Here is a 70067-nt window from a genome sequence, read left to right as displayed (position 1 = left end):
GCAGATCCAATCCAGACCACTGGCCTGCATTTGGGGAGCTGTAACCACAGAGGAACTCTGAATCTAGAATCCTGAGCTGCCTGTGAAGCCCAGGCCAGGTCCTGCCTCCTGTTCCAGGACTTTCCTGATGTCCTGAACTGGGACTTTGGACATCCTTGTTTATAACAGGGTGGGTGACATAGGAGAGCCTGCACCCCCGGACTGTGGGTAGTCTAGGAGGTTATGTCACTAGAGGGGAAGGACTTGACAAGTGTGTCCAGGACAGACCGGGAACTGAAGACCATAATGGCCTACGGGCTAGGCTGAGTCACTTGAGGAAGCACGGGCTGAGGCTGGAGACCTGAGAGAGATGGCCCAGTATCTGGAAGGCTGGCCTGGGAAAGAGACATTAGACTGGTTTAGGCTGAAGACAACCAGGGGAGAGAGCCAGGCCTGGGGACTGAATGCTGTAGGGGTCCCAGAGAGCCTACTGGACACACCTGGAGGCATCTGACGGGACACCTAGAAGTCCAGAATGGTGAAGGGATTCATTCAAGGCCAGCCAGATAGCAAAGACTTGATGCTGGGCCCATTTGCCTAGCACTGAGAGCTGCCCCAAAGGTTCAAGGGCTACCTTGGGGTCCCAGTGGGTTTTCTGGTCAGACCTCTGGCTTCAAACCAAGGCTGGATCCAGGTTACATCTTGAGTGGGTTGTTAAGGCAGGGTATGTGGGGGGGCGGGGGTGAGGGAAGAAGGGGGTAGAGGGGAGATTATTCCAGGTGAAATGGGTGGCTGTCAGAGGTTCCTGCCTGGACTCTCAGGTTCTGTGACTCTCCTGGGACCAGAGGGAGTCAACCACCAGAGAGGACTAGATGGCATCATGGGTAGAGTGCTGGGTCTGGCAAGCAAGAAACACCAAGTTCTAATGCTGCCTTAGATGCTGTCCTGCATCTGGTAAATGACTGGGAAAGTCACTTGAACTGTCTAAGCCACAGTTTTCTCCTTTGCAGAGTGGAGATGCTAACAGCACCAGCCTCCAAGGGATTCTGGGAGGCTCACATGTGATAACACCTGTGCAAAATTGCCATGGCCATCTTGAAATGTCAGAGAAACGCTATCAAGGAGGCCCCTAGAAAGGGCTGCTGCAGCTTCTCGTTATCGTTACTGTCATTGTGATTACAATTTGGGGCCATGGTAGCTCTAGGGCTAGAGAGGATCCCGGCTCCCGCTGGGTCTGGGGCTGAGGATGGAAAGCCCTTGCCATGGTCCAGAAAACACAGAAGGAACCCAAGACAGGCTGCAGAGCTTTGGGCAGCTCTGTCCTGGGTGGGCATCTCCTCCTGGGCTTTCTTCCTGGGAATCAGTGAGATGACAGTGAGGGCACTAGTCTGGATACCTAAGAAACAGAGAGCAGTGGGGGCAGCCTGGTGGGCTCAGGATGGGGAACGAGGGGCAAAGGGTTCTGGGGGTTTAAGAGAATTCCCCAAAGTGGGACATTGTCCTCAGAATTTGTAGGGTCTTGTAAAACACACCTGATCTAGCTCCAGGTGGGGAAAGGGGTCATTTTCCCAACTACTCTGAGTGACTCATCCCCTAGAGAGGGCAAGGACCCTCCTTCCTATCACCCGCAGTGTTCGCTGAGTGATATATTTAATGGAGAGATTCATCATGTCACCATGAGGCCCATCGATCAGCTGAGGCACAGAGAACCTGAAAGACAACAGCACAAGTCAGTTGCTGGGTGGCACAAGGACTGGTTGTGGGGTGATGTGGACTGAAAGCTCCCACGTTCTGGCACATGGAATTTGACAGTGCCCAGGGACACATCTGCACCACGGCACTGGCAGCTGCAACAGCAGTAGCCTGGCAAGGCAGGAGGGGGCCATTTGTAACCCCGGATTTCTAACCCATGGGCAAGGGGAGAGGGCAAGGGGACAGGCCTTGTCTCTTGGAGCCCACCCATTCAGGTGGCTCTCTTCTCCTGCTTTGTCTCTCTGTCACTGCCCCATCATTCAGCTGTGCCAACTCACTTTACAAGAGACCTCAAAGATCTAAACCTGAGGGTCTACCTTAGCCTGGCCCAGTTGGAAGGTTCGGTGGGCTGCAGTTTGTGTCACGCTGAGGCCCCAGGAAGCCCACAGACATTGGGAGGGGAGGGTCATGACCACAACAGTGCCAGGTCACTGAGAGAGACAGACAGAAAAAGCCCAAAGAAATCACTCATACATTGACCCCAGGCTATGGCTTTGACTAAGTCAGCCCCACTTCAAACTTGAGTGTCCAAAGACAGGGAAGCCAGACCAAGGGAAGCCAGGCCCACCCCCACCCAGGAGGAGACAGAGGTCGCTCACTTTGCGTTTGGGCACAGACACGCGCCCAGGTCTCCGCATGGTTCCCAGATGATGGCCTGAGCTGAGGTTGGTGTGGAAGGGAAGGGACTCTGGTCATTCCCTGACCTTCTATGACCCCTGTCAGGCCTGTCCAGCAGAGCCCTCCTCTGACAGAGATGCCTTCCCCTGAGGAGGGAGGAAACAGAATGTTGCCATGACATAACCTATTGTGACATGGATGGTCACAAGGTGGGGAGTGAAGCAGAGACCCTGAAGGTCCTTGGTCTTCCAAGGGAGAGGAGCAAGGAAGGGTGGGCAAGGAGGTCTGGCCCAGGTCTTAGAAACTTAGCCAGAACCCCTCCTATACCACCCATTGTACTATTGCCCCCAGCCAGAGCAGTACCCAGGACTGTGGGTCTCTCCTGTGGCCAGCAGGTCTACCCTCTGTCACCCCAAAACAGGTCTCAGACAATTCCCTGGGCCTCTTCCAGCATCAATGACACCTAGAATATACACAAATTTTAGGCGGAGAAACATAGAATGTATCTTCAGGCAAAAAAACCAGCCCTGACCTGGGCAGGGAGGAAAACTAGAAACCTGGAATCCCCTTTAGGGGCTTCCCTGGAGACCATTACCCCTCCCAGAAAGGAGGGAGAGGGTGGCAAACGTGGGGAAGATTGGCTTAGGGAACAGCTAAGCCCTCCTTCCCCAGTTGGCAGCATTACTCCATAGTACCCTCGAAAAAGTCAAGAATTGTGCCCCAGGGGCTGCCTAAGAGCTTGGGGAAACTTTATCCCTCAGCCAGGCAGCCCTAAAGGGGAGGGGGCATGTTGCAGGGGGAAGGGTGAGCAGGTTCTGGTTCTGTTCTGTGACATGGGCCCCTCTGGCAGCCAGCCACCATCCCACCCACCCATCTCAGAATCCTCTTTCTTGTTGCCTCAAACTAAACTCAGAGGACTCCAAAGAAAGCTAGTAGTGTGAGAGAAATTCCCCAGGTCATGGCACACACTGCCCACTTCCCAGGTCCCAGACCCCCAGAAATCTCCCCAGCTGGCCCTGTGTTAAGAACCCTCCTGTACCTGAAGGAAAACTCCTCTGCCTAAGGAAGGTGTTAGCCTGGCCCAAGGACTTGCCAGTCTCGAGCTGGGTCTGCTGCCTATCCTCACCCTGGGCAGGGCTCTGGAAGGGATTCAGGGACCCTGGGCTGAGCATTTGCCTCCTCTGCCTCTATGTCCCCAGAGGACCTCAGTCTCAGCTGACGTGGTAGACAGGTCACAATGGTGTCCTCATCCAATGACGTCCTCACCCCCATTATTACCTTTAGCTCAGTCCCCAGACAAGGCCCCCCAGGCTGGCCCTTGGCAGGGCCCAGGAGCAAAGCCCTTTGAGGGCAGGCCAATCAGTCTGTGGGTAGGAACACTGCGGGCCCACCTGCCACCAAGCCACACAGCCCCATGACCCTGTACTGACCACCCTTTGTGCTTTCTGCAAAAGATCCTGGCATATCCCTCCAGAATCCATGAGCTCTGCCCCCCATCTTCTGTGGACACTCCTATCCTCCCTGTCTGTTTGCAGTGCCCTTCCACTCCAGCCTCAGGCCCCAGATTTATTCTCCCCCTTCCTCCTCATTGGGACAACTGGGCATACTCCCCTACCTTGGCTTCGGGCCTGTCCTCTTCTGCCGTCTCTGTCTCTCCAGGCTCTCCTTCTCTGCTGCCTCCTAGGACTGTGGTAGCCAACGTGTCCCTGTTGGGTCCTCACCTGCTGGAGGACTGTATTTGCAATTTTCAGAACCACAGTCACTGCTACTGAAAACCTCTGCACAGACAGACTTGATTGTCCTTTCTTTCCAATAAAGTTCGAATGAGACGTCCATGCCAGGTCACTGAATGGCTAGGTCAAGGGATGGCATCATTTAGGCAGTCTCTGCTAAAATCCTCTGTGGTATCACATTTCAGTGCAGGGGGTGTCCTTGGGTCCCCCAAAATGATGCCAGGTCCTCCCCAGAGCTGACTGTTCTTTCCATGCCTGGAAATCTTCCCATCCAGGCCTGGAGCCTGTGTGTCTGTCTGTCTATCTGTCTAAGAATGGGCTGAGCTCCATCCAGAGGAGCTCAGAGCCAGTTCCCTTGGGTCTATGGCATCTCCAACACACTTTGGTCACCTTGGGTCATCAGAGTGCTCACTGGAGGTTGAAGGTCTTGAAGGCAGCTCAAGTCAGGACACTTCTCCATCCCAATCCTGAAGAAAAGGACTTTCCTGACCATGTGTCACCCTTGGTTATCTCGAGTCATCTTTCCAAAGCCTGCGGGTCAGTGGTTAGCTAACAGACCCTTTATCCCCTGGAGCAGCTACAAGGCAGGGGAACAGAATGTTCAGCATTCTAGAGCAGACATGGCTAGCTATCCCCAGGGGATCCAATATGGCTTGCGATACAAATCCAAGGACACGCCCATGAAAAATAAAATGCTCAAGTCTGAGCAGCCTGCCCACCTCACCTCAAGTCATGGTAGGCACCAGAGAGGAGAAGGCAACGGTACCCCATTTCCCTTCCCCAACCCTGATGCTTCCCTACTCCCCTGGCAGGCTTGGCTCATGCCCGTGAGTGAGGCTGCTGCTAACTTATTCCAGAAAGGGTGTGGGGTGGGTGACTTCTGGGGCAGAGCCTTCTGGCTGCAGGGCTGTTTTCCAGACCTACATCCTTCTGGCATGGGTGCCGCACTGTTCCCCTCTCTGAGATCCAGACTCCTCTGCCTCCTCTCTCTGCCCAAACACCCATCACGCTGTGGGGCTATGGAGAGCACACTACCCTGACATTCAGAGGCTCTGCCTTCCAGTCCGCCTGGACCTCTGACTCCCTGGGCAATTGTCCTTTGCTTCCTGGGCCCTTGTTTCCTCACGTGGAAGCTGAAGTTGTTGGAGTCTCTGGCCTGCAGGGACCATCCCAGCTCTCAGTCTCTGAGAGTCCCCTCTGAGGCTCTGGCCCAGACTGAAGGCAGGGAGGATAGTTGCCTGCCTGGCCCTGAGAAGTTTCCCCAGGAAACCAGTCCCTTGCTGCTGGGCTACCCTGATCTAAACTCATGGGAATCTCCCTCCCCAACACACTCAGCTAAGACAGATTCTCTGTGCCTGACTCTGGACCTACACTTGAATCCAGGCCAGGTGGTAGCCACCCCAGAGACTGCCTGTGGTCCTGGGCAGGCAGGCACTCTCCCCACTGCCTCCTTCCCATGTGGGTTGTGGTGGGAGCTAGAAAGAAAGGAGGGCGCAGTACTAGACCAGGGCCTCAGAGCAGCCAAGGCCTCAAGCTGTGTAGCCCAGAGGGCTCCTTTCAGTGAAGCCTGGTTGGGGTGGCTCTCAGGGGCCCAGTGCCCAGAGACTGAGAGTATGTGGGAAGGAAAAAGAGGGTGGCAGGGGGAGAAGGAGGGTGCAGGCCATGGAGGAGACCCCAGTAGAAGATCAAAGAACTCAAAAATTCACCATCGAAATTATTTTTCTGTTTTTTAATTTTTCGAGAAAACAACATAAGGAAACAACTGCATAAAATTTCAAAGAATATATCCTCAATGAGCAGTGTTTGGGGGAGAGCTTAGAGAGGGTCCCATGGACCCCAGTGTTGTTGTGGCATCTTGGGGGGGGCCTGCTGGAGTGGGTGATGGCCGAGGGGCCAGAGATGGATCCAAAAGGAAGGCCAAGGGGAAGGGAGGGTAAGGATGCAGAGAAAGGGAAGGGGCAGAGCAGTAGGAAGTGGGGGAGCTCCAGGGCTTCCATGGTCGGGATTAAACGACCCCTTGTGGCATCTGAGATGAACCACCTTCCTCAGCTCCTCTTTTGTTCTGTCCCACGTCCACTGGGTGATCTTGAGAATGGAGGGGCAAGGGCAGTTTGCGAGGTCTTCCTCGCCTTTTCCTGGTGGTAGATCTCTGGGTATCCACAGGGAGAGCTTTGGAGGGAGGATCAGTGGCTGTTGGTGGTGTGACCTCCACTGCTACTGCCAGATGTGCCAGCTTGCTTTCAGGATGGGGACCATGTCTTCGAGTGCGGGTCCTGGCTCCACGTCCCTGATGACAGTCAGGGTGGTCCTGGGGGCATCCCTCTTGGACACCCACTCCACTTCTCCCTTCAGCAGCACCAGGAATGGATGCTAGAAGATATTCGAAGTAGGCCAGGGGCTCATTGACATCGAGCTCCACAGGTGGAATGGCACTTGCACCTTCTGCTCCGAGGCCCATTATTGTGACGAACAGGTTAGGGAAGGCCTGATCCCCCCTGATATAGGTGACTGGGGGTGGACTTCTTCTCCCCCTTCCTTGTCCATCACTTGGATCCTGGATGCCATCTCGTTGACCCTGATGTATTCCGGGATGGTCCCTTGGTGGTGGCTGTGGACTAGGTCTGCCATCACGCCTTCCTTTACTATTGTCATCAGGGGGCAGTTGAGGGGGTCTCAGTATCGGCTCGGCATCCAAAGGAACAGGGTCCTCCTTCTGGGAGTTCATTCCCTCTGCTGCCCGAGGGCTGACAGCAACAATTCAGACCAGCCTGTCAGCCAGAATGGGTGATCTCATGTAGGGGCCCTCTGTCATGACAACCCCAGAACTCTCCTGGGTGCTGCATTGTGACATCCTTCAAGTCCTAGCCTCCACTTGTCTCTGGAGCCTCAGTGTTGCCCTGCTGACCTCTCAGGCAGGACAGTGCCATGTCCATCTCCACAAAGGTACTTGGAAAACTTCAGGATATCCCTGTTAAACACACACTCCTCTCTCCAGGTCTTCTAGCACCTCATGAAAAGAGGCTGATTTTCTATCCCCTGAGTTGTGGCTTTTGGCAGGGCTGTGACTGACCCAGGGAAGGAGGGGGCAGAGCTTCTCTGGTCCCAGTCTCCTCCTGGCTCAGGTTCAGAGTTCACAAGTTATCCCTCTTGGGATGGGGGCTCAGGAAGGCTCTCAGATTCACATACTCCCTAGCTGTCCAAGTCACTTCCCTGCTGCCTGCCTCAGTTTGACCATCTGTGAATATGTAAAAGAAACAGCGCCTCTCTCTCAGGGTGGCTGTAACAATCAATGTCATCCTGTTTGTGAAGCATTGGGTACAGTGCCTGGCTCACAGTTAGGCTTATAAAAATGCTAGCTATCAGTATCTAGCACAAAGCCTCCCTGAGCCAGCACACCCTGGTCACCACACCTGACCCAGGATGGTTCTTCCAGCCTTGGCCCAAAGCCCCCAAAGCCCGTCCCCTACTCCAAAGCACTAGTAGGAACATTTCTGAGCCTCAACTGCCCCTGGCTGACCACCACATCCAGGGGCTCTCCTCCCAAACACTGAAAGCCCTCCATCTTCTTGGGCTCAGGTTCAGCCTCAGGTACTTTTCTCATTCAAGCCACTCTCAGAAATAGAAGAGCTGGGAGGGGAAGGGGCTTCCTGCCTGGTGCTTCTCATGATGCATGGGAATGGCTGTACCGAAACACATGCAAGGCAGGGTGAAAGCTGCTCGATGGAATATGATCCGTTTCTTTATGCCAGCTTCCGGTATGACCTCCAGGAGACTGAGAGGGAGAAGGAGCATTAGTTAGTTGTAGAGATGGGCCCACGAGATCATTTCATCCAAGCCCCACAGGTGTCTGCTGAGGAACCTGAGGCCACCTAGAGAGGGCAAGGCACTAGCCCAAGGTCACATGGCAGAGCACAGCTGAGCTTCCCAATGCAGCAGTAGCCTTTCCTCTACACCAGCGAGGCTGACTTCCCTGAGGAGGAGCAAAGGGCCAAGCAGGCTGCTTCCCTCTGGATGGCGTCTTAACCACAGCCAGGACCCTGTCATTACAACTTCTATACTTGCTGCACCTGCTTCTTCTGCCAGTCAGCCCTCCCTCCTCCCTGCCCTCTTCCAGGGGTCACCAGGGCCTTGCACATTGCCAAGGCCAGTGAGTGGCCTTTCCAGCCTGCTCCACCTGGACAGCTGGAGCATCCACCACTGACTCTCCCTTTCCTTCAAACCCTCACTGACTCCCAGTTCCCTGCCCTGTCCTTCTGCCTCTCCTAGGCTCCTTGGTGGTCACTGCTCCCTTCTTGTCCTGGCTCCTACAAAGAAGTTCCCAGGCTCCTAGGAGCCCAGGTTAAGGCCCAGAAAGGACATTAGGGGTCAGTCTTGTCATCACCCATCTTTGAAGGGCCCTGAGAGGACGAGGTCTCTGGGTCCTGTCATTTGCCAGAAGAGGAAGCAGAGGCCAGAGGTGAAGGAGATGTGCTCAAAAAGCACTTTGAGCAGCAGAGCTGGACTCCAAGCAGGCTGCTCTGCCCCAAAGCCAGCAGGGCTTCCACTGTGTCTCCCTTCAGGGGTTGGCCCCACCCTGTGCCTACACTCTCCCTGGTGCTACTCCCGTACACCCCAGGAAGACTTACCCTCCAATCTCTCCCCTCTGGCTCATACCTCATGCTGCAGTCATCCCTCTGCAGATGCCAGCAAGGGCTGGGGTCCCTGCCCAGCTTCCTGCCTTATTTCTGTGTGCCAACCCCAGACTGTGAAGCAGAACAGGCCTCAGAGTCCACTAGCTGCCCCCACACCTGGACTTCATTGGACAGAACAGGAACCTGAGGGCAATAGAGCAGCTGTGCTTTGCTAAGTGAGGCAAGAGTTCTAGCTCCCAGGCTGGTGAGTTGACTGGCAGCTATGGAAATCTCATTCATTTCACCTCCTGTATTGAGGTCTCCCTGAGGTACTTCCCCTGCCTCTCTGAGCTCCTGCATTCCTTCTTTGCCCTTGATTGGGAGCACTCATTCAGCCCCACTGCCCTGCGGCACCATTTGGCGTCCTTTGGGAGACAGTCGTGGCAACACGGACCAGGTTTGTCAAGCAGCCACAAGCACCCTCTTGACCACCAGTGATCAGCCCTCGCACTCCCTCCCTGGAGAGCAAACAGTGCCCTGGAAGGAGCAATTCTCCTGGGCTGGAGTCTCCAAAGGCTCTCCATAGGTATTTCCTCCAGGGCTCCATTTGTCAGGGTTGGGTTGGTAGGCAGGGAGGAAGGGAGGGAGGTGGGTGCGTGTCTGTCAGGGCACCCCAAGGCAGGGCTATGAGGGGATCTAGGATGCCAAATCAGCCTTTTGGTGCCTTCTCCATACCCACAGTTAACGACTCCCACTACCCCACTTCCCAGGCTCCTCTTGGTGAGGCCTGTAGGGATCCACTTACCGCAGTGCCTTTCACATACCATTCAGTCTGAATGACAGAGGGGAAGAGAGAGGACCAGGTTGTTGGGGAGGACGATGGCTAGATCCTTTTTCTTCCCTCCCTCCTCCTAGCCTGGAAAGGCCTCAGCCTTGAGGCCCAGGTGATGGATAGCCCATGCCCATGGTGACCAAATGCTGGGTTGAATTTATCCAAGGGGAGAGACCCTCTTGAGCTTCCCCATCCCGTTTGCATCCCACCTGGGCCTGAGGGATGGAGCAGCAAAGGCAGAAGTATGTATACATTCTGAGTTCTTGTCTGCTCCCACCAAGTTGTTTTCTCCCAACCAACTTGTGGAACAAATCTGTGTTATCCCCTTCCTTTGACAAGACAAGGAAGGGTAGGTCAGGCCAGGAAAAAAGCAAGGAATCTCCCCTCTGTGCCAAAGGCCCTAAGGCAGCACCTGAGGATTGCAGAGACCAGGACTGATTGGGGCAGGCCTCTGGATGGGGAGGAGAGAGAATTGCCATGGAAGCCTCCCTTGGGAATGGAAGTAGAACCTGAAGGTCAGAGGGTAGAAGCAGCTGGTGCCGGGTTCCACAGTCAGTTCCTGGTAAAGCCAGAAATCAGATTCTAGGCTTTGGACTCCCAGTGCAGCTGGGGTTCTTTGCCCTACCCCAAAGCTCCAGGACTGTCTGCTCTGCCCCTTCCTAATCCCCTGGTAACATTTCATACCCTTTTCTGACTTTAGTAATGGCCAGTGCTTCAATCAGGAGAGCCTGGACCTAACAGTCTCTGTTCTCTGAAGTAAACTCAGAGAATCCCTCCTCTAATGGCCTCAAGGCCAGATGGCTCTGACTCAGCAACATGAGAAATTATCTTGAATCCTGGGATTTTTTCCATATCTTCATATTTTGTGGATATATACTGTGTTACGTCATGTTAATGGTCAAGAAAACACAGATATCCTAGGTCATCATTTCAACTGAAACTGTCGACTCTGTTATCTTATGGTATTGACAACCTATCCAATTCAGAAATTCCTTTCTCATGGAATAGTTAAACACATATGGAGTCCATCAAGCTGAGGGACACAGACATCCTTGGATTGTCCTCAAACAGATTTCAGCCTGGTCCTTGGTGTAGCATTCAGTCGGAAGTTTTTCTGGCTCCATTATCATGGAACCACCAGCTTTATAAGAATCAACAGTATGCATTCAGCCTGTTTACCTATTTGAACCAAACTTTCAGGTCAATGCCCCAACCCACTACCCCCAAGGCTCCCCAAGGACATGGGAAGGGGTTGGGTGCTGATGGGCTGATTTCCCCTAGTGGGAGGACTTCCTTCTGCCCATGCTCAGCAGAACCAGAGGGAGTCTCCCCTGGCCCTCCAGCCAGCCCAAACCCTTGTCCTTCAAGGGTACCAGAGCACCCCCAGTCCCCAGCAGGTCCCTGGCCCCAGGAGGAGGTCAGAAGGCCGAGCAGAGCTTTGGGTGGGCCAGAGAAGCTGGCCTGGCTAGTGGGAGGTTCCTGGGTGTGGGGGAAGGTGGGAGGACCACCTTGGATAACCAATTTTGGGAGCATCTGGCTCTGTTCTTGGAACATGAGATGCATATCCATGGAGAAGAATCCTTTTGGGTGAGGGACACAAAATGGCAGGGTCAACACCTGGAGTGTCCCCTCTTCCTGGAGCCTGTTTCCTAAGGCTTCCTGGAAGTGCCGATCTTCCCTGGCAGGCCTCATGCAGCCCTTTGGACCACCCTCCCTTTTGGATCCTCAGGAGAGCTCCTGGACCTCAGAAGTCACCAGCTTCACTTGGCAATCTCAGCGGTCCCTATGGATCCAATGACTGTCTATATGCTGATGACTCTCCACTCATCCTGCCTGCCCCAACTCTCAGCTGACCTCCACTCTTGCATCTCCAACTGCCAGGGACTCCTGAATGGCCCCTTGTCATATTATGCTCAGTTACTTCCAAAATGGACCTCATCATCTTACCCCACCCCCAACACTAGCCTTTTGGCATCTCTGCCTGCCTCACACCTCTCTCCACTTCACTCCATCCCGCTACTAAAGCACTTTTCCTAAAGCTCAGGTCCAACTTGGAGATAACCTCTTCCCTCCCCCCCCCAACCCCAATCCGATGGCTTCCTATTTCCTCCTGGACCAAAGGCCAAATCCCCTTTGGTATTTACAGCCCTTCCCCACCTCCCCCTCCTGCCCTTTCCTGTCTTCTCCCCCCTGGCCTCCCCCCAAGTACTGATGCTCACCTCCATCCAACAGTGCCTGCCTGGAAGGAGACAGGTCACCTCTCTGCTCCACCTGTCCTCCCTGCTTCTCCATCTCTGCCTCCTGGCTCCCCTGTCTCCCCTCAAGTCTCGGCCGAAATGTCACTTCCTTCCGGAAACGTTTCTCATTCTCTCTACATTCTGGTGCCTTCTCTCCATTATCTGTCATTTCTGCTGCCTGCAGCTGGTTTGCCTCCCATTGAACCAGACCCCCTCCAAGGTAGGGACTGCCTTTGGTCTTTCTTTGTATTTCCCCACCACTTAGCACTTGCCTGGCAGAAAGGAGGTACTCGCTTAATAAAGGCTTAGCGCCATACCTGTTCCCCAACCCAATTCTTTTTGAGGTGAGAGATTTGGAAGGGATTTGCTCCAGGACACTCAGGCAGTGGTGGGATTCAAGGCCAGGTTGCCATAAACCCCACCCACTGAATCATGAGACCAGTTCTAGAGATCACCTCAGGCCCTCTCCTTCCCTCCCTAGACTTCCAAATCCACGAGCGCAGGGAGCAAGTATGGACTCAACCTTAGAGTTTGGCATGCAATCCACAGGCCATCTGGCAAGGTTGGTGGGGAAAGTCTGAAAGCATTAATGAGAATGCATGTTGAAATGGAAGGAATCCATCCTGTGCCCTGGAAAACCTTTGTCTTTCAAAGGGCGTGGAGTTGGATGGGGGAGATGGAGGAGAGGGTTGCTATCTTGGGAGGTTATTGGTGCCTTGGATTTCCATTCAGAAAACCTCCAATCCCTACTCCAGTAGGGCTAGTCCCGAGTTAAAGTCTGCACATGGGGTGCTGTCAGCCACAAATCCCCACCTTCATGAGCCCAACTAGTTGGGGTATTAGTCCCCCAAGCCCCAGAACCTCGCAAGTCGGAAAGGTTCTGCCCTGCCAACAGGAGTCAGCCACAATTTTTTCCTGGTCCACCCTCTGCTTGCTCCTGCGTCTACGTTGGGGGTGTCGTGTGGAGAGAAGCTCCCCGAGAATCTAACTCTAAAAGCCTGCCCACCAAGGGAACTGGCTTGACCTGTAAACCTGTCTACATTCTCTGGGCCTTGGCTGCCTGCTGCTGCTGCTGGTGGTGCTGGTGCTGGTGCTGTTGGGTTGGGTTTCCTGGCATTTGTCCTGCTCCTGGTCTTGGCTTCCCCAAGTATTTCCACACTCTGGGTGCACAGTGGTCAGGGAATAATAGAGTTTCATTCAACTGACATCTGTCAAGTGGTCATTCCTCAGGCACTTATGAAGTGCCTGTTGTGTGAGGGTCCCTGTCACAGTCCTCACCTCCATCTCTCCTGGCCCCGCATCAGAAGGGCAGTCTCTGGCACCGCGAGCGTGGGCAGCCCCTTGGCAGGGATGGTGAGGTCTCGGTGGAGATGGGAAGGCGAGAGAATAGTGGTGGGGGCACCATCACCTCCCCATTGACCTGGATGGTGCATGTGTTCCTCGCATAGCTCTTGTAGTTGGTCCGAACCTGCCGATGGGCAACGGGAGTGCCAGTGGGTGGCGGAGTGTGTGCGCCAGAGTTGTGGTAGGGTGTATGTGTCGGAAGGGTGGAAGTGGGGGTGTGCAGAGAAGGGGGGCTGTACTTTCTACTCCCTGATCAGGGGAGGCATGTGGAGCCTAAGTGGTTTGAGTGTTCCCTGGGGACAGGGGACCCTAAGACCTGGACGTCCCCGAGCCACCAAGACCTGAACGCCAAGTGGTGGCGCTTTATAAAAGGAGACTCAGGGAACAGGGGACAGGGCAGAGGGGAAAGGGGACAGGGGACCCCATCCCTCCCCATTTCTCCCCAGATGGAGGGAAGCCCCCCTAACCACGGTGAGCAAGGAGCAATTTTAGGACGAGCCTCACTGTCCATCCTGAGTCACGGAAGGGGTAGGACACCCCAGCAACAGGGAGCCCACCCAGCCCATCTTCCTCACTGGAGTCATATGCAGCTGGTCATGCAGGAAGGGTGAAGTCCTCCAGCTCTCCCAGTCCTGGCCTATGGGCCCCTCTGCCCACAGAGAAACACCAGGATTCTTCTTGCAGGCACACAAGCACAATTTCATCTCTCCTGCTCACTGTTCTGGGAGCTTGCATGGTGTCTTGACAAACTGCAGTGTGTGGTGACCCCAGGCCCCATGCCTGTCCAGGCTGGGCACCCTCTGCCCCTTCCTCTTCTGCTGCTCTGCCTTTCTTGGGGGAAAACCTGGAGCATTTTCCCAATCCCAGGGTCAAACAGTGAATTGAGAAAAGACTGAACACCTGCTGGTGGGAGTGGAGTCCAAGAAGGGTTCAAAATGGTGTGGTGGAAGAGATCCTGGGGGCACCTGTAGTTGGCTGAGCTCTTGCTTCCTTGCTGCACAGATGAGACATTCTGCATGGTCAGGCATCAGAGGGGAGAGAAGACAAGTATGTGAAGCAGTGAGGGGCAGAACTTCTAGACCCACCAGGAGCCCTTCCTCCTTGGGAGCCAAAGCAGGGTCAGGCCAATGTGCTTGAGAGGTGGTCCTGGGAATGCCCCCAAGAGTTCCTGGTGACAAAACAGCAGCTGTGGGAGGCAGGGCAAACCCATGTCATTATCCCTGCTGCACAGGTGATGAAACTGAGGCCCAGAGAGGGCAGAAAGACTTTTCCCATGTGCCCCAGGGAATTGGTCCTGGAACTGGGATGGGAAGTTCATAGACTGCAGGGCTAGAGGAGACTTTGTAAGGGCTGGGCCCCTTTCTTCCAGGTCGGTGGGGTTGTGTGAACAGGCTGGGTTGGCACACCTGCAAAGAACCAGGTCCACTGCTCTTCAAGCCACAGCACTTGATCCTGCCTGGCAAACCTAGAGATCCCTTGCTCAGCAGGACCCGGATGCAAGGAGATCCATGGTCATCCTCAGTCATCTTCCTCCCCTCCGCCTCCTGGGACAGAGCTCTCCCTGCCCTTATAATTTTGCTCTCACAGTTCATACTCCCCCAAAAGAACTAGCTCTCCCCTCTGGATGCCAGAGCCTGGGGAAAGACTCTTATCCAGGCTGACAGCCCAGGTTCCAGGCAGCGGCCAGGGACCCTGGCAGCCATCTGTTCCAAGGTCCTCTTCTTACAGAGGAGGTTCCTGCATTCCACAGTGAGCTGCAGAGCAGGCTCTGAACCCAGGACCTCTGACTCCAGAGCCAGCATCCTTTCTACTCCCTTATGCCCCTCCCCACCCTGCCCTGCTAGTGGTCCCATGCCTCCAACACAAGGGATGATAATGATAGCCCGTCTTTCCTCACAGCATCCCTGGCAAACAGGCTGGCCAAGTCTTTCTTCCAGATGAGGATACAGAGGCTCAGGGGCCTTGCTCACTGCTGAATGGCCATTCAGGGACTGCAGCCCAGGTCTTCAGGGTCCCTAGGAAGGAAGGGCCTTGCACCCTCCTGGTGCCCTGGGTCCAGGGATGGCTGTTCCACCAGTCAGGTAGGATGGGCCATATCCCTGGTGAATTTCTCAGTGGGACACAGAGTACCCCACCTATTGGCACAGCAACAGGGCTCATATCACCTATAGGGCCCAGAAGCAAGGAAGCCCCTCCAAGTGCTGACACAGCGACAAGTACTGAGATGCCCCCAGATCCACGTACACAGTGGCAGTCATGGACTGGGTAATATAAACTTGTCCACAGTGGCAGCAGCCCCCTCCATCAGGCTCTCACAGAGATACTGGTGGTTCCTGGTGCCAGGAGGCCCCCAAAATATGTCTTGGGACTACAGTGACATTCTCTGCATATCCCAGCATCCTCACAAGCCCTGAGACACAGTAACAGGTAGTCACTCCAGAAGCATGGGGAAAGGCATGAAATATGGTTATATTACTCCACCCCACCCCACCCCAGGTCACCTTTTTACCATACAGAACTCACTCATACACCCTGTACACCCTGTACACACACACACACACACACACACACACACACACACACACACACACACACATGCACGCACGCAGAATCACCTTAGCAGGGCACTCATTGTTCACGTCTCAGGAAACACTCACTCAGTAACCCCTCCCTAGCACCTATTCATGCCAGGACATTGAAACCCAGGGTTTTTTATCCATTGCTGGCAGGTCAAAGGAAAATCCAATTTTCCAAACACTGGGTTCTAGAAAAATACAAAGCAGCATATCAGGAATTCATCAAGGGGCTTGACAAGTTCCCCCTACCACAGGGTAGCCCCTACCATGCCCACCTGGTAAAGCAAGGAATTGTGGTCTGCTATAGAGAAGCCTGTCCCTGGACAGGGGAGCTGCCCCTCACTGGTTGCCTTGAAGGGAAGGTGGGGTAGGCCAGTGGACAGGGTCCACTGAGGCCTGGCCCTGGCAGGTTGCTGCTGGTCAGCAGAAACCTCTTTTTCCAAAGAAAGGAACTTGATGCCCACAAGGGCAGAAAAGCCAACCTTTCCAGGAAGTGGCAGGCAGGGCTGTGCCTGGACATGGCCTCCTGACTCTTGGCCCCACTGCTTGTTGAGGTCTGACACTCTGGCCCCCTGCTGGGATGAAGAGAGCTCACACAAGCCTTCACCAGCTGATTCCTGCTCATGGTAAGGGCTGTTTATAGAATAAAGCCTTAGACAGTCCTGGGTGCCAGGAGACAGGGGAGGCAGATTCTGGGGCAGTTTCTCCTCAGAGGGAGCTTGAGGCTCATCTGCTCTGGCTGGGCCTGCCTCTTCACCCTTCTTCCCCCTGGCCCCTAGTCCCCAGTGTCTGATGTGCAGGCAGCTGATGGGATGGATCCTGGCTGAGGAGTTAGCTGGGCCCTTTCAGATACAGCAGTGAAGGCTCTTGTTTTGCAGAGAATGACTCTGAGAGGGGAAGGGACATGGCCCAGCCAGTAGCCAGCGACATCTCCAGGATGACCTTGTAGATGTGCTTGCATGAAGCAGCCCCACCCTGGAGGGCAAACAGGGTCCCTGGAAGGAGCAAGGCTCCTGGGCTGGAGTCTGCAAAGGCTCCCCAGGGGTGTTTCCCCCAAGGCTTCCTTTCTCAGGGTTGGATTGGTAGCCAGGGAGGGAGGAAGAAAGGGAGGTGGTTGGGTCTCTGTCAGGGCTATGAGAGGGCCTAGGCTCCCAAATCAGCCCTTTGGTGCCCCTTCCATGCCCACAGCTGATGACTCCCTCTACCCCACTTCCCAGGTTCCTCTTGGTGAGGCCTAGAGGGCTCCATTTACCACAGTCCCTTTCACATACCATTTGGTCTGAATGAGAGAAGGGAAGAGAGGGGACCAGGTTGTTGGGGAGGATAGTGGCTAGCTCCTTTTCCTTCCCTCCCTCCTCCTAGACTGGAGAGGCCTCAGCCTCAAATCCCTTGGTGGCCAGAGGCTGGGCTGAATCCACGGAGAGAGACCCTCTTGGGCTTCTCCCTCCCCTTTGCCTCCAAGCTGAGCCTGAGGGATGGAGCAGCACAGGCAGGAGAATCTACACCCTCTGACTTCTTGACTGTTCCCACCAAGTGGTTTTCCAAACACCCTGTGGAGCAGGGCTTTATTATCCCCCTCCTTTGACAGGACAGAGGGAGAGGAGAAGGGGCGGGGCCTCTGAGAGCCGGGGGCGGGGCTGGCACAGATGCCTGCAGCCAGGCTGTCAGCTGCCACTGAAGATGCTGAAGCTCTTGGGGCTGTCCTGGGGCTGGGCCCGAGGGGAAGGGAGGCCCAAGACTGGACTCAGTCCTCGGACCCCTGCCTGCATCTGCTCCTCTGTCCAACGAGGCTGATCCTTCCTGGCTGCAACATCCCCGGGAAGGTCCAGCCACATTGTCCGCTTCCAAGGAGATCGGTCCAGGACCTGGTGCACACAGCAGGCGCTCAGTAAAGGCCAGTTTCCTTCCTTCCTCCATTCCAGGGCAGCTTGCCTCTGGAAGACCCTGACAGGTCGAGGGGCCAGACCCCCAGGGCCCTGGGCTTTCCCGGGTCCAGAGCTGGTGTTTTTTCCAAGTTCACTACATCTCTCAAATCTTTTCCACGAGAAAGATCAGCACCTGAGCCTCCCCCTTGTCCTGGGGGTAACGTTCGTTAAAAATGCCCCTGGTATACTTTGGGGGTGGTCCAGCTGCCTCCTCTCCCCCTCCATTGCCCTTCCTAAGGGTAGATCAGTTAATGTCTGCCTTGGGAGACATAAATTAGGGAGAAGGGAGATGCACATCGAGTCATCCTAAGTGAATCTGCTTGGTGTGAGCTCCCCCATGCTCTTTGTCAAGTGGGTGAAAAACCAGAATCCTACAATGTGGTTTGGGGTTTTTGGCATTTTCTCTATGAAAGAAACACCTGATGCAGAGAGACACACGCTGAGTAAAGGTAAGGGGCTGGAGCAGGAACTATCATCTTGGACAAAACGAAAGACAAAAATGGGTGTCATTAAAAGAGATGATCAAGGGAGCTATATTTTACTGAAAGGCACTATAGAGTATCAAGTAAAATCAAGACTAGACATTTATGCACCAAACAAGGTATAATTCAAAGTCTTCAGTTAAAATAATTTCCCTTAAGTGATCTACAAGGGAAAAAACCAATAAATCTATACTAGTTCTCCGAAGTAGATAGATCTTACCATGATGCAAATAAGAAAAAAATTAGGAAGATCAAAAGAATTTTGAAAAAGTCAGGTACAATAGACTTCTAGAGAATAGGGAATGGAAATAGGACAGAGTGTATCTTTCTCTCAGCTCTACAGGGCACCCTCACCAAAACTGACCATGCATTAGGGCCTCCGTGCCTCACAAAATAAGGCAGAAAAACAGAAATAGGAGGCAAAGTCAGGATGGCAGAATAAAGGCAGGGACTTTCCTGAGCTCTGCCACATAACCATCCAAATACCTTTAATTAATGACTCTGCAAAATTCTAGAGCGGTGGAACCCACAAAAAGAAGTGGCATATAACGATTTTACCATCCACGACAATGTAGTAGGTCCCCAAGAAAGTTCTCTGAGTCGAGGATGAGAGAGGAGCACAGTCCAGCGCAGTCTGCACCAGCACAGCCTTGAGCCAAGAAAGCCAGGAGCAGCCTTGGGAGCCACTCATTCAGCAGCAGCAGCAGTAGCTTCCTTCCAGAGCTGGCAGCCCACAGGTGGCAAGGGGCTGGAAAGGACATTCCAAGGGTCCCTTTACTAGCCCCTGAGGCAGGGCTCTGTTACTTTGTTCATATTCAGAGTCAGATTGCAGTCCTGGGTGGCCATCCCAGGGTGAGCAGGAGCACTGGCATAGCAGAGCTTGCAGCATCAGTCAAGGCAAGAAACTCCTCCCAGTCTGAGGGAAAAAAAGATTGCTTGTGGCCCCTTACAGAGCAGAGCACAGTCCATGAGAGCAGCAGACACTTCTCCTTACAATCACAACACCTTGGAAGAACTGAAAACTACCTGATTCTTACATTTTTCTCTGAAAAGTGCTGCACAAAACCTCAGAAGCCTGCAACAGTGTGCCTTACACCCTTGCATCGAAGTCCTACTTTAACAAAGAGGTACAAGTTCCCTTAGAGACTGGGGAAATGAGCAAGCAGCAGAAAAAACTCTGACTCTTAGAAACTGCTATGGTGACAAGGCAGATCCAAACATACAGTCAGAAAAAGACTACATAGTCACAGCTCCCATATCCCAAGGCTCCAAGGAAAAGATGAACTGGTCCCAGGCCATGGATTTGTCTTGGATCATAGCCTTGATCAGGCTAACTAAGGGTTTCACAGCTGATCTTCCTTACAGTATTGCCATAACTGTGTGTACAGTTCTCCTGCTTCTGCTCTCTTCACTCTGCATTTGTTCATCAGAGGCTTTCCAGATGTTTCTGAAAGCATCCTGGTGGTCATTCCTCTCAAGTATCAGTGAGTCTATCCAGTCTGAGAGTTGTATTCAGCTCTCTCTCTTTGCATGCACAGGCATGGATGCATAGGTACAGACATGGCTGTACACATGTATATTGGGATATATGTGCACATCCATGTAATAAAGGACATGAAGACGTGCGGGTGTACGTGAGAGTTGGCACAGTGACAAAACCTCTATGTCTGGAGATTGGAAGACATGAGTTGTAATCTGGTTTCAGACACTTACCAGCTGCAGGACCTTAGGCAAGTCGTTGAACCTCTTGGCTTGGCACAGCTGCTATGAAGAGTGGACTAGGGAATTGACTAGGTTGGAACCTAATATTGGTGATGCTGCAGGGAAGGCTTGGTTGAGATTACAGCACGGACATTTATGGCAGACCCAAATAGCTGTGGTTTTGTGATTTTTCTCCAGGTGCATTCAGGGGTGGATGAATAGGAGTGCAGGTGGAAGATGGAGTAATCCAGGGCTGAAGTTTGGCAAGCTGTGATCAATAATAGAACAAGGGGTCAAGAGCTGGCAGACTGGAGATTAATGTGCAGTTGGTTCACCAAGGACTAGAGATAGAGAAGGGAGGAGAGTATAACTGAGGTAGGAAGAACTTAACAGTAAAGGGAGAAGTCATGAGGAGGATGGAGCTTAAGCTTGGCACTGTCAAAAATAGGGAACTGTCCTATTGGCTTAGCTGGGGAAAGAACAAAAATGACAAGTGCGGGAGGGGCTGTGAGAAGACAGATACACTCATGCTCCATTGGTGGAGTTGTGAACTGGTCTGATGATTCTGGCAAGAAAGAAGTTTGGAGCTATGCCCCAAAGAACCATTCAATTATGCATTCCCCTGATGAAGGACTAAGTCAATCCCACAAAGAGATCAAAGAAAGAGTGTAAGAACCTCCATGTACAAAAAATAGTTATTATGTTAGCTTCTTGTGTAGCAAAGAATTATAAAGTGATGGAATGCCCATCAGTTGTGCAGTAGCTAAACAAGTTATGGTTTGTGAAGGGACTGGACTCCCATTGGACTAGAAGAAATAATGAGGGGGGGGGGAAAGGTTTCAGACACACCTGGAAAGACTTGTAGGAATTGATGCAAAGTAAAATGAGCTGCACTGGAGAAGAATGTATGCAAGGATGACAGTATTGGAAAGATTATCCTCTTTGAAAAACTTCAGAAATCTGATCAATATGATGACCAATGATGACATACGCTCTCCATCTCATCTGATTTACTGCTCAGAAGGAGTAGTAAAGCATGTTTGCTTTCTTTTTCTTCACTTACGCATGACTCCAAAGGAATTTGTTTGGCATAATTATTTCTCTTTGTATAGGACTTTCTTTCTCCTGTCTACTCAATGGTTAGGGAAGCAGAAAAGTGTGAATTTATAACTGAAAGTAAAATGAAATGTAATAAAAACCCAGGAAAAAGGAAAGAAAAGAAGAAAGTGGGAAAGACAGCCGAAGAAAGGTAAAATGGCAGAGTAGAAGCATGGACCTCCTCTAGCTCTCCCCCCACCGCCCATAAAATACCTGTAAACAATGACTCTAAACAAATTCTAGAGCAAGAGAAGACACCAAATGATGGAGTGAAACAGATTTCCAGTGCAAGAGAGCTTGTAAGGCCAACAGGAGAGGTCTATTGCACCAGGCTAAGGGCTCAGAGGAAATGTAGGAGAGTACGGGAGATGGGAACAAGAAAAAAGGAAAGGAAAAGAAAGGGAAGGAGAGGGAAAAAGGAAATCTCCTAAGATGTTGAATATAAAAGGACAAGAAAAAGCCCCTAGGGTTGAACTCTGAGCTCTTTGTCTCTGTTGTCTACCTATCCCAATACCCAGGCCTAAATATCCAAGGAATGATTGGGGGAATTTCTCATGGTCCCACACAGTTAATTCAAGGCAAACATCATTTAAGTCATCATTTTGAAATCCTGTCCCAAATGATGGTGTGATTAAAAAGAGGATTGGGATCTCCCTTGATAATCCTCATCTCCTGACAGTTCTTTTCTCTAGGTTCTGGAAGCACCTATCTTGGGAAGTGGAAAACATCATGGAAGCAACTTCTGGGAGACTTTACTCTCCATGACTATTTCTATACCTGGGGTACTCACTGGACAGCTGAGTATGAGAACAAGGCAGGGAGGGGTCCAGATCAGGGGACTTGGCAGCTTTTCATGGATCATGTACTTGTCTCAAATGCTGCCAAGTGGTTAAGAGCTTGGTGCCCCAGGACGACCCAAGCTGAGACCAACGTTCCCTGGAAAAAGTCAGTGAGTCAAAAGGTGACAGAGCCTTGCAGCATCCTGTTCTTTGTGTTAATGTGCCCTGTCCATGCCACCTTTTCCTTGTGTGGGAGGAACATCTGGAGAGTGATATCTACTTTGATAGAGTCTAAACTGGCTACACTTGAAAGCAAGAGGTAAGGATTGGGGAGGGGGGAAGTTTTCTAAAGAACCTCATTGGAGTGGGAGTGAGGGAAGCCTGAAGAGTCAGAGTTCCCATTTCACAAAACAGTCCACCCAAGAAGGGCAAATCTAGGGCAGTTCCTGTGTACCTTTGGCCCAGTTATGAACCTAACCTGAACAATGAACCACTCACCCAAAAGGAGGGAGAATCATAAAGTAGGTTGTCCTCTGTGCCACTCAGTCTCCAGGGTTTCCATCCCCAGAATGATCTCCTTCCCTGTGAATCTAGAATTCCCAGCTGGCCTCAAAGCACAGGCCTGCTAACTGCCTCCTTGTCCATGGGGTTCTTGATGCCAAGCTGGGCACAAGAGGGAAAGCAAGATGTGCACATTGCTGGTGTGGAAGGAGTACTAATCCCCTGGAAGATCAGGGAAGGCCCCAGGGAGCACAGGGGCACCAGAAGCAAAAGATCCAGTCCATGCAAGGGGAGAGCTAGGAGGAGATGCTAAATAGGGAGGAAAGATGGATGCCCCTTGAGTCAGTGTATGCCATCATTCTGAGGGATGCTATCATTCTGAACCGTGGGATGTAGACCAAAATACATCAGGAGTGCTGAGCTAGGGCATCTCAGCCTAGCTCCATTTTTCGCTTGATAGTCTTGTGAAGGCCCAGGGCTCCCAACATGCCCAGAGTCCCGTGGGAGCCCTCATGTACATCCCAAGACCTTCCAATCCAGCATGGTTAACTGCCCAGCCACACCTGACTGACAGGCTCTTAGGAGGAGAGGGACCTTGGAGAGCTCCTAGGCTGAGCAGCAACCTTCCCATGGGCACAGGAGCCTGGACAAGCAACTTCTGGTTGTAGGGGCCTGACCGCCTCAGAATTCAGCTCAGGGGTGCCTGGAGCTGAATCTGATCCTCCCTAGTTTTTAAGGGTGCTGAAATCTACTTCCCTGTATGTAGCCTTCACCTGTTGGTGTTGGCCCTGCACCCAGGAGCTACATGGAACATGTCTTATCATCCCAGTTTGAGAGGACAGCTCTCCTGTGCCCCCTCTCCTGCTCCACAACTCTTCTCCTCTTGGGTGAAGCACCCCAGTCCTTTCAACTGCTCCTCAGAGGGTATGCTCTCTTTCTCTCCCCACAGGCGATCATCAAGTCTTTGTTTACCAGACATGAACTCAGAATCAAATGGAATCCGTTGGCAGTAAACCATTCACTCAAGTCTACAGAATGCATGAAGGTGAAACCTCCACACCTCCACGTTCAATTGGCCAAGCCAGGGTAGAGGCTGAAAGATTCAGCAGATGAGTTTCATCCACTGTGCCCAGATTGGCAAATGCCACAAGAGGCAGGGGCTGAGGCTAGAGCCAGGGGAGGTGCTCCAGAGTGAAAACTAGTCATTCCCTTCATGCCTGGTTTTGTGACCATGCTGGGGAAAGACAGAAGCAAGAGAGGAGCAACTGAATGGGGGATGGGGGGAGAGTTTGGCAGAGGCTTGGGGTCAGGGGCTCCGGAAATGGAGCAAAAGGAGAGAAGAGACAGAGACAGAGAAGGACAAAGATATGAGAGATGGAGAAGGAAGAGAGACACACAAAGATAGACAGGGACAGAAACAGGGACAAAAAAGGCAAAGGGAGAGCAAGGGGAGGAGGGGCCCACAGACAGGGGCAAGAGAGTCAGAGAGGTGGGAGACGGAGAGAGACCAAGAAGGAGAGAGATATGAGAGACAGAGGGAAAGGAGACCGTCATAGGCAGGAAGACCGAAATACAGAGAGAGGGGGAAAGAGTAGGAGAGGAAGGGAGAGGAGAGGGAAGGTTCTGTAGGTGGGAGCAAGATGGAGAGAGAGGGGGGCGGGGAAAGGGAGACACTGAGAGGGAATTGGTAGGAGGAGAGACAGCCTACAGCCTGACACAGAGTAGATGCTTCAATACTTGTTGACAGAGACAGAAACAGGGGAGAGGATGGTGGGGGAAGGAGACAGCCAGCCAGACAACACAAACTTCTAGACAGAGATGGAGAGATGCCAGGAAGTGAGGAGTACCAGGACCCACAGTAGATCAAAGAATCCCTGTCCCCTGAGACCTGCATGGCCTGGAATGTGAGAAGAAATCCTAGGGCCACAGCCTGTGAGGGACAAGCTCAGAGCAGCAGAGTTGGACACCAATTCTTTTAAGGTGAGGAGGCTGGGCAGGGCTCCTTGGGCTCCCTGGCAGTGAGTCACCAGTGGGAAGTGGGGCAGGACAGGCAGCGCCAAAGCCCCCTGCTCTCGGCTGTGTGAAGATTGGTGGAGACCTTCCAGCAAGGGCAGGGGAAGGAGGAGTCCTGATGTCTCCTACTCTGTCCTGGGCAGATCCAATCCAGACCACTGGCCTGCATTTGGGGAGCTGTAACCACAGAGGAACTCTGAATCTAGAATCCTGAGCTGCCTGTGAAGCCCAGGCCAGGTCCTGCCTCCTGTTCCAGGACTTTCCTGATGTCCTGAACTGGGACTTTGGACATCCTTGTTTATAACAGGGTGGGTGACATAGGAGAGCCTGCACCCCCGGACTGTGGGTAGTCTAGGAGGTTATGTCACTAGAGGGGAAGGACTTGACAAGTGTGTCCAGGACAGACCGGGAACTGAAGACCATAATGGCCTACGGGCTAGGCTGAGTCACTTGAGGAAGCACGGGCTGAGGCTGGAGACCTGAGAGAGATGGCCCAGTGTCTGGAAGGCTGGCCTGGGAAAGAGACATTAGACTGGTTTAGGCTGAAGACAACCAGGGGAGAGAGCCAGGCCTGGGGACTGAATGCTGTAGGGGTCCCAGAGAGCCTACTGGACACACCTGGAGGCATCTGACGGGACACCTAGAAGTCCAGAATGGTGAAGGGATTCATTCAAGGCCAGCCAGATAGCAAAGACTTGATGCTGGGCCCATTTGCCCAGCACTGAGAGCTGCCCCAAAGGTTCAAGGGCTACCTTGGGGTCCCAGTGGGTTTTCTGGTCAGACCTCTGGCTTCAAACCAAGGCTGGATCCAGGTTACATCTTGAGTGGGTTGTTAAGGCAGGGTATGTGGGGGGGGGGGGGTGAGGGAAGAAGGGGGTAGAGGGGAGATTATTCCAGGTGAAATGGGTGGCTGTCAGAGGTTCCTGCCTGGACTCTCAGGTTCTGTGACTCTCCTGGGACCAGAGGGAGTCAACCACCAGAGAGGACTAGATGGCATCATGGGTAGAGTGCTGGGTCTGGCAAGCAAGAAACACCAAGTTCTAATGCTGCCTTAGATGCTGTCCTGCATCTGGTAAATGACTGGGAAAGTCACTTGAACTGTCTAAGCCACAGTTTTCTCCTTTGCAGAGTGGAGATGCTAACAGCACCAGCCTCCAAGGGATTCTGGGAGGCTCACATGTGATAACACCTGTGCAAAATTGCCATGGCCATCTTGAAATGTCAGAGAAACGCTATCAAGGAGGCCCCTAGAAAGGGCTGCTGCAGCTTCTCGTTATCGTTACTGTCATTGTGATTACAATTTGGGGCCATGGTAGCTCTAGGGCTAGAGAGGATCCCGGCTCCCGCTGGGTCTGGGGCTGAGGATGGAAAGCCCTTGCCATGGTCCAGAAAACACAGAAGGAACCCAAGACAGGCTGCAGAGCTTTGGGCAGCTCTGTCCTGGGTGGGCATCTCCTCCTGGGCTTTCTTCCTGGGAATCAGTGAGATGACAGTGAGGGCACTAGTCTGGATACCTAAGAAACAGAGAGCAGTGGGGGCAGCCTGGTGGGCTCAGGATGGGGAACGAGGGGCAAAGGGTTCTGGGGGTTTAAGAGAATTCCCCAAAGTGGGACATTGTCCTCAGAATTTGTAGGGTCTTGTAAAACACACCTGATCTAGCTCCAGGTGGGGAAAGGGGTCATTTTCCCAACTACTCTGAGTGACTCATCCCCTAGAGAGGGCAAGGACCCTCCTTCCTATCACCCGCAGTGTTCGCTGAGTGATATTTAATGGAGAGATTCATCATGTCACCATGAGGCCCATCGATCAGCTGAGGCACAGAGAACCTGAAAGACAACAGCACAAGTCAGTGGTGGGTGGCACAGGGATGGGTTGTAGGGTGATGTGGACTGGAAGTTCCTGGGTTCTGGAGCACGGACTGTGGTAGTGCCCAGGGACATATCTTCATTGTGATGGTGACAGCTGCAGCAGCATCAGCAGCTGGGCCCAGGCAGGAGGAGGCATTTCTAATGGGGCCGCTATCTTGGTTCCTTGCCTTCTTCCATGCCTGAAATTACATGGTCACATTTTTAAATCTCAGAGAGTTCACCCACCAGGTAGTGGCTGCCACTGCCACATCCACAGCACCAACCAGTCCTTGGCTATTGCCAAGGGATCTTAACGCCTGGAAGGTGCAAGGAGAGGGGAAAGACGAATGTGGGCGGTCATCCCCCACCTCCCATGGGTTCATGGGGAGCATTCTTTGTGGAAAGGCTGCACAGTACAATGGAAAGCCACCAGAGGCCAGGGGTCTGGGGCCAAGTCTGGCTTTAGGTAATCAGTCACCTAGGTGACTTTTTCAATCTGCTACCCCCATCTGGGTGTGTTTAATCTCCTGTGTCTTGGCCTCTCGAGAGAGGAAAATGGCATCACAAGGCCATGGCCTGCCTCCTCCCAGGGATGGGTTCTGGACAGACAACTAGCGAGTGAGCTGGGGCCCTGGCACACCTCCCACCAACTCATGCCCACACCTCCAAACTTGGAGGGCAGAGAAGTGGCAAGCCAGGTGAAGCTGGTGGGACAATGGGCTGCATGCAGTGGGGCCCAGAGTTCAGGCTGCCCCAGCAGGCAGGGGCTGGGCCCTCCTTCTGTCTGCTGTCCTGGGTGGGCAGCACTCCTGGAATCCTGCACACTATTGTGGGACAGAAAAGAGGTGGTCTTCCCCAATTGATAAATGGTCAAAGGATATGAACAGGCAATTTTCAGAGGAAGAAATTAAAGCTATCTATAATCATATGAAAAAATGCTCTAAATCACTATTGATTAGAGAGATGCAAATCAAAACAACTCTGAGGTACCACATCACACCTATAAGATTGGCAAACATGACAGAACAAGAAAATGATAAATGCTGTAGAGGATGTGGGAGAGTTGGAACACTAATTCATTGTTGGTGGAGCTGCGAGCACATCCAACCATTCTGGAGAGCAATTTGGAACTATGCCCAAAGGGCTACAAAAATGTGCATACCCTTTGACCCAGCAATATCGCTACTAGGACTATATCCCGAAGAGATCATAAAAATGGGAAAGGGTCCCACATGTACAAAAATATTTATAGCAGCACTCTATGTAGTTGCCAAAAACTGGAAGTCAAGGGGATGTCCATCAATTGGGGAATGGCTGAATAAATTATGGTATATGAATGTAATGGAGTACTATTGTGCCATAAGAAATGATGAACAAGAAGACTTCAGAGAGGCCTGGAAGGACTTATATGACCTGATGCTGAGTGAAAGGAGCAGAACCAGGAGAACTTTGTGCACAGCAACGATCACAGTGTGCGAGAGTTTTTTCTGGTAGACTTGGAATTTTGTAATAACGCAAGAACCTCTTATAAAAAAAAAAAATCCCAAAAGTGGTTCTCTAAGGCAAAATGCCTTCCACACTCAGAGAAAGAAATATGGAAGTCATTCACAAAATGTAGCAGATCACGTTTGTGTATGTGTATGTTTGTGTATCATGTTCTGATTTGTTATATGATTTCTTTCATTTATTTTAGTCTGACTACATAGCATGACTATAGTGAAAATATACTCAATAGGAAAGTTTATGTAGAACCTATACAGAATTGTATGCAGTCGTGGGGAGGGAGGGGGGTAGTGGGGGGTAGGTGTGGGGGGGATAAAATCTCAATTGTATGGCAGTGATTGTTAAACATTAAAAAATAATAAAAAAAAAAAGAAAAGAGGTGGTGCAGTTGTCTGTGGATGCAGGATGAACAGAGGAGGCCACCCTACCCAGCCCTGCCCAGCCAGACCTGGCCTCTCCTTCCCAGGGGTCTTGGCCAGGAACAGATGACAGTGATCCTGTTGTCCTTGCTGGACAAATGTTTCCCTCTCCATCTCTCCCAGGAAGGTGTTGGCTCCCAGAAGGCCATGAGCCACACAGAAATGTTTTGCTTCTAGTCTAGCCAGGCCCCTTTCCTCACATTGTCCTGGAAAACATCCCATGTACCCCCTGGGCCACATTAGGGCCAAGTCACTGGGTGGTTTGTGGCTGTTTGCCCCAAACCTCAAAAAACATATCTGCCCTTTCTGCTGCCCCTCTCCATGCCACCTTTGGGCAGCTTTAGGGAGCTCCTCTCCCTTCATCCCTTCAACATCAGCCAGTGCTGAGGAAAGAGCCAAGACAAGGGGAGGGAAGTATTCAGGTGGGTGGAAAGACACAGAAAGCCCCACGCTGGGATTGAAGGAGAAAGTGGAAGCACCTAAGAGAGGGAGAGGTAGACAGGACCAGAAGTAGGCATCAGGTGCTCAGAGGGGACCGGAGCAGGGAGATGGGAGCAAGCCTGTGCACCTTGAAGTGGCAGGAGAACCACCTTTGGGACTCCTGGGTCCAGGAGACACAGAACCCACGTGGGCAGAGGTTGTGGAATCCTGGGAAGAGTCAGTTGACTTTGCTGAACTCTCTCTTGCTTCCCTGTGTTCTAAGGGAAAACTCCATGTCTAGTCTCCAACTGAGGAAGGGTCCCTGTGCAAAGGGGCTGCCCCAAGCTCTAGACCCATGTGCCAGGAGAGAAAAAGAACGGGATCCTGGCCTGTTATGGGCAAGCTTAGGCAACTCCAGGAAATGTTGGGGCTCTCCCTCCTCTGGTGACCTTTGAGGAAGCTAGCACTGGGGGTGCCCAGAAGACTTCTCAGTGCTGGATGCCAAGCATCCTTGGGAGCTGCACAGAGGACAACCAGGCCAGGAGGCTCAGCTCTTTCTCGTCAGGACAGGCCCACAGTACCAATGGGCTGGCCTTTCCACAAGCCAGCCCCCAGCCAGCCAGCACTCAGAGAAGGGAGCTCCCACTGACAGCTGATCCTTAGCAACTTTGGGAATACACAGCCACCCTTGGTCACTTGGGGCTCCCTACCTTGAGCCTATCTCTGAAAGCTGGGTTCGCAGTTCTCTTCCTCACCAGTGTCAGCCTTTGGTCCCTTGGAGAGCTGTCAGGAAGCAGGTAGGTTTTCAGGTACCTGGAAAGAGAGGGAGTGTGTGGGCACAGTGCCAGGCAGGGTCATGCCCCAGACTCCTGTGCTACTGCTGGGGCTTCAGGCATCAGGGAAAGAGGAAGGCAAGGGGAAACCAGGTCTGTTTGTGCATAGGAGTGCACACGCATGCATGTATGTGTGTGTGCGCCTATGTGTCTCTGTGTCTGTGTGTGTATATGTGTGTGTGTATGTCTGTATATGTCTGTGTGTCTAGATGTATGCATGTCTATAGGTGTGTGTGTTCCTGTGTGTAATTGACATATATCCTAGGATATCTTTCTTATTTATATCACTATTTATGTACTTTGTTTTTTGATGCTTACATATGATTAAGAATAATTTTGTACCTTTTATTTATTTCTTTGGTTTAGAGATAATTGATTTTTTTCTATAAATGCCTTTGTCCTATAACTATTTATGTTACAATTCTCTGTCTTGGAATTTAGTTGAGAGTTCAGTGGGACCATGATGGGTAAAGTATAAAAATCCAGTTTTAATTTTATTAAAACATATGACATGTATTTTTCATTTCTCAACATTCACTTCCACAATTATTTGAATTCAAAATTTTCTCCCTTTCAATCCTCATGCCCCACCCTAGGACAGCATGCACCCAATCCACCTGGTGCTCCAGGCTGTGCTCCCTTCTATTATCCCCCACTGCTCTCCCCTCTGTTTTCAGGTAGTGCAAAATAGATTTCTATACTCCATAGGCTGTCCATCTTATTTCCTCCTTGCATGCAAAAACAGTTTCTAACATTCATTTTTAAAGGTTGGAGTTCCACATTCTCTCTTCCTCCCTCCCCACCCACCCTCAATGAGAGAACAAGCAATTCAGTGTAGGTCATCCGTGTGCACTTATACAAAACACTTCCATAATAGTTCTGTGGTAAAAGACTAACCACATTTCCCTCTGTCCTGTCCTGCCCTGCCCTCCATTTATTCCATTCTCTCCCTTGACTTGTCCTCCCACAATGGGGGGGGGGGGGAGGGAACCTTTCTCACACACATATTTGTAAGTGCACACAAGAAAACCAACTGCATAACTGAGGAGCCCAGTTCCATTGCAGAACTGTTTCCAAGACATTTCCAGCCACCACCACCACCAGCACCCCCACCAAGCAGTCAGGCCCTGGTCCCAGGGGAAGGGCCTCTCAGTGAGGGGCAGGAGAGACAAATGTCAGCCCAAGCCAACAAGCACCAGGGGCACTCATGGATTATCTTTCTTTTTTCCATCTGCCACTGTCAGGCTCTTGCCCTGCGAGGTAGAAATCTTGACTCCCCTGAACCTCTCCTCATAGGCCAGGGCCACCAAAACTGCTCCCTGGGGAGCCAGGGGACCAAAGTTCTCCTTCTCGATGCTGATCCACAGCCCTTCATGTGGACAAAAGCAGAGTGAGGGAGTCCAGGCCTCAGTACAGCTCTAGGCCTTAGAACAGAATCTCTGCTGTCCTCCATGCTCAACACAGAAAGAAGGAGTCAGGCAGATGATAGTGGGGGGTGGGTGAAGAGGGGTATCCCAGAGGGCTTTGCCCTTCATGGCTGATGGTTGGGGCTCCTCCTTTTTTCTGGCCAGGTGCTCAGCTGTGTTTTTTCCTGGACTCTGGACCACTGCTGGGCAGATGCCACTGCAGGTGGCATCAGCACAGCATGCACTCTGTTTCACAGCCACATACTTGGGGGCCAGCCCCAGAGCCCTGGAAGAGACTGAGGGCCAACACAAGGGGGCCTTGCCACTTTCTAAAGTGTGGTGTGTATGTCCCTGTATGTGTGTACCTATAGATGGGGAAATAGCAATGGGAAATTTAAAGGAGTTGGGCAGAGGTGGTTGTCTTTCCCAGCAGGCCTCAGTGACTCTCTCAAGCCATGCTTCTTAGAAGAGGGAGCCCCCATGTTCTGTTCAGTGGGGGGGGGGGGGGTACCTACTGAGGAGGAGGAGGAGGAGGAGACATTCTCAGAGTCACTGTTTATGCTAAAGGTCTTCTGCAGTTGGCCAGTCTGGGGGTTGAAATAGAATCTACACTGGAGTCTACCTGTCAAACAAACAGCAGGGAGCCCTCAACAGGGGACCTGGAAGTCATGCCCAAACATTGCTTTCCCTGGGTTCTCAGGGGTCCCATGTGGCTGTCCCTGAAGCAGACAGCCTGGGCACTGGGAGGTGGGAGTGAGAAGGCCAAACTCCCCTGGGGGCTGAGATTGGAGAGGGGCCTCCTTCCTAGTGTCCCTAGTCTACCTTCCATCCCATGCAGCCTCCCATCCCTTTCCTATGACTTCACCTCCCCAAAACTGAACTTTCTGGAGTGGACAAAGGTCCACATTGCTTCTTGTGTGACTCACCACAAACCTGATAGGTGACACCTACTTCCCTGGCCTATCTCAGTCTGTTTCCTCCTCTGTAAAACAAAGGGCTTGGACTCCAGAGGCTCTCTGTTCTACCTCTGTGTTCTGTTGGCCCCCAATTGACAGAGAAGGGAGCTGAGCAGTGGAACCATTTTTGTGCCTTGTCCCACAGGCTTGTAATTGTAAGGAGGGCAGACTCTGCCCCCTCTACTGTGTCCCCCTCATTCCAGGAATATCTCTGGGGAACCACAATGCGCTGTCTCTGTTCTGTGAGTTCCATGGTGACGATCTGGGGCGTGGTGGGGGCTGACCAGGAGGATCCCTGCTTGAATCCCCCAGGATGACAGAAAGATCTCCCCAGGAAGCTCCCTCCATGATTAGATAGCTCTCTCATTCTTCCTCCTGCTCCCATCTCTAACCTCCACCCAAATATCCAGGTCCTGCCCTGTGGGGTAGCCACATACAAACAGGCTAATCCCTCCCTATAGGGCAACTGTAGGAGCATCAGCCTTTGTCTCTCTGCCCCATACTGCAACCAACCCTCTCCCCAGCACCCCTTGACTTGCCTACCCTGGAGGGATTGGTTCTGGATGCCAAGGCATGGACTGACACAAACAGACAGAAGTGCCTGGTGAGTCTTCTCTGTCCTTGGCAGAATACAAGAAGGCCAAGAGCACAGCTCGGGCATTACTCCACTGTTGGGGATGGGGAGAGGGAGAGGGAGTCATGAGCAAGGGGAGAGGACAAGGGGGTGAGGGTTGTCTTTTGGAGCTCACCCACTCAGCTGGCTCTCCTCTCCTACCTTGTCTCTCTGTCACTGCCCCGTCATTCAGCTGTCACAACTCACCTTACAAGAGACCTCAAAGATCTAAACCTGAGAGCCCCCTTAGCCTGACCCAGTTGGGGAACTGGGTGGGCTGCAGTTTGAATCAGGCTGAGGCCCTAGGAAGCCCACAGAGATTGGGAGGGGAGGGTCATGACCACAACAGTGCCAGGTCACTGAGAGAGGCAGATAGAAAAAGCCCAAAGAAACCACCCATACATCGCCCCCAGGCTGTGGCTTTGCCTGAGTCAGCTCCACCCTTGCTTTGAGTTTACAGACATAGGGAAGCCAGGCCCACACCACAGCCAAGAGGAGCCAAAAGTCACTCACTTTGTGGTTGGGCACAGACGTACCCAGGTCTCAGCATGGTTCCCAGATACTGGATTGAGCTGAGGCTGGCCTGGAAGGGAATGGACCCTGGTCATTCCCTGACCATCTATGACCCCTTTCAGGCCTATCGAGTAGGACTCTCCTGAGACCCTGAGGAGGATGGAAAAGAGAATGTTACCATGACCTAGCCTATTGTGACATGAATGATCACATGATGGGGTGTGAATCAGAGACGCTGAAAGTCCTTGGTCTTCCATGGGGAATGAGCAGGGCAGGCCAGGGCAGGCAAGGAGGCCAGGCCCAGGTCCTGGAGACTTGTGCAAAGTTCCCTCCCTCAGCACCCCCTGTGCCACTGCCCCCAGCCAGAGCAGTACCCTGTTGTATGGGCATTTACTCTGTGAACAGCAGGTCTAAACCTCTGTCACTCCAAACCAGGTCTCAGACCATTCCCTGGGCCTCCTCCAGCATTGCTGACACCTAGAAGGTACATAGATTTTAGGTAGAGACACATAGAATGTACCATAAGGCAAAAAATCAAACCAGCCCTGATCTGGGCAGGGAGGAAACCTTGAAACCTGGAATCCCCTTTAGTGAGGACACTCAAGATAATTAGCCCTTCCAGAAAGGAGGCACAGTATGACAAATGGTGGCAAACATTGGCGCGGGGAACAGCCAGTCCCCGGTTTCTCCAGTTGGCAACACCACTCCACAGCACCTTGGAAAATGTCAAGAATGCTGCCACAGAGACTGCCCAAGAGCTTGGGGAAAGTTTAACCCTCAGCCAGGCAGCCCTAAAGGGGAGGGGGCTTGTGACAGGGGGAAGGGAGTGCAGGTTCTGGTTCTGTTCTGTGACATGGGCCCCTCTGGCAGCCAGGCTGCTTCATGACACCCAGCCACCACCGCACCCACCCATGTCAGAATCCTCTTTCTTATTGCCTCAAACCAAACTCAGAGGACTCCAAAGAAGACCACCACTGTTAGAGAAATGCCCAGGTCATGGCACACACTGCCCACCTCCCAGGACCCAGACCCTCAGAAACCTCCCCAGTTGGCCCTGGGATAAGAACCCTCCTGTACCTGAAGGAAAACTCCTCTGCCTGAGGAGGGTATTAGGCTGGTGCAAGGACCTGCCAGGCTCGGGTTGAGTCTGCTGTCTATCTTCACCCTGGGCAGGGCTCTGAAAGGGACTGAGGGATCCTGGGCTGAGCATTTGCCTCCTCTGCCTCTATGACCCCAGAGGATCTCAATCTTAGCTGACTTGGTAGACAGGTCACCATGGTGCCCTCATTCAATGACCTCCTGACTCTCATTAGCACCTTTAGCTCAGTCCCCAGACAAGGTCCCCCAGGCTGGCCCTTGGCAGGGGCCAGGAAAAAAGTCCTTTGAGGCCAGGCCAATCAGTCTGTGGGTAGGAACACTGTGGTCCAACCTGCCACCAAGCCACACAGCCCCATGACCCTGTACTGACCACCCTTTCTGCTTTCTGCAAAATGCCCTGGCACATCCCTCCAGAGTCCATGAGCCCTGCCCCCCATCTTCTGAAGGCACCCCCATCCTCCCTGTCTGTTGACAATGTCCACCCACTCCTGCCCCAGATTTATGCTCCCCCTTCCTCCCAGTGGGAACAACTGAGCACACCAACTGCCTTGGCCTCGGGCCTGTCCTCTCCTGCCTTTTCTGTCTCTCCAGAATTCCTGACAATCCCCACAGTTCTCCTTCTGCACTGCCTCCTAGGACTGTGGTGACCCAACATGTCCCAGTTGGGTCCTCACCTGCTGGAGGACTGTATTTGCAGCTTTTCAGAACCACAGTCACTGCTACTGGAAACCTCTGCACAGACAGACTAGCTTGTCCTTTCTTTCCAATAAAGTTTGAATGAGATGTCCATGCCAGGTCAAGGGATGGCATCATTTTGGAAGACTGTTAAAATCCCCAGTGGTGCCACATCTCAGTGCAGGGGGTGGCCCTGGGTCCCCCAAAGTAGTGTCACATGCTCCCCAGAGCTGGCAGTTCCTATCAAGCTGGGGAGCCTTCCCATCCAGGCCTGGAGTCTGCATGTCTGTCTATCTCTCTGTCTGAGGACAGAATGAGCTCCATTCAGAGGGACTCACAGCCAAGTCCCTTGGGTCTAAGGCTTAAACAACACATGTTGGGCACTTTGGGTCATTAGAGTGCTTACAGGAGGTTGAAAGTCTTGAGAGCAGCTCAAGCCAGGATACTTCTCCATCCCAGTCCTGGAGAAAATGTCTTTCCTGACTGTGTGCCACCCTTGGTTAACTAGGGCCATCTCCTGTAAGCCTGGGGGGTCAGTGGTCCCTTGGAGCAGCTACAAGGCAGGGGAACAGAATGTTCAGAATTCTAGAGCAGGCATGGCTAGCTATCCTCAGGGGATCCAATATGGCATGTAATACAGATCCAAGGATACTTCCATGAAAACGATTTTACCCTGAGAAGAGCTGCTCAAGTCTGAGCAGCCTGCCCAGCACACCTCATGGCATGGTAGGCACCAGAGAGGAGAAGGCAATGGCACCCCATTCCCCTTCCCCAACCCCAGTGCCTCCCTATTCCCCTGGCAGGGATGGCTCATGCCCATGGGTGCGGCTACTGATGGCTTATTCCAGAAAGGGGGTAGGGTGGGAGACCTTAGGGCAGAGCCTCCTGGTTGCAGGGCTGTTTTCCAGAAGTGCACCCTGCTGGCATGGTTTCCCCAGCTGTTTCCCTCCCTCAGATTCAGACTCCTCTGCCTCCCCTCTCTGCCTAAACACCCATCACCCTGTGGGACTGTGGAGAGCACACTGGCCCTGCATTCAGAGGCTCTACCTTCCAGTCTTGCCTAGGTCTCTGACTCCCTGGGCAATTGTCCTTTGCTCCCTGGGCCCTTCTTTCCTCATGTGAAACCTGAGGTTGTTGGAGTCTCTGGCCTGCAGGGACCATCCCAGCTCTCAGTGTCTGAGAGTCCCCTCTGAGGCTCTGGGCCAGAGTAGAGGCAGGGAGGACAGTTGCCTGCCTTGCCCTGAGAAGTTTCTCTAAGAAACCAGTCCCTTGCTGCTGGGCTGCCCTGATCTAGACCTCCACTCATGGGAGTCTCCCTCCCCTTCACACTCAGCAAATACAGACTCTCTGTGTGACCCTGGGACCTGCACCTGAACCCAGTCCAGGTGGTGGCCACCCCAGACTGCCTGTGGTCCTGGGCATGCAGGCACTCTCCCCCCTGCCCCCTGCCCCCTGCCCATCTGGGCTGTGGTCGGAGCCAGAAAGAAAGGAGGGCTCCAGGAAGGAGGAATCTGCAGGCAGGGAGTCTAGACCAGGGGCTCAGAGCAGCCAAAGTCCCAAGCTGTGTAGCCCAGGAGGCTTCTTTCCCTGCAGCCTGGTGGGGGTGGCTCTCAGGGGCCCAGGGCCCAGAGACTGGGAGTATGTGGGAAGGAAAAAGAGGGTGGCAGGGGGAGAAGGGGGGTGCAGGCCATGGAGGAGGCCCCAGAAGAATGCCAACGTACTCAACAATCACCATAGAAATTCATTATTTTTTTTGTTTTTGAGGTTTTTTTATTTTTAGAGGAAAGAATGTAGGCAACAACCCGATAACATTTCACATAATATACCCTCAATGAGCAATGATTGGGGGAGAGGTCAGAGAGGGTCCCATGAACCCCAGGGTTGTTGTGGCATCTTACAGGAGGCGGCTGGAGAGGGTGGTAGGCCAGAGATGGGTCCAAAAGGAAGGCCAAGGGGAAGGGAGGGTAAAGATGCAGCCAAAGGGGAGGGGCAGAGCAGCAGGAAGGAGGGGGATGCTCCAGGGCTTCCATGATGGGGATTAAATGGCCCCAGGTGGAATCTGAGATGAACCACCTTCCTCAGCTCCACTTTCATTCTTTTCCATGCCCACTGGGTGATCTTGAGAATCGAGATGCCACGGCAAGTTGCCAGGTCTTCCTTGACTGTTCCTAGTTGTGGAACCCTGGACACCCTCGGGGAGAGTGTGGGAGGGAGGATCAGTAGGTGCTTCTAGTGTGTCCTCCAGTGCTGCTGCCAGACGTGCCAGCATGCTTTCAGGGAGGGGACCACGTCTTCGGGCACGGGGCCTGGATCCACGTTCCTGTTGAGTGTCAGGGAGGGTTTGGGACTGGCTCTCTTGGACACCCATTCCACTTCTCCCTTCACCAGCACCAATAATGGATGTCAGAAGATGTTCGAAGTAGGCCAGGGGCTCATCAGAGTTGAACTCCTCAGCTGGAAAGACTCCTGCTCTTTCTTCTGCCCCAAGACCAAGTATTGTGACGAACAGGTTCGGGACAGCCTGACCCCCCCTGACATAGACGACTGGGGGTGGACTGCTTCTCCCCCTACCTTGTCCTCCACTCGGAACCCGGATGCCTTCTTGTTCACTCTGAAGCAATCTGGGATTGTCCTCCGGTTGTGGCTGGGATCCGGGTCTGCCATCATCCTTTCCTTCACTGCTGTCGTCAGGGGGCAGTTGAAAGGGTCTCAGTACAGTCTCCACATCCGAAGGAACAGGGTCTTCCTCCTGGGAGTTCATTCCCTCCCCTGCCCGAGGGCTGAGGGCAACAATTCAGAACAACCTGCCAGCCAGAATGGGTGATCTGATAGAGGGGCCCTCTGTGATGGAAATCCCAGAACTCTCCAGGGTTCTGCATTGTGACATGGTTAAAGGCTTAGCTTCCACCTGGCTCTAAGGCCTCAGTGCTTCCTTGCCCACTTCTGGGGCAGGACAGTGCCATCTCCATCTCCACAAAGGTACTTAGAAAACTTCAGGACATCCTTGTTAAACATACATTCCACTTTCCAGGTCTTGTAGCACTTGGTCTGAAGAGACTGATTTTCCATCCCCCGAACTGTGGCTTTTGGAAGGGTTGTGACTGACCCAGGGAAGGAGAGGACATAGGTTCTCTGGTCTCAGAATCCTCCTGGCTCAGGTTCAGCAGCCACAAGTTATCCCCCTTTGGATGGGGATTTTGGAAGACTCCCAGCCTGACATACTCCCTAGCTGGTCAAGACACTTCCCTGCTGCCTGCCTCAGTTTGACCATCTATAAATATGTAAAAGAAACAGCACCTCCTTCCCAGGGTGGTTGTGACAATCAATGACATCCTGTTTGTGAAGCATTGGGCATAGTGCCTGGCACACAGTTGGGCTTATAAAAATGTTAGCTATCACCATCTATCACAAAGACTCCCTGACCCAGCACATCCTCTCCACCACACCTGACCCAGGACGGTTCTTCCAGCCTTGGCCCGAAGCCCCCACAGCCCATCCCCCACTTCTAAAGACTTCTAGGAACTTTTCTGAGCCTCAACTGCCCCTGGATGACCCCCACATCCTGGGGCTCTCCTCCCAAACACTGAAAGCCCTCCATCTTCTGGGGTTCAGGTTCAGCCTCAGGTGCCTTTCTCATTCAAGCCACTCTCAGAAATAGAAGAACTGGGAGGGGAAGGGGGTTCCTGCCTGGTACCTTTCATGGCACATGAGGATGGCTGTGCTCAAAAACATCCAAGGCAGGGCAAAAGCTGCCTGTGTCTTTATGTCAGCTTCCAACATGTCCTCCCAGGAGGTTGAGAGGGAGTAGGAGCACTGGTCATCTCTAGAGCTGTTCCCTTTATATCATTTGGTACAAACCCCAGAGGTGTCTGCTGAGGAACCTGAGGCCACCTAGAGAGGGCAAGGCATTGGCCCAAGGTCACATGGCAGAGCACAGCTGAGCTTCCCAGTGCAGCAGTAGCCTTGCCTCTACACCAGCGAGGCTAGCTTCCCTGAGGAGCAAAGGGCCAAGCAGGCTGGTTCCCTCTGGATGGCATCTCAACCACAGCCAGGGCCTTGTCGTTACAACTTCTACACTTGCTGCACCTGCTTCTTCTGCCAGTCAGCCCTCTGTCCTCCCTACCCTCCTCCAGGGGTCACCAGGGCCTTGCACATTGCCAAGGCCAGTGAGTGGCCTTTCCAGCCTGCTCCACCTGAACAGCTGGAGCATCCACCACTCACTTTCCTTTTTCTTCAAACCCTCACTGACTCCCAGTTCCCTGCCCTGTCCTTCTGCCTCTCCTAGCCTCTGTGGGGGTCACTGCTCCCTTCTTGTCCTGGCTCCTACAAAGACATCCCCAGGCTCCTAGGAGCCCAGGTTAGGGCCCAGAAGGGATATTAGGAGTCAGTCTTGTCATAATCCATCTCTGAAGTTGTCTCAGAGGATGAGGTCTCTGGGTCCTGTCATTTGCCAGCAGAGGAAGCAAAGGCCAGAGGTGAAAATGTGTCCAAACAGCACTTTCTTCAGTAGAGCTGGACTCCAATCAAGCTGTTCTGCCCCAAAAGTCAGCAGGGCTTCCTCTGTGTCTCTCTGCAGGGTCTGGCCCCCACCCTGTGCCTACACTGTCCCTGGGGGCACTCCGCCACTCCCCAGGAAGACCTGTCATCCAGTCTCTCCCCTCTGGCTCAGACCTCCTCCCTGACCTTGGTAAGCCTCGAGCTGCAGTGTTCCCTCTCCAGAACCCAGCCATATCTGGGGTGCCTGCCCATCTTCCTGCCTTATTTCTGTGGCCAGACTCAGGCTGAGAAGCAGAGCAGACCTCAGAGTCCACCAGTCACCCGCTCTATACCCCTACGTTGGACAGAACAGGAACCAGAGGGAAACCAGAGCAGCAGTGGATTGCTCAGGGAGCCAAGAGTCCTGGCTCCCAAGCTGGTGACTTGACTGGCAATGACAGAAATCTCATTCATTTCACCTCCTCCAAGGAGGTCTCCCTGAGGTACCTCTCCTGCCTCTCTGAGCTCTTGCAATTCTTCTTTGTTCCTGACTATGGGAACTCAATTAGTTCCAATTCCTGTGGCATCACTTGGTGCCATTGGGGAGAGGGCTTTGGTACCATAGACCAGGCATGTCAAGCAGCTACTGGCGCCCCCTTGACCACTACTAATCTCCACTCGTGCTCCCATGGAAACAGCCCAGGTCCCTGAGCCTCAGGAACAGCTGTGAGTCCAGCCCTGGGTTGGCTGCTGAACCATGGAAGTAAGGTATCAATGGCTGGCTCAGTCAGGGCATCACCTGGAGCAGGTGCTTGAGCTCTCAGGGTTGGCATGAGGGACAGCCAGAGTGAGTGAAGGTAGCACAGCTGCTTACCCCAGGGCAGGGAAAGAGAGAGTGGTCAGCAGGCTCTGCCAGCAGGGTTCATGCGACTGGAACCCTACTCTCATGGAAGTACATGAAGGGAAGGCAAGGGAAGGGAAATATATGGCCCATTTCGGCATAGGGAAGAAAGCCTAGGTACCTTGGCCAGTTCCCTTGGCAGTGAGCGGAGGAGGCAGAAGGGGAAGCCTCTCTAGCCACGATGGGCAATGTGCAGTTTGAGGCCAACCCTCGTCGTCCATTCTGGGCCCCAGAAGGTGTAGGACACTCCAGCAATATGGAGCCCACTCAGCCCATCTACCTCACTGCAGTCATATGTAGTTGGGGGTGCAGGGAAGGTGGTGTTCTCCAGCTCTCCCAATCTTGTGCTCCCTGGACAATGCTGGCAGGTCAAAGGAAAATCCACTTTCTCAGGACACTGACCTCTAGAAAAAGACAAAGCACCATATCAGGAATTCATCAAGGGGCTGGACAAATTCCCCACACCCCAGGCTGGTCCCTAGCATGCCCACATGGTATTAAAGCAAGGAATTATGGTCTCCTTCAAAGAAACCTATCTCTGGGCAGGGGAGGTGCCCCTCACTGGTTCCCTGAAAGGGAAGCTGGCATAGGCCAGTGGACAAGGCCCACTGAGGACTGCTCCTGGGAGTCTGCTTCTGGGGAGGGGTCCTAGGATCACAGACTGGCAGAAGTGTAGAGTGGCCCCTGTAAACCTGTCAGTATAAACCTATTTTTCCAAAGAAGGGAACCTGATGCCCACAAGGGCAGAAAAGCCAGTGTTTCTAGGAAGTAGCAAGCAGGGCTGTGCCTGGATATGGCCTCCTGACTCCTGCCCCAACTGGTTATTAAGGTCTGACACTTGTGCCCCCTGCTGGGATGCAGAGAACTCACACAGGCCTTCACCAGCTGATTTCCCCTCCTTGGAAGAGCTGTTTGTAGAATAAAGGCTTAGACAGTCCTGGGTGCCACGAGACAGGGCAGGCTGATTCTGGGCCAGTTTCTCCTCAGAGCGAGCTTGAGGCTTATCTGCTCTGGCTGGGTCTGATTCCCCACCCTTCTTCCCCCTGGACCCCAGGCCCTAGTGTCTGATGTGCAGGCAGCTGATGGGATGGATCCTGGATGAGGAGTTGGCTGGGACCTTTCAAATCCATCAGTGAAAGCTCTTGTTTTGCAGAGAATGTTTCCCCCAGAGTTGTTTCCCCTAAGGCTCCCTTTCTCAGAGTTGGGTTGGGAGGGAGGGAGGAAGGGAGGGAGGTCGTTGAGTCTCTGTCAGGGCATCCCAAGGTAGGGCTATGAGAGGGCCTAGGCTCTCAAATAAGCCCTTTGGTGCCCCCTTCATGCCCACAGTTGATGACTCCCTCTACTCCACTTCCTAGATCCCTCTTGGTAAGGCCTGGAGAGGTCCACTTACCACAGTCCCCTTCACATACCATTTGGTCTGACTGAGAGAGGGGAAGAGAGGTTGTTGGGGAGGATGGTGGCTAGATCCTTTTCCTTCCTTCCCTCCTCCTAGCCTGGACAGGCCTCAGCCTTGAGACCCTGGGGATGGATAACCCATGCCCTTGGTGATCAGAAGCTGGGCTGAATTAATCCAGGGGGACAGACCCTCTTGGACTTCCCCCTCCCTTTGCCTCCATGCTGGGCCTGAGAGACAGAGCAGGACAGGCAGGAGTGTCTACACCCTCTGACTTCTTGGCTGCTCCTATCAAGTGGTTTTCCTCCAACCACCCTGTGGAGCAGAGCTGTGTTATCACCCTCCTTTGACAGGATAAGGAAAGGAAACTCAGGCCAGCAAGCCAGCAAGGAATCTCCCCTCCAGGCCAAAGGTCCTAAGGCAGTACCTGAGGTTGGCACAACCCTGAACTGATTGGGGCAGGTGTCTGGGTGGGGAGGAGAGAGAATTGCCATGGATGCCTCACTTGGGAATAGTAGTAGAACCTGAGGGTCAGAAGGTGGAAGCAGCTGGTACCAGGTCCCACAGTCAGTTACTGGCACAGCCAGAATTTGAATTCTGGGCTTTGGACTCCCAGGGCAGCTGGGGCTCTTTGTCCTACCTCAAACCTCCAGGACTGTCTGCTCCACCCCTTCCTAATCCCCAGATAATATCTCACATCTTTTTTGGACTTTAATAATGGCTTGAATTTGAATTAATTAATCAGAAGGAGAGCCTAGACCTGACAATCTCTTTGTTCTCTGAAGTAAACTCAGAAAATCCCTCTTCTTATGGCCTGAAGGCCAGATGGGGCTAACTTAGCATTCTTTAGGAGAATTTTAACATGGGAAACGATCTTGAATCATTTTTTCATATCTTCATATTTTTTGGATATATGCCATGTTATGGTATGTTAATGGTCAAGAAAACACAGATCATTACATGACATCATTTCAATTGAAACTGTCGACTCTGTTATCTTATGGTATTGACAACCTATCCAATTCAGAAATTCCTTTCTCATGGAAAGTTAAACACATATGGAGTCCATCAAGTTGAGGGACACAGACACCCTTGGACTGTCCTCAAACATATTCCAGACTGGTCCTTCCTGTGACATTCAGTCAGAAGTTTTTCTGGCTCCATGATCATAGAACTCCTAACTTTACGGGAATCAATGGTATGCATTCAGCCTGTTTGCCTTTTGGCACCAAACTTTCAGGTGGACACTCCCAACCCACTACCCTTGGGCTAGACATGGGAAGGGGCCAGGGGCTGATGGGCTGTTTTTCCCCTAGCGGGAGAACTTCATTCTGACCAGGTTCAGCAGAACTTGAGGGAGCCTCTTCTGGCCCTCCAACCAGCCCAAAACTTTCTCCTCCAAGGAGACCAAAGTTCCCCCAGTTCCCAGGACACGGCTCCAGCAGGAGGTCAGAAGCCCGAGGAGAGATTCGGGTGGGTCAGAGAAGCTGTCCTGGCTAGTGGGAGGCTCCTGGGGACGGGGCCAGGGAGAAAACCACCTTGGATAACCTGAGAGAATCGAACAGCTGATCTGGGTGTCAGTCTTGAATGGTGGTCCTGGGGTGAGGAAGAGTGCTAGTGTGGTGAAGCTGGTGGCTACTCCAGATAGGGAATCTTACTCAAAGCTCCAGGGAAGAAAAGAGTGCTTTTGGTGGCTCACAGACCAGAGTGCAGGCCAGGAGAGGATTAAACTCCTCTTGCTTGATTGTGCCTCTTTGGAGGAACTGAGAACTTACAGGTCCCTAGAAATATCTCAGAGAACAGATTCACAGAACCTCTGAAGCCTAGGGTAGTATCCACTACATTTTACAAAGAACTCAAAAGTCAAGTAACTGGCTGGGAAAATGCCCAAAAAAGGGAAAAAATAAGACTATAGAAGGTTACTTTCTCGGTGGAGAGTGGGTAGAGGAGAGATTGTGTGTGGGAGAGGTGGGAGAGGGAGAGAGAGACCTGGAATCAGGATATGTTGGAGGGAGCAGCAAGGACATTAGAGGGAGACAGAGACAGAGAAGGACAGAGACATGACAGAGAGAGAGAGAAACAAACACCCAAAGATAGGCAGAGGGACAGCAACAGGGACAGAAAGGGCAATGAGAGAGCAGCAGGAGGAGGAAGGTGTCTATTGAAAGTGCCCTCCCACTCCAGCCCCAGGCTCCAGACTTCTGATCCCCACTCCTGACCTTTCTGGGGTGCCCTCAGTTTCCTCAGCAGACACCTGTGGGGCTTGAACCAAATGATCTCCTGAGCCTATCTCTACAGCTGACCAATGCTCCTACTCCCTTTAGCCTCCCGGGAGGTCATGTTGGAAGCTGGCATAAAGACACGGATCGTCCCCCATCAGGCAGCTTTTACCCTGCCTTGCATGTGTTTGGGCACAGCCATCCTCATGTGCCGTGAGAGGCACCAGGTAGGAACCCCCTTCCCCTCCCAGTTCTTCTATTTCTGAGTGGCTTGAATGAGAAAGGCACCTGAGGCTGAACCTGAGCCCCAGAAGATGGAGGGCTTTCAGTGTTTGGGAGGAGAGCCCCAGGATGTGGTGGTCAGCCAGGGGCAGTTGAGGCTCAGAAAAGTTCCTAGAAGTCTTTAGAAGTGGGGGATGGGCTGTGGGTGCTTTGGGCCAAGGCTGGAAGGACCATCCTGGGTCAGATTTGGTGGAGAGGGTGTGCTGGGTCAGGGAGTCTTTGTGATAGATAGTGATAGCTAACATTTTATAACCCCTATATGTGCCATGCACCATGCCCAATGCTTCACAAACAGGATCCCATTGATCATTACAAACATACTGGGAAGGAGGTGCTATTTGATCATACTTACAGATGGTCAAACTGAGGCAGGCAGCAGGAAAGTGACTTGGCCAGCTAGGGAGTGTGTGAAGCTGGGAGCCTTCCTGAGCTCCTATCCCAAGAGGGATAACCTGTGGCCTCTGAGCCTGAGCCAAGCAGAGTCTGGGACCAGAGAAAAACTGCCCCCCCCTTCCCTGGATCAGTCACAGCCCTACCAAAAGCCACAGTTCAGGGGATGGAAAATCAGCCTCTTCTCATGAGGTGCTACAACACCTGGAGAGAGCAGTGTGTGTTTAATAGGGATGTCCTTCTGAAATTTTCTAAGTACCTTTGTGGAGATGGACATGGCACTGTCCTGCAGCAGATGTGGGTAGGACAGCACTGAGGTCCCAGAGCCAGGTGGGGGCTAGGCCTTTAAGCATGTCACAATGCAGAACCCTGGAGAGTACTGGGGTGGCCATCACAGAGGGCACCTACATCAAATCACCCATCCTAGCTGGCAGCCTGTTCTGAATTGTTGCTGTCAGCCCTTGGGCAGGGGAGGTAACGAACTCCCAGGAAGAGGAACCTGTTCCTTTGGATGAAGAGCCCATACTGAGATCCTATCAACTGCCCCCTGGTGAGAGCAGTGTAGGAAGGGATGATGGCAGACCTGGATGCCAGCCACCACCAGGGGACCAACCTAGAATGCTTCAGGGACAACTAAAAGGCATCAGGTTTCCCAGTGGAGGACAATGGAGGGGGAGAACCAACCCACCCCCCATCATCTATGTCAGAGCAGATCATATCTGCCCTAACCAACTCATCACAATATGGGTGGAGGAGGGGACAAGAGAGCACCAGCCTTTCCAACGCTTAAGGTCAATGCCAACCAGCCCCAGTCCTATTCCAAACATCTTCTAGCAGCCTTTGTTGTGGAATGGCGGTGCCAGGGATCAGGTCCCAAGCCATCCCTGACAGTCATCAGGGTCGAGGATCCAGAGCCCATGGTCTAAGACAGCAGTCCCTCCCTGAAAGCACTCTGGCATGACTGGCAGCAGCACTGTAAGGCACATCAGCAGGACCGAACTGTCCTCCCTCCCACACTCTCCTGGAGGACACCCAGGGATCCACAACAAGGAACAGCCAAGGAAGGCCTGGCAACCTGCCCTGGCACGTCCATTCTCAAGATCACCCAGTGGGCATGGGAGAGAATGGAAGAGAAGCTGAGGAAGGTGGTCCATCTCAGATGCCAGAAGGAGCCCTTTAGTCTGGCCATGGAAGCCCTGGCGCCACCCCACCCCCCTTCCTGCTGCTCTGCCCTTCCCCTTTCTCTGCATCCTTACCCTCCCTTCCCCTTGGCCTTCCTTTTGGACCCATCCCTGGCCCCTCAATCATCACCCACTCCAGCAGCCCTCCCCAAGATGTCACAACAACCCTGGGGTCCATGGGACCCTCCCTAACCTCACCCCCAAACATTGTTCATTGAGGATTTATTATATGAATTGTTATCATTATTTCCTCTAAAAATAAAAAAAACTCAAAAACAAAAAAAATAATGAACTTCGATGGTGATTGTTGAGTACGTTGGCATTCTTCTGGGGCCTCCTCCATGGCCTGCACCCCCCTTCTCCCCCTGCCACCCTCTTTTTCCTTCCCACATACTCCCAGTCTCTGGGCCCTGGGCCCCTGAGAGCCACCCCCACCAGGCTGCAGGGAAAGAAGCCTCCTGGGCTACACAGCTTGGGACTTTGGCTGCTCTGGGGCCCTGGTCTAGACTCCCTGCCTGCAGATTCCTCCTTCCTGGAGCCCTCCTTTCTTTCTGGCTCCGACCACAGCCCAGATGGGCAGGGGGCAGGGGGCAGGGGGGAGAGTGCCTGCATGCCCAGGACCACAGGCAGTCTGGGGTGGCCACCACCTGGACTGGGTTCAGGTGCAGGTCCCAGGGTCACACAGAGAGTCTGTATTTGCTGAGTGTGAAGGGGAGGGAGACTCCCATGAGTGGAGGTCTAGATCAGGGCAGCCCAGCAGCAAGGGACTGGTTTCTTAGAGAAATTTCTCAGGGCAAGGCAGGCAACTGTCCTCCCTGCCTCTACTCTGGCCCAGAGCCTCAGAGGGGACTCTCAGACACTGAGAGCTGGGATGGTCCCTGCAGGCCAGAGACTCCAACAACCTCAGGTTTCACATGAGGAAAGAAGGGCCCAGGGAGCAAAGGACAATTGCCCAGGGAGTCAGAGACCTAGGCAAGACTGGAAGGTAGAGCCTCTGAATGCAGGTCCAGTGTACTCTCCACAGTCCCACAGGGTGATGGCTGTTTAGGCAGAGAGGGGAGGCAGAGGAGTCTGGATCTCAGGGAGGGGAACAGTGGGGCACCCATGCCAGAAGGATGTAGGTCTGGAAAACAGCCCTGCAGCCAGAAGGCTCTGCCCCAGAAGTCACCCACCCCACACCCTTTCTGGAATAAGTTAGCAGCAGCTTCACTCATGGGCATGAGCCAAGCCTGCCAGGGGAGTAGGGAAGCATCAGGGTTGGGGAAGGGAAATGGGGTACCATTGCCTTCTCCTCTCTGGTGCCTACCATGACTTGAGGTGAGGTGGGAAGGCTGCTCAGACTTGAGCATTTTATTTTTCATGAACGTGTCCTTGGATTTGTATCACAAGCCGTATTGGATCCCCTGGGGATAGCTAGCCATGTCTGCTCTAGAATACTGAACATTCAGTTCCCCTGCCTTGTAGCTAATCCAAGGGATAAAGGCTCTGTTAGCTAACCACTGACCCCCCCCCCCCGCCCCAGGCTTATGGTAGGTGGCCTGAGTAAACCAAGGGTGGCACACAGTCAGGAAAGACATTTTCTCCAGGACTGGGATGGAGAACTGTCCTGGCTTGAGCTGCTCTCAAGACCTTCAACATCCAGTAAGCACTCTGATGACCCAAGGTGACCAAAGTGTGTTGGAGAAACCATAGACCCAAGGAACCAGGCCTTAAGCCCCTCTAGATGGAAGTCAGCCCATCCTCAGACAGACAGACAGACAGACAGAGAGATAGACTTCAGGCCTAGAATGGAAGGCTCCCCAGCTTGGTAGGAACTGCCAACTGTGGGGAGTCCCTGGCACGGTTTTAGGGGACCCAGAGCCACCCTCTGCCCTGAGATTTGACACCACAGGGAACTTTAGCAGAGCCTGTCTAAATGATGCTGTCCCTTGACCTAGAAATTCAGTGATGTGGCATGTATGTCTCATTCAAGGTCCATTGGAACGAAAGGACAAGCAAGTCTGCCTGTGCAGAGGTTTCCAATAGCAGTGACTGTGGTTGTGAAAACTGCAAATACAGTTCTCCAGCAGGTGAAGACCTGACTGGGACATGTTGGCTACCACAGTCCTAGGAGGCAGTGCAGAAGTAGAACTGGAGGGACTGTCAGGAATTCTGGAGAGATAGAAAAGGCAGAAGAGGACAGGCCTGAAGCCAAGGCAGGTAAGTGTGCCCAGTTGTCCCCATGGGGAGGAAGGGGGAGCATAAGTCTGGGGCTTAGGGCTGGAGAGGGAGGGCATTGGAAACAGACAGGGAGGATAGGGGTGTCCACAAAACATGGAGGGGCAGAGCTCATGGACCCTAGAGGAATGTACCAGGGCCTTTTGCAGAAAGCAGAAAGGGTGGTCAGTACAGGGTCATGGGGCTGTGTGGCTTGGTGGCAGGTGGGCCCGCAGTGTTCCAACCCACAGACTGATTGGCCTGCCCTCAAAGGGCTTTGCTCCTGGGCCCTGCCAAGGGCCAGCCTGGGGGGCCTTGTCTGGGGACTGAGCTAAAGGTAATAATGGGGGTGAGGACGTCATTGGATGAGGGCACCATGGTGACCTGGCTGCCAAGCTAGCTGAGACTGAGGTCTCCTGGAGATATAGAGGCAAAGGAAGCCTATGCTCATGCCCAGGGTTCCTGATTCCCTTCCAGAGCCCTGCACCGTGAGAGGCAGCAAACCCAGCCCTGAGCCTGGCATGTCCTTGGGCCAGTCTAACACCCTCCTCAGGCAGAGGAGTTTTCCTTCAGGTACAGGAGGGTTCTTAACTCAGGGCCAGCTGGGGAGATTTCTGGGGGTCTGGGACCTGGGAGGTGGGCAATGTGTACCATGATCTGGGGATTTCTCTCACAGTGATGGTTTTCTTTGGAGTCCTCTGAGTTTGGTTTGAGGCAATAAGAAAGAGGATTCTGAGATGGGTAGATGGGGTGGTGGCTGGGTGTCATGAAGCAGCCTGGCTGCCAGAGGGGCCCATGTCACAGAACAGAACCAGAACCTGCTCACCCTTCTCCCTGTAAAATGACCCCTCCCCTTTAGGGCTGCCTGGCTGAGGGCTAAAGTTTCCCCAAGCTCTTAGGCAGCCCCTGTGGCACCATTCTCAACTTTTTCAAGGGTGCTGTGGAGCAGTCGCCAACTGGGGAAGGAGGGCCTTGGTTATTCCCTGAGCCAATCTTTCCCACCTTTTGGCACCCTCTGCCTCCTTTCTGGGAGGGCTAATTGTCTCCAGGAAAGCCCCTAAAGGGGATTCCAGGTTTCTAGTTTTCTTCCCTGCCCAGGTCAGGGCTGGTTTTTTGCCTGAAGGTACATTCTATGTGTCTCCACCTAAAATTTGTGTATATTCTAGGTGTCATTGATGCTGGAAGAGGCCCAGGGAATTGTCTGAGACCTGGTTTGGGGTGAGAGAGGGTAGACCTGCTGGCCACAGAAGAGAGACCCACAGTCCTGGGTACTGCTCTGGCTGGGGGCAGTAGTACAGTGGGTTGTGGAGGATGGGTTTTGGCCAAGTCTCTAAGACCTGGGCCAGACCTCCTTGTCCACCCTTCCTTGCTCCTCTCCCTTGGAAGACCAAGGACCTTCAGGGTCTCTGCTTCACTTCCCACCTTGTGACCATCCATGTCACAATAGTCTATGTCATGGCAACATTCTGTTTCCTCCCTCCTCAGGGGAAGGCATCTCTGTCTCAGGAGGGTGCTGCTGGACAGGCCTGAAAGGGGTCATAGATGGTGAGGGAATGAGTAGAGTCCCTTCTCTTCCAGGCCACCCTCAGCTCAATCCAGTATCAGTGAATCATGCTGAGACCTGCGTGCATGTCTGTCCTCCTGGCTGGGGGTGGACCTGGCTTGCCATGGCGTGGCTTACCTGTTTCTGGACACTCAAGGCAGGGATGGAGCTGACTCAGGCAAAGCCACAACCTAAGGGCAATGGATGGGTGGTTTCTTTGGGTTTTCTCTGTCTGCCTCTTTCAGTGACCTGGAGAAGGGGTGGATGGGGTGCATGCTGTCCTGGGATGCAGCATGGGGAGAGAAAGGGAGAAAATTTTGAATTCAAATTCATGTGGAAATGAATGTTGAGAACTGAAAAATAAGTCACTTGCATATTAAAAAACAGGAGAGCTGGATTTTTAAAGTTTACCCATAATGAACCTGCTGAACTCTCAAGTAAATTCCAAGAAAGACTACTTTGACTTAAGCAGTTACATGACAAAGGCAGTATCAGAACAAAATCAATTACTTGTAAACAAAAGAAATAAGAAAAGGTAACAAAATTATTCTTAATCATAGATATGCATCACAAAAATGAAGTACATAAATAGAAATACAAAAAAAGAATGTTTTCCTAGGAGTTCTGTAAATTACATACACGCACACACAGACCAACATACACATATACACACACACACACATAAAGATACACACATAAATGTACATACACACAGATACACATATACGCACATACACACAGGCATACACATGCACAGAAATACATACACATACGCACACACAAACATACACACAGATACACACACATCCACACATACACACACTCATACACATATTACCACACATATACACAGACATACATACAAAAAGACACACACACACATAAAGACACACACACACACATACATTTGATGGAGAGGGTGTGTTAGGTCAGGGAATCTTTGTGCTGGATGGTGAAAGCTAACACTTTATAACCCCTACTGTGTTCCAGGCACTGTACCCAATGCTTCACAAACAGGATGACATTGATTGTTACAGCCACCCTGAGAGAGAGGCGCTGTTTCTTTTACATATTCACAGATGGTCAAACTGAGGCAGGCAGCAGGGAAGTGACTTGGACAGCTAGGGAGTATGTGAATCTGAGAGCCTTCCTGAGCCCCCATCCCAAGAGGGATAACTTGTGAACTCTGAACCTGAGCCAGGAGGAGACTGGGACCAGAGAAGCTCTGCCCCCTCCTTCCCTGGGTCAGTCACAGCCCTGCCAAAAGCCACAACTCAGGGGATAGAAAATCAGCCTCTTTTCATGAGGTGCTAGAAGACCTGGAGAGAGGAGTGTGTGTTTAACAGGGATATCCTGAAGTTTTCCAAGTACCTTTGTGGAGATGGACATGGCACTGTCCTGCCTGAGAGGTCAGCAGGGCAACACTGAGGCTCCAGAGACAAGTGGAGGCTAGGACTTGAAGGATGTCACAATGCAGCACCCAGGAGAGTTCTGGGGTTGTCATGACAGAGGGCCCCTACATGAGATCACCCATTCTGGCTGACAGGCTGGTCTGAATTGTTGCTGTCAGCCCTCGGGCAGCAGAGGGAATGAACTCCCAGAAGGAGGACCCTGTTCCTTTGGATGCCGAGCCGATACTGAGACCCCCTCAACTGCCCCCTGATGACAATAGTAAAGGAAGGCGTGATGGCAGACCTAGTCCACAGCCACCACCAAGGGACCATCCCGGAATACATCAGGGTCAACGAGATGGCATCCAGGATCCAAGTGATGGACAAGGAAGGGGGAGAAGAAGTCCACCCCCAGTCACCTATATCAGGGGGGATCAGGCCTTCCCTAACCTGTTCGTCACAATAATGGGCCTCGGAGCAGAAGGTGCAAGTGCCATTCCACCTGTGGAGCTCGATGTCAATGAGCCCCTGGCCTACTTCGAATATCTTCTAGCATCCATTCCTGGTGCTGCTGAAGGGAGAAGTGGAGTGGGTGTCCAAGAGGGATGCCCCCAGGACCACCCTGACTGTCATCAGGGACGTGGAGCCAGGACCCGCACTCGAAGACATGGTCCCCATCCTGAAAGCAAGCTGGCACATCTGGCAGTAGCAGTGGAGGTCACACCACCAACAGCCACTGATCCTCCCTCCAAAGCTCTCCCTGTGGATACCCAGAGATCTACCACCAGGAAAAGGCGAGGAAGACCTCGCAAACTGCCCTTGCCCCTCCATTCTCAAGATCACCCAGTGGACGTGGGACAGAACAAAAGAGGAGCTGAGGAAGGTGGTTCATCTCAGATGCCACAAGGGGTCGTTTAATCCCGACCATGGAAGCCCTGGAGCTCCCCCACTTCCTACTGCTCTGCCCCTTCCCTTTCTCTGCATCCTTACCCTCCCTTCCCCTTGGCCTTCCTTTTGGATCCATCTCTGGCCCCTCGGCCATCACCCACTCCAGCAGGCCCCCCCCAAGATGCCACAACAACACTGGGGTCCATGGGACCCTCTCTAAGCTCTCCCCCAAACACTGCTCATTGAGGATATATTCTTTGAAATTTTATGCAGTTGTTTCCTTATGTTGTTTTCTCGAAAAATTAAAAAACAGAAAAATAATTTCGATGGTGAATTTTTGAGTTCTTTGATCTTCTACTGGGGTCTCCTCCATGGCCTGCACCCTCCTTCTCCCCCTGCCACCCTCTTTTTCCTTCCCACATACTCTCAGTCTCTGGGCACTGGGCCCCTGAGAGCCACCCCAACCAGGCTTCACTGAAAGGAGCCCTCTGGGCTACACAGCTTGAGGCCTTGGCTGCTCTGAGGCCCTGGTCTAGTACTGCGCCCTCCTTTCTTTCTAGCTCCCACCACAACCCACATGGGAAGGAGGCAGTGGGGAGAGTGCCTGCCTGCCCAGGACCACAGGCAGTCTCTGGGGTGGCTACCACCTGGCCTGGATTCAAGTGTAGGTCCAGAGTCAGGCACAGAGAATCTGTCTTAGCTGAGTGTGTTGGGGAGGGAGATTCCCATGAGTTTAGATCAGGGTAGCCCAGCAGCAAGGGACTGGTTTCCTGGGGAAACTTCTCAGGGCCAGGCAGGCAACTATCCTCCCTGCCTTCAGTCTGGGCCAGAGCCTCAGAGGGGACTCTCAGAGACTGAGAGCTGGGATGGTCCCTGCAGGCCAGAGACTCCAACAACTTCAGCTTCCACGTGAGGAAACAAGGGCCCAGGAAGCAAAGGACAATTGCCCAGGGAGTCAGAGGTCCAGGCGGACTGGAAGGCAGAGCCTCTGAATGTCAGGGTAGTGTGCTCTCCATAGCCCCACAGCGTGATGGGTGTTTGGGCAGAGAGAGGAGGCAGAGGAGTCTGGATCTCAGAGAGGGGAACAGTGCGGCACCCATGCCAGAAGGATGTAGGTCTGGAAAACAGCCCTGCAGCCAGAAGGCTCTGCCCCAGAAGTCACCCACCCCACACCCTTTCTGGAATAAGTTAGCAGCAGCCTCACTCACGGGCATGAGCCAAGCCTGCCAGGGGAGTAGGGAAGCATCAGGGTTGGGGAAGGGAAATGGGGTACCGTTGCCTTCTCCTCTCTGGTGCCTACCATGACTTGAGGTGAGGTGGGCAGGCTGCTCAGACTTGAGCATTTTATTTTTCATGGGCGTGTCCTTGGATTTGTATCGCAAGCCATATTGGATCCCCTGGGGATAGCTAGCCATGTCTGCTCTAGAATGCTGAACATTCTGTTCCCCTGCCTTGTAGCTGCTCCAGGGGATAAAGGGTCTGTTAGCTAACCACTGACCCGCAGGCTTTGGAAAGATGACTCGAGATAACCAAGGGTGACACATGGTCAGGAAAGTCCTTTTCTTCAGGATTGGGATGGAGAAGTGTCCTGACTTGAGCTGCCTTCAAGACCTTCAACCTCCAGTGAGCACTCTGATGACCCAAGGTGACCAAAGTGTGTTGGAGATGCCATAGACCCAAGGGAACTGGCTCTGAGCTCCTCTGGATGGAGCTCAGCCCATTCTTAGACAGATAGACAGACAGACACACAGGCTCCAGGCCTGGATGGGAAGATTTCCAGGCATGGAAAGAACAGTCAGCTCTGGGGAGGACCTGGCATCATTTTGGGGGACCCAAGGACACCCCCTGCACTGAAATGTGATACCACAGAGGATTTTAGCAGAGACTGCCTAAATGATGCCATCCCTTGACCTAGCCATTCAGTGACCTGGCATGGACGTCTCATTCGAACTTTATTGGAAAGAAAGGACAATCAAGTCTGTCTGTGCAGAGGTTTTCAGTAGCAGTGACTGTGGTTCTGAAAATTGCAAATACAGTCCTCCAGCAGGTGAGGACCCAACAGGGACACGTTGGCTACCACAGTCCTAGGAGGCAGCAGAGAAGGAGAGCCTGGAGAGACAGAGACGGCAGAAGAGGACAGGCCCGAAGCCAAGGTAGGGGAGTATGCCCAGTTGTCCCAATGAGGAGGAAGGGGGAGAATAAATCTGGGGCCTGAGGCTGGAGTGGAAGGGCACTGCAAACAGACAGGGAGGATAGGAGTGTCCACAGAAGATGGGGGGCAGAGCTCATGGATTCTGGAGGGATATGCCAGGATCTTTTGCAGAAAGCACAAAGGGTGGTCAGTACAGGGTCATGGGGCTGTGTGGCTTGGTGGCAGGTGGGCCCGCAGTGTTCCTACCCACAGACTGATTGGCCTGCCCTCAAAGGGCTTTGCTCCTGGGCCCTGCCAAGGGCCAGCCTGGGGGGCCTTGTCTGGGGACTGAGCTAAAGGTAATAATGGGGGTGAGGACGTCATTGGATGAGGACACCATTGTGACCTGTCTACCACGTCAGCTGAGACTGAGGTCCTCTGGGGACATAGAGGCAGAGGAGGCAAATGCTCAGCCCAGGGTCCCTGAATCCCTTCCAGAGCCCTGCCCAGGGTGAGGATAGGCAGCAGACCCAGCTCGAGACTGGCAAGTCCTTGGGCCAGGCTAACACCTTCCTTAGGCAGAGGAGTTTTCCTTCAGGTACAGGAGGGTTCTTAACACAGGGCCAGCTGGGGAGATTTCTGGGGGTCTGGGACCTGGGAAGTGGGCAGTGTGTGCCATGACCTGGGGAATTTCTCTCACACTACTAGCTTTCTTTGGAGTCCTCTGAGTTTAGTTTGAGGCAACAAGAAAGAGGATTCTGAGATGGGTGGGTGGGATGGTGGCTGGCTGCCAGAGGGGCCCATGTCACAGAACACAACCAGAACCTGCTCACCCTTCCCCCTGCAACATGCCCCCTCCCCTTTAGGGCTGCCTGGCTGAGGGATAAAGTTTCCCCAAGCTCTTAGGCAGCCCCTGGGGCACAATTCTTGACTTTTTCGAGGGTACTATGGAGTAATGCTGCCAACTGGGGAAGGAGGGCTTAGCTGTTCCCTACGTTTGCCACCCTCTCCCTCCTTTCTGGGAGGGGTAATGGTCTCCAGGGAAGCCCCTAAAGGGGATTCCAGGTTTCTAGTTTTCCTCCCTGCCCACGTCAGGGCTGGTTTTTTTGCCTGAAGATACATTCTATGTTTCTCCGCCTAAAATTTGTGTATATTCTAGGTGTCATTGATGCTGGAAGAGGCCCAGGGAATTGTCTGAGACCTGTTTTGGGGTGACAGAGGGTAGACCTGCTGGCCACAGGAGAGACCCACAGTCCTGGGTACTGCTCTGGCTGGGGGCAATAGTACAATGGGTGGTATAGGAGGGGTTCTGGCTAAGTTTCTAAGACCTGGGCCAGACCTCCTTGCCCACCCTTCCTTGCTCCTCTCCCTTGGAAGACCAAGGACCTTCAGGGTCTCTGCTTCACTCCCCACCTTGTGACCATCCATGTCACAATAGGTTATGTCATGGCAACATTCTGTTTCCTCCCTCCTCAGGGGAAGGCATCTCTGTCAGAGGAGGGCTCTGCTGGACAGGCCTGACAGGGGTCATAGAAGGTCAGGGAATGACCAGAGTCCCTTCCCTTCCACACCAACCTCAGCTCAGGCCATCATCTGGGAACCATGCGGAGACCTGGGCGCGTGTCTGTGCCCAAACGCAAAGTGAGCGACCTCTGTCTCCTCCTGGGTGGGGGTGGGCCTGGCTTCCCTTGGTCTGGCTTCCCTGTCTTTGGACACTCAAGTTTGAAGTGGGGCTGACTTAGTCAAAGCCATAGCCTGGGGTCAATGTATGAGTGATTTCTTTGGGCTTGTTCTGTCTGTCTCTCTCAGTGACCTGGCACTGTTGTGGTCATGACCCTCCCCTCCCAATGTCTGTGGGCTTCCTGGGGCCTCAGCGTGACACAAACTGCAGCCCACCGAACCTTCCAACTGGGCCAGGCTAAGGTAGACCCTCAGGTTTAGATCTTTGAGGTCTCTTGTAAAGTGAGTTGGCACAGCTGAATGATGGGGCAGTGACAGAGAGACAAAGCAGGAGAAGAGAGCCACCTGAATGGGTGGGCTCCAAGAGACAAGGCCTGTCCCCTTGCCCTCTCCCCTTGCCCATGGGTTAGAAATCCGGGGTTACAAATGGCCCCCTCCTGCCTTGCCAGGCTACTGCTGTTGCAGCTGCCAGTGCCGTGGTGCAGATGTGTCCCTGGGCACTGTCAAATTCCATGTGCCAGAACGTGGGAGCTTTCAGTCCACATCACCCCACAACCAGTCCTTGTGCCACCCAGCAACTGACTTGTGCTGTTGTCTTTCAGGTTCTCTGTGCCTCAGCTGATCGATGGGCCTCATGGTGACATGATGAATCTCTCCATTAAATATATCACTCAGCGAACACTGCGGGTGATAGGAAGGAGGGTCCTTGCCCTCTCTAGGGGATGAGTCACTCAGAGTAGTTGGGAAAATGACCCCTTTCCCCACCTGGAGCTAGATCAGGTGTGTTTTACAAGACCCTACAAATTCTGAGGACAATGTCCCACTTTGGGGAATTCTCTTAAACCCCCAGAACCCTTTGCCCCTCGTTCCCCATCCTGAGCCCACCAGGCTGCCCCCACTGCTCTCTGTTTCTTAGGTATCCAGACTAGTGCCCTCACTGTCATCTCACTGATTCCCAGGAAGAAAGCCCAGGAGGAGATGCCCACCCAGGACAGAGCTGCCCAAAGCTCTGCAGCCTGTCTTGGGTTCCTTCTGTGTTTTCTGGACCATGGCAAGGGCTTTCCATCCTCAGCCCCAGACCCAGCGGGAGCCGGGATCCTCTCTAGCCCTAGAGCTACCATGGCCCCAAATTGTAATCACAATGACAGTAACGATAACGAGAAGCTGCAGCAGCCCTTTCTAGGGGCCTCCTTGATAGCGTTTCTCTGACATTTCAAGATGGCCATGGCAATTTTGCACAGGTGTTATCACATGTGAGCCTCCCAGAATCCCTTGGAGGCTGGTGCTGTTAGCATCTCCACTCTGCAAAGGAGAAAACTGTGGCTTAGACAGTTCAAGTGACTTTCCCAGTCATTTACCAGATGCAGGACAGCATCTAAGGCAGCATTAGAACTTGGTGTTTCTTGCTTGCCAGACCCAGCACTCTACCCATGATGCCATCTAGTCCTCTCTGGTGGTTGACTCCCTCTGGTCCCAGGAGAGTCACAGAACCTGAGAGTCCAGGCAGGAACCTCTGACAGCCACCCATTTCACCTGGAATAATCTCCCCTCTACCCCCTTCTTCCCTCACCCCCGCCCCCCCACATACCCTGCCTTAACAACCCACTCAAGATGTAACCTGGATCCAGCCTTGGTTTGAAGCCAGAGGTCTGACCAGAAAACCCACTGGGACCCCAAGGTAGCCCTTGAACCTTTGGGGCAGCTCTCAGTGCTAGGCAAATGGGCCCAGCATCAAGTCTTTGCTATCTGGCTGGCCTTGAATGAATCCCTTCACCATTCTGGACTTCTAGGTGTCCCGTCAGATGCCTCCAGGTGTGTCCAGTAGGCTCTCTGGGACCCCTACAGCATTCAGTCCCCAGGCCTGGCTCTCTCCCCTGGTTGTCTTCAGCCTAAACCAGTCTAATGTCTCTTTCCCAGGCCAGCCTTCCAGATACTGGGCCATCTCTCTCAGGTCTCCAGCCTCAGCCCGTGCTTCCTCAAGTGACTCAGCCTAGCCCGTAGGCCATTATGGTCTTCAGTTCCCGGTCTGTCCTGGACACACTTGTCAAGTCCTTCCCCTCTAGTGACATAACCTCCTAGACTACCCACAGTCCGGGGGTGCAGGCTCTCCTATGTCACCCACCCTGTTATAAACAAGGATGTCCAAAGTCCCAGTTCAGGACATCAGGAAAGTCCTGGAACAGGAGGCAGGACCTGGCCTGGGCTTCACAGGCAGCTCAGGATTCTAGATTCAGAGTTCCTCTGTGGTTACAGCTCCCCAAATGCAGGCCAGTGGTCTGGATTGGATCTGCCCAGGACAGAGTAGGAGACATCAGGACTCCTCCTTCCCCTGCCCTTGCTGGAAGGTCTCCACCAATCTTCACACAGCCGAGAGCAGGGGGCTTTGGCGCTGCCTGTCCTGCCCCACTTCCCACTGGTGACTCACTGCCAGGGAGCCCAAGGAGCCCTGCCCAGCCTCCTCACCTTAAAAGAATTGGTGTCCAACTCTGCTGCTCTGAGCTTGTCCCTCACAGGCTGTGGCCCTAGGATTTCTTCTCACATTCCAGGCCATGCAGGTCTCAGGGGACAGGGATTCTTTGATCTACTGTGGGTCCTGGTACTCCTCACTTCCTGGCATCTCTCCATCTCTGTCTAGAAGTTTGTGTTGTCTGGCTGGCTGTCTCCTTCCCCCACCATCCTCTCCCCTGTTTCTGTCTCTGTCAACAAGTATTGAAGCATCTACTCTGTGTCAGGCTGTAGGCTGTCTCTCCTCCTACCAATTCCCTCTCAGTGTCTCCCTTTCCCCGCCCCCCTCTCTCTCCATCTTGCTCCCACCTACAGAACCTTCCCTCTCCTCTCCCTTCCTCTCCTACTCTTTCCCCCTCTCTCTGTATTTCGGTCTTCCTGCCTATGACGGTCTCCTTTCCCTCTGTCTCTCATATCTCTCTCCTTCTTGGTCTCTCTCCGTCTCCCACCTCTCTGACTCTCTTGCCCCTGTCTGTGGGCCCCTCCTCCCCTTGCTCTCCCTTTGCCTTTTTTGTCCCTGTTTCTGTCCCTGTCTATCTTTGTGTGTCTCTCTTCCTTCTCCATCTCTCATATCTTTGTCCTTCTCTGTCTCTGTCTCTTCTCTCCTTTTGCTCCATTTCCGGAGCCCCTGACCCCAAGCCTCTGCCAAACTCTCCCCCCATCCCCCATTCAGTTGCTCCTCTCTTGCTTCTGTCTTTCCCCAGCATGGTCACAAAACCAGGCATGAAGGGAATGACTAGTTTTCACTCTGGAGCACCTCCCCTGGCTCTAGCCTCAGCCCCTGCCTCTTGTGGCATTTGCCAATCTGGGCACAGTGGATGAAACTCATCTGCTGAATCTTTCAGCCTCTACCCTGGCTTGGCCAATTGAACGTGGAGGTGTGGAGGTTTCACCTTCATGCATTCTGTAGACTTGAGTGAATGGTTTACTGCCAACGGATTCCATTTGATTCTGAGTTCATGTCTGGTAAACAAAGACTTGATGATCGCCTGTGGGGAGAGAAAGAGAGCATACCCTCTGAGGAGCAGTTGAAAGGACTGGGGTGCTTCACCCAAGAGGAGAAGAGTTGTGGAGCAGGAGAGGGGGCACAGGAGAGCTGTCCTCTCAAACTGGGATGATAAGACATGTTCCATGTAGCTCCTGGGTGCAGGGCCAACACCAACAGGTGAAGGCTACATACAGGGAAGTAGATTTCAGCACCCTTAAAAACTAGGGAGGATCAGATTCAGCTCCAGGCACCCCTGAGCTGAATTCTGAGGCGGTCAGGCCCCTACAACCAGAAGTTGCTTGTCCAGGCTCCTGTGCCCATGGGTAGGTTGCTGCTCAGCCTAGGAGCTCTCCAAGGTCCCTCTCCTCCTAAGAGCCTGTCAGTCAGATGTGGCTGGGCAGTTAACCATGCTGGATTGGAAGGTCTTGGGATGTACATGAGGGCTCCCACGGGACTCTGGGCATGTTGGGAGCCCTGGGCCTTCACAAGACTATCAAGCGAAAAATGGAGCTAGGCTGAGATGCCCTAGCTCAGCACTCCTGATGTATTTTGGTCTACATCCCATGGTTCAGAATGATAGCATCCCTCAGAATGATGGCATACACTGACTCAAGGGGCATCCATCTTTCCTCCCTATTTAGCATCTCCTCCTAGCTTTCCCCTTGCATGGACTGGATCTTTTGCTTCTGGTGCCCCCGTGCTCCCTGGGGCCTTCCCTGATCTTCCAGGGGATTAGTACTCTTTCCACACCAGCAATGTGCACATCTTGCTTTCCCTCTTGTGCCCAGCTTGGCATCAAGAACCCCATGGACAAGGAGGCAGTTAGCAGGCCTGTGCTTTGAGGCCAGCTGAGAATTCTAGATTCACAGGGAAGGAGATCATTCTGGGGATGGAAACCCTGGAGACTGAGTGGCACAGAGGACAACCTACTTTATGATTCTCCCTCCTTTTGGGTGAGTGGTTCATTGTTCAGGTTAGGTTCATAACTGGGCCAAAGGTACACAGGAACTGCCCTAGATTTGCCCTTCTTGGGTGGACTGCTTTGTGAAATGGGAACTCTGACTCTTCAGGCTTCCCTCACTCCCACTCCAATGAGGTTCTTTAGAAAACTTCCCCCCTCCCCAATCCTTACCTCTTGCTTTCAAGTGTAGCCAGTTTAGACTCTATCAAAGTAGATATCACTCTCCAGATGTTCCTCCCACACAAGGAAAAGGTGGCATGGACAGGGCACATTAACACAAAGAACAGGATGCTGCAAGGCTCTGTCACCTTTTGACTCACTGACTTTTTCCAGGGAACGTTGGTCTCAGCTTGGGTCGTCCTGGGGCACCAAGCTCTTTACCACTTGGCAGCATTTGAGACAAGTACATGATCCATGAAAAGCTGCCAAGTCCCCTGATCTGGACCCCTCCCTGCCTTGTTCTCATACTCAGCTGTCCAGTGAGTACCCCAGGTATAGAAATAGTCATGGAGAGTAAAGTCTCCCAGAAGTTGCTTCCATGATGTTTTCCACTTCCCAAGATAGGTGCTTCCAGAACCTAGAGAAAAGAACTGTCAGGAGATGAGGATTATCAAGGGAGATCCCAATCCTCTTTTTAATCACACCATCATTTGGGACAGGATTTCAAAATGATGACTTAAATGATGTTTGCCTTGAATTAACTGTGTGGGACCATGAGAAATTCCCCCAATCATTCCTTGGATATTTAGGCCTGGGTATTGGGATAGGTAGACAACAGAGACAAAGAGCTCAGAGTTCAACCCTAGGGGCTTTTTCTTGTCCTTTTATATTCAACATCTTAGGAGATTTCCTTTTTCCCTCTCCTTCCCTTTCTTTTCCTTTCCTTTTTTCTTGTTCCCATCTCCCGTACTCTCCTACATTTCCTCTGAGCCCTTAGCCTGGTGCAATAGACCTCTCCTGTTGGCCTTACAAGCTCTCTTGCACTGGAAATCTGTTTCACTCCATCATTTGGTGTCTTCTCTTGCTCTAGAATTTGTTTAGAGTCATTGTTTACAGGTATTTTATGGGCGGTGGGGGGAGAGCTAGAGGAGGTCCATGCTTCTACTCTGCCATTTTACCTTTCTTCGGCTGTCTTTCCCACTTTCTTCTTTTCTTTCCTTTTTCCTGGGTTTTTATTACATTTCATTTTACTTTCAGTTATAAATTCTCACTTTTCTGCTCCCCTAACCATTGAGTAGACAGGAGAAAGAAAGTCCTATACAAAGAGAAATAATTATGCCAAACAAATTCCTTTGGAGTCATGCGTAAGTGAAGAAAAAGAAAGCAAACATGCTTTACTACTCCTTCTGAGCAGTAAATCAGATGAGATGGAGAGCGTATGTCATCATTGGTCATCATATTGATCAGATTTCTGAAGTTTTTCAAAGAGGATAATCTTTCCAATACTGTCATCCTTGCATACATTCTTCTCCAGTGCAGCTCATTTTACTTTGCATCAATTCCTACAAGTCTTTCCAGGTGTGTCTGAAACCTTTCCCCCCCTCATTATTTCTTCTAGTCCAATGGGAGTCCAGTCCCTTCACAAACCATAACTTGTTTAGCTACTGCACAACTGATGGGCATTCCATCACTTTATAATTCTTTGCTACACAAGAAGCTAACATAATAACTATTTTTTGTACATGGAGGTTCTTACACTCTTTCTTTGATCTCTTTGTGGGATTGACTTAGTCCTTTATCAGGGGAACGCATAATTGAATGGTTCTTTGGGGCATAGCTCCAAACTTCTTTCTTGCCAGAATCATCAGACCAGTTCACAACTCCACCAATGGAGCATGAGTGTATCTGTCTTCTCACAGCCCCTCCCGCACTTGTCATTTTTGTTCTTTCCCCAGCTAAGCCAATAGGACAGTTCCCTATTTTTGACAGTGCCAAGCTTAAGCTCCATCCTCCTCATGACTTCTCCCTTTACTGTTAAGTTCTTCCTACCTCAGTTATACTCTCCTCCCTTCTCTATCTCTAGTCCTTGGTGAACCAACTGCACATTAATCTCCAGTCTGCCAGCTCTTGACCCCTTGTTCTATTATTGATCACAGCTTGCCAAACTTCAGCCCTGGATTACTCCATCTTCCACCTGCACTCCTATTCATCCACCCCTGAATGCACCTGGAGAAAAATCACAAAACCACAGCTATTTGGGTCTGCCATAAATGTACGTGCTGTAATCTCAACCAAGCCTTCCCTGCAGCATCACCAATATTAGGTTCCAACCTAGTCAATTCCCTAGTCCACTCTTCATAGCAGCTGTGCCAAGCCAAGAGGTTCAACGACTTGCCTAAGGTCCTGCAGCTGGTAAGTGTCTGAAACCAGATTACAACTCATGTCTTCCAATCTCCAGACATAGAGGTTTTGTCACTGTGCCAACTCTCACGTACACCCGCACGTCTTCATGTCCTTTATTACATGGATGTGCACATATATCCCAATATACATGTGTACAGCCATGTCTGTACCTATGCATCCATGCCTGTGCATGCAAAGAGAGAGAGCTGAATACAACTCTCAGACTGGATAGACTCACTGATACTTGAGAGGAATGACCACCAGGATGCTTTCAGAAACATCTGGAAAGCCTCTGATGAACAAATGCAGAGTGAAGAGAGCAGAAGCAGGAGAACTGTACACACAGTTATGGCAATACTGTAAGGAAGATCAGCTGCGAAACCCTTAGTTAGCCTGATCAAGGCTATGATCCAAGACAAATCCATGGCCTGGGACCAGTTCATCTTTTCCTTGGAGCCTTGGGATATGGGAGCTGTGACTATGTAGTCTTTTTCTGACTGTATGTTTGGATCTGCCTTGTCACCATAGCAGTTTCTAAGAGTCAGAGTTTTTTCTGTTGCTTGCTCATTTCCCCAGTCTCTAAGGGAACTTGTACCTCTTTGTTAAAGTAGGACTTCGATGCAAGGGTGTAAGGCACACTGTTGCAGGCTTCTGAGGTTTTGTGCAGCACTTTTCAGAGAAAAATGTAAGAATCAGGTAGTTTTCAGTTCTTCCAAGGTGTTGTGATTGTAAGGAGAAGTGTCTGCTGCTCTCATGGACTGTGCTCTGCTCTGTAAGGGGCCACAAGCAATCTTTTTTTCCCTCGGACTGGGAGGAGTTTCTTGCCTTGACTGATGCTGCAAGCTCTGCTATGCCAGTGCTCCTGCTCACCCTGGGATGGCCACCCAGGACTGCAATCTGACTCTGAATATGAACAAAGTAACAGAGCCCTGCCTCAGGGGCTAGTAAAGGGACCCTTGGAATGTCCTTTCCAGCCCCTTGCCACCTGTGGGCTGCCAGCTCTGGAAGGAAGCTACTGCTGCTGCTGCTGAATGAGTGGCTCCCAAGGCTGCTCCTGGCTTTCTTGGCTCAAGGCTGTGCTGGTGCAGACTGCGCTGGACTGTGCTCCTCTCTCATCCTCGACTCAGAGAACTTTCTTGGGGACCTACTACATTGTCGTGGATGGTAAAATCGTTATATGCCACTTCTTTTTGTGGGTTCCACCGCTCTAGAATTTTGCAGAGTCATTAATTAAAGGTATTTGGATGGTTATGTGGCAGAGCTCAGGAAAGTCCCTGCCTTTATTCTGCCATCCTGACTTTGCCTCTTATTTCTGTTTTTCTGCCTTATTTTGTGAGGCACGGAGGCCCTAATGCATGGTCAGTTTTGGTGAGGGTGCCCTGTAGAGCTGAGAGAAAGATACACTCTGTCCTATTTCCATTCCCTATTCTCTAGAAGTCTATTGTACCTGACTTTTTCAAAATTCTTTTGATCTTCCTAATTTTTTTCTTATTTGCATCATGGTAAGATCTATCTACTTCGGAGAACTAGTATAGATTTATTGGTTTTTTCCCTTGTAGATCACTTAAGGGAAATTATTTTAACTGAAGACTTTGAATTATACCTTGTTTGGTGCATAAATGTCTAGTCTTGATTTTACTTGATACTCTATAGTGCCTTTCAGTAAAATATAGCTCCCTTGATCATCTCTTTTAATGACACCCATTTTTGTCTTTCGTTTTGTCCAAGATGATAGTTCCTGCTCCAGCCCCTTACCTTTACTCAGCGTGTGTCTCTCTGCATCAAGTGTTTCTTTCATAGAGAAAATGCCAAAAACCCCAAACCACATTGTAGGATTCTGGTTTTTCACCCACTTGACAAAGAGCATGGGGGAGCTCACACCAAGCAGATTCACTTAGGATGACTCGATGTGCATCTCCCTTCTCCCTAATTTATGTCTCCCAAGGCAGACATTAACTGATCTACCCTTAGGAAGGGCAATGGAGGGGGAGAGGAGGCAGCTGGACCACCCCCAAAGTATACCAGGGGCATTTTTAACGAACGTTACCCCCAGGACAAGGGGGAGGCTCAGGTGCTGATCTTTCTCGTGGAAAAGATTCGAGAGATGTAGTGAACTTGGAAAAAACACCAGCTCTGGACCCGGGAAAGCCCAGGGCCCTGGGGGTCTGGCCCCTCGACCTGTCAGGGTCTTCCAGAGGCAAGCTGCCCTGGAATGGAGGAAGGAAGGAAACTGGCCTTTATTGAGCGCCTGCTGTGTGCACCAGGTCCTGGACCGATCTCCTTGGAAGCGGACAATGTGGCTGGACCTTCCCGGGGATGTTGCAGCCAGGAAGGATCAGCCTCGTTGGACAGAGGAGCAGATGCAGGCAGGGGTCCGAGGACTGAGTCCAGTCTTGGGCCTCCCTTCCCCTCGGGCCCAGCCCCAGGACAGCCCCAAGAGCTTCAGCATCTTCAGTGGCAGCTGACAGCCTGGCTGCAGGCATCTGTGCCAGCCCCGCCCCCGGCTCTCAGAGGCCCCGCCCCTTCTCCTCTCCCTCTGTCCTGTCAAAGGAGGGGGATAATAAAGCCCTGCTCCACAGGGTGTTTGGAAAACCACTTGGTGGGAACAGTCAAGAAGTCAGAGGGTGTAGATTCTCCTGCCTGTGCTGCTCCATCCCTCAGGCTCAGCTTGGAGGCAAAGGGGAGGGAGAAGCCCAAGAGGGTCTCTCTCCGTGGATTCAGCCCAGCCTCTGGCCACCAAGGGATTTGAGGCTGAGGCCTCTCCAGTCTAGGAGGAGGGAGGGAAGGAAAAGGAGCTAGCCACTATCCTCCCCAACAACCTGGTCCCCTCTCTTCCCTTCTCTCATTCAGACCAAATGGTATGTGAAAGGGACTGTGGTAAATGGAGCCCTCTAGGCCTCACCAAGAGGAACCTGGGAAGTGGGGTAGAGGGAGTCATCAGCTGTGGGCATGGAAGGGGCACCAAAGGGCTGATTTGGGAGCCTAGGCCCTCTCATAGCCCTGACAGAGACCCAACCACCTCCCTTTCTTCCTCCCTCCCTGGCTACCAATCCAACCCTGAGAAAGGAAGCCTTGGGGGAAACACCCCTGGGGAGCCTTTGCAGACTCCAGCCCAGGAGCCTTGCTCCTTCCAGGGACCCTGTTTGCCCTCCAGGGTGGGGCTGCTTCATGCAAGCACATCTACAAGGTCATCCTGGAGATGTCGCTGGCTACTGGCTGGGCCATGTCCCTTCCCCTCTCAGAGTCATTCTCTGCAAAACAAGAGCCTTCACTGCTGTATCTGAAAGGGCCCAGCTAACTCCTCAGCCAGGATCCATCCCATCAGCTGCCTGCACATCAGACACTGGGGACTAGGGGCCAGGGGGAAGAAGGGTGAAGAGGCAGGCCCAGCCAGAGCAGATGAGCCTCAAGCTCCCTCTGAGGAGAAACTGCCCCAGAATCTGCCTCCCCTGTCTCCTGGCACCCAGGACTGTCTAAGGCTTTATTCTATAAACAGCCCTTACCATGAGCAGGAATCAGCTGGTGAAGGCTTGTGTGAGCTCTCTTCATCCCAGCAGGGGGCCAGAGTGTCAGACCTCAACAAGCAGTGGGGCCAAGAGTCAGGAGGCCATGTCCAGGCACAGCCCTGCCTGCCACTTCCTGGAAAGGTTGGCTTTTCTGCCCTTGTGGGCATCAAGTTCCTTTCTTTGGAAAAAGAGGTTTCTGCTGACCAGCAGCAACCTGCCAGGGCCAGGCCTCAGTGGACCCTGTCCACTGGCCTACCCCACCTTCCCTTCAAGGCAACCAGTGAGGGGCAGCTCCCCTGCCCAGGGACAGGCTTCTCTATAGCAGACCACAATTCCTTGCTTTACCAGGTGGGCATGGTAGGGGCTACCCTGTGGTAGGGGGAACTTGTCAAGCCCCTTGATGAATTCCTGATATGCTGCTTTGTATTTTTCTAGAACCCAGTGTTTGGAAAATTGGATTTTCCTTTGACCTGCCAGCAATGGATAAAAAACCCTGGGTTTCAATGTCCTGGCATGAATAGGTGCTAGGGAGGGGTTACTGAGTGAGTGTTTCCTGAGACGTGAACAATGAGTGCCCTGCTAAGGTGATTCTGCGTGCGTGCATGTGTGTGTGTGTGTGTGTGTGTGTGTGTGTGTGTGTGTGTGTGTGTGTGTGTGTGTGTGTGTGTGTGTGTACAGGGTGTACAGGGTGTATGAGTGAGTTCTGTATGGTAAAAAGGTGACCTGGGGTGGGGTGGGGTGGAGTAATATAACCATATTTCATGCCTTTCCCCATGCTTCTGGAGTGACTACCTGTTACTGTGTCTCAGGGCTTGTGAGGATGCTGGGATATGCAGAGAATGTCACTGTAGTCCCAAGACATATTTTGGGGGCCTCCTGGCACCAGGAACCACCAGTATCTCTGTGAGAGCCTGATGGAGGGGGCTGCTGCCACTGTGGACAAGTTTATATTACCCAGTCCATGACTGCCACTGTGTATGTGGATCTGGGGGCATCTCAGTACTTGTCGCTGTGTCAGCACTTGGAGGGGCTTCCTTGCTTCTGGGCCCTATAGGTGATATGAGCCCTGTTGCTGTGCCAATAGGTGGGGTACTCTGTGTCCCACTGAGAAATTCACCAGGGATATGGCCCATCCTACCTGACTGGTGGAACAGCCATCCCTGGACCCAGGGCACCAGGAGGGTGCAAGGCCCTTCCTTCCTAGGGACCCTGAAGACCTGGGCTGCAGTCCCTGAATGGCCATTCAGCAGTGAGCAAGGCCCCTGAGCCTCTGTATCCTCATCTGGAAGAAAGACTTGGCCAGCCTGTTTGCCAGGGATGCTGTGAGGAAAGAAGGGCTATCATTATCATCCCTTGTGTTGGAGGCATGGGACCACTAGCAGGGCAGGGTGGGGAGGGGCATAAGGGAGTAGAAAGGATGCTGGCTCTGGAGTCAGAGGTCCTGGGTTCAGAGCCTGCTCTGCAGCTCACTGTGGAATGCAGGAACCTCCTCTGTAAGAAGAGGACCTTGGAACAGATGGCTGCCAGGGTCCCTGGCCGCTGCCTGGAACCTGGGCTGTCAGCCTGGATAAGAGTCTTTCCCCAGGCTCTGGCATCCAGAGGGGAGAGCTAGTTCTTTTGGGGGAGTATGAACTGTGAGAGCAAAATTATAAGGGCAGGGAGAGCTCTGTCCCAGGAGGCGGAGGGGAGGAAGATGACTGAGGATGACCATGGATCTCCTTGCATCCGGGTCCTGCTGAGCAAGGGATCTCTAGGTTTGCCAGGCAGGATCAAGTGCTGTGGCTTGAAGAGCAGTGGACCTGGTTCTTTGCAGGTGTGCCAACCCAGCCTGTTCACACAACCCCACCGACCTGGAAGAAAGGGGCCCAGCCCTTACAAAGTCTCCTCTAGCCCTGCAGTCTATGAACTTCCCATCCCAGTTCCAGGACCAATTCCCTGGGGCACATGGGAAAAGTCTTTCTGCCCTCTCTGGGCCTCAGTTTCATCACCTGTGCAGCAGGGATAATGACATGGGTTTGCCCTGCCTCCCACAGCTGCTGTTTTGTCACCAGGAACTCTTGGGGGCATTCCCAGGACCACCTCTCAAGCACATTGGCCTGACCCTGCTTTGGCTCCCAAGGAGGAAGGGCTCCTGGTGGGTCTAGAAGTTCTGCCCCTCACTGCTTCACATACTTGTCTTCTCTCCCCTCTGATGCCTGACCATGCAGAATGTCTCATCTGTGCAGCAAGGAAGCAAGAGCTCAGCCAACTACAGGTGCCCCCAGGATCTCTTCCACCACACCATTTTGAACCCTTCTTGGACTCCACTCCCACCAGCAGGTGTTCAGTCTTTTCTCAATTCACTGTTTGACCCTGGGATTGGGAAAATGCTCCAGGTTTTCCCCCAAGAAAGGCAGAGCAGCAGAAGAGGGAGGGGCAGAGGGTGCCCAGCCTGGACAGGCATGGGGCCTGGGGTCACCACACACTGCAGTTTGTCAAGACACCATGCAAGCTCCCAGAACAGTGAGCAGGAGAGATGAAATTGTGCTTGTGTGCCTGCAAGAAGAATCCTGGTGTTTCTCTGTGGGCAGAGGGGCCCATAGGCCAGGACTGGGAGAGCTGGAGGACTTCACCCTTCCTGCATGACCAGCTGCATATGACTCCAGTGAGGAAGATGGGCTGGGTGGGCTCCCTGTTGCTGGGGTGTCCTACCCCTTCCGTGACTCAGGATGGACAGTGAGGCTCGTCCTAAAATTGCTCCTTGCTCACCGTGGTTAGGGGGGCTTCCCTCCATCTGGGGAGAAATGGGGAGGGATGGGGTCCCCTGTCCCCTGTCCCCTTTCCCCTCTGCCCTGTCCCCTGTTCCCTGAGTCTCCTTTTATAAAGCGCCACCACTTGGCGTTCAGGTCTTGGTGGCTCGGGGACGTCCAGGTCTTAGGGTCCCCTGTCCCCAGGGAACACTCAAACCACTTAGGCTCCACATGCCTCCCCTGATCAGGGAGTAGAAAGTACAGCCCCCCTTCTCTGCACACCCCCACTTCCACCCTTCCGACACATACACCCTACCACAACTCTGGCGCACACACTCCGCCACCCACTGGCACTCCCGTTGCCCATCGGCAGGTTCGGACCAACTACAAGAGCTATGCGAGGAACACATGCACCATCCAGGTCAATGGGGAGGTGATGGTGCCCCCACCACTATTCTCTCGCCTTCCCATCTCCACCGAGACCTCACCATCCCTGCCAAGGGGCTGCCCACGCTCGCGGTGCCAGAGACTGCCCTTCTGATGCGGGGCCAGGAGAGATGGAGGTGAGGACTGTGACAGGGACCCTCACACAACAGGCACTTCATAAGTGCCTGAGGAATGACCACTTGACAGATGTCAGTTGAATGAAACTCTATTATTCCCTGACCACTGTGCACCCAGAGTGTGGAAATACTTGGGGAAGCCAAGACCAGGAGCAGGACAAATGCCAGGAAACCCAACCCAACAGCACCAGCACCAGCACCACCAGCAGCAGCAGCAGGCAGCCAAGGCCCAGAGAATGTAGACAGGTTTACAGGTCAAGCCAGTTCCCTTGGTGGGCAGGCTTTTAGAGTTAGATTCTCGGGGAGCTTCTCTCCACACGACACCCCCAACGTAGACGCAGGAGCAAGCAGAGGGTGGACCAGGAAAAAATTGTGGCTGACTCCTGTTGGCAGGGCAGAACCTTTCCGACTTGCGAGGTTCTGGGGCTTGGGGGACTAATACCCCAACTAGTTGGGCTCATGAAGGTGGGGATTTGTGGCTGACAGCACCCCATGTGCAGACTTTAACTCGGGACTAGCCCTACTGGAGTAGGGATTGGAGGTTTTCTGAATGGAAATCCAAGGCACCAATAACCTCCCAAGATAGCAACCCTCTCCTCCATCTCCCCCATCCAACTCCACGCCCTTTGAAAGACAAAGGTTTTCCAGGGCACAGGATGGATTCCTTCCATTTCAACATGCATTCTCATTAATGCTTTCAGACTTTCCCCACCAACCTTGCCAGATGGCCTGTGGATTGCATGCCAAACTCTAAGGTTGAGTCCATACTCGCTCCCTGCGCTCGTGGATTTGGAAGTCTAGGGAGGGAAGGAGAGGGCCTGAGGTGATCTCTAGAACTGGTCTCATGATTCAGTGGGTGGGGTTTATGGCAACCTGGCCTTGAATCCCACCACTGCCTGAGTGTCCTGGAGCAAATCCCTTCCAAATCTCTCACCTCAAAAAGAATTGGGTTGGGGAACAGGTATGGCGCTAAGCCTTTATTAAGCGAGTACCTCCTTTCTGCCAGGCAAGTGCTAAGTGGTGGGGAAATACAAAGAAAGACCAAAGGCAGTCCCTACCTTGGAGGGGGTCTGGTTCAATGGGAGGCAAACCAGCTGCAGGCAGCAGAAATGACAGATAATGGAGAGAAGGCACCAGAATGTAGAGAGAATGAGAAACGTTTCCGGAAGGAAGTGACATTTCGGCCGAGACTTGAGGGGAGACAGGGGAACCAGGAGGCAGAGATGGAGAAGCAGGGAGGACAGGTGGAGCAGAGAGGTGACCTGTCTCCTTCCAGGCAGGCACTGTTGGATGGAGGTGAGCATCAGTACTTGGGGGGAGGCCAGGGGGGAGAAGACA

The 70067-nt window shown here is 52.7% G+C and overlaps 4 long non-coding RNA genes across 5 annotated transcripts; 1 reads left to right on the top strand and 3 right to left on the bottom strand.

The window, feature by feature from the left end:
• Positions 1 to 1612: 1612 nt before the first annotated feature.
• LOC140515494 (uncharacterized) lies at positions 1613 to 3550 on the bottom strand. The gene is made up of 3 exons (XR_011971055.1): positions 3389 to 3550; positions 2331 to 2495; positions 1613 to 1689 (listed from the first exon to the last, which is right to left on the bottom strand). It is a non-coding gene; the product is annotated as an uncharacterized lncRNA (long non-coding RNA).
• A 21501-nt stretch (positions 3551 to 25051) lies between these two features.
• On the bottom strand, positions 25052 to 32839 carry LOC140515540 (uncharacterized). Of its 2 annotated transcripts, XR_011971074.1 has the most exons (4): positions 32691 to 32839; positions 31124 to 31230; positions 29080 to 29182; positions 25052 to 26227 (listed from the first exon to the last, which is right to left on the bottom strand). It is a non-coding gene; the product is annotated as an uncharacterized lncRNA (long non-coding RNA). The 2 variants fall into 2 exon arrangements; XR_011971073.1 differs by lacking the exon at positions 31124 to 31230.
• Positions 32840 to 36228: 3389 nt separating this feature from the next.
• On the bottom strand, positions 36229 to 50497 carry LOC140515325 (uncharacterized). The gene is made up of 3 exons (XR_011970942.1): positions 50416 to 50497; positions 49183 to 49325; positions 36229 to 40244 (listed from the first exon to the last, which is right to left on the bottom strand). It is a non-coding gene; the product is annotated as an uncharacterized lncRNA (long non-coding RNA).
• A 3393-nt stretch (positions 50498 to 53890) lies between these two features.
• Positions 53891 to 55813, top strand: LOC140515498 (uncharacterized). The gene is made up of 3 exons (XR_011971056.1): positions 53891 to 54052; positions 54931 to 55095; positions 55737 to 55813. It is a non-coding gene; the product is annotated as an uncharacterized lncRNA (long non-coding RNA).
• The last annotated feature ends 14254 nt before the right edge of the window (positions 55814 to 70067 follow it).

The sequence above is a fragment of the Notamacropus eugenii genome, chromosome X (genome assembly GCF_028372415.1).
Source record: "Notamacropus eugenii isolate mMacEug1 chromosome X, mMacEug1.pri_v2, whole genome shotgun sequence".
In the NCBI taxonomy this organism is placed as follows: Eukaryota; Metazoa; Chordata; class Mammalia; order Diprotodontia; family Macropodidae; genus Notamacropus; species Notamacropus eugenii.
Note: the sequence above shows the minus strand (reverse complement) of the source record. Positions and strands in the feature narration are given on the sequence as shown.